Below are 62,595 nucleotides of genomic sequence, written 5' to 3' on the forward strand. Positions count from 1 at the left end.
AACCAAGTACACAAATCAGAAGTGCTAGGATGTAGAGTTCCAACTTGGGGAGAAGGTGTAGCTGAACACCAAGAACCTAAGGCTACTAATTGGGATCAGTCGGAAGTTGACCCAAAGGTAAAATGCATGTATTCCTGGAAATGAACTAATCTTGAGTTCCTTAAGCAAGCTCATGGAACCTTTACCTGAGGTTATCCAAGGGGAAGAGGAATATGAAGTGAAGGCCATCCTCAATGCACGCAAGAGCAAGTGACAAGGATGCGAAGTGAGAGAGTTCTATATGAATGGAAAGGATTTCCATACTGCGAGGCAACATGGGAACCGGAGGAGAACCTAGCAAACACACGAGATCTAGTGGAGGAATTTTTGCAAGGTAGAACACTATGTACTTATGCAAAGTTCAAATAAAAGTATCTATTGTCAAGTTGAGCAGTGGCATGTGTTGGGACCCGGAGGCATACCAAAGGTAAGCTAATTAGCATGGGTTAGCTAGGTCGACCAAGTGTAGGGAACTACGCCCAACTCCCCATGGGGATGTCAAATCTGTAAACATATTCTACGGAGGTTGGGCTTGAGTCCCAACCACCTAGTAAAGCAAAGCTGGGTTCAAGTCCTAACCCCATACTAGGGCGTGGTGAGGTGAGGGGTAAAGGGACACCTATATTTCGTTGTCATGGGAGGCTAACTAGGCATACCGCTAAGTGGGGGGATGCGCCCAGAGACATGGTCAACAAGTTATAGGATTAAAAAAGAGATATTTAATGTGGGCATCGAACTTCTTCTATAAGTGGTAGAGTTATAAAGAATCAACTCCCTGAGGTGTCAAAGGCTAAAGGATCCCCAAAAGCATGACCAAAATGATAAAGACTTCATTAAATAGGATCGAGTCTGAGATTAAGTCCAAAACCGACTCTGAGACCGAGTTCGAGACAAAGTCCAAAATTAAGTCCGAGGCCAACTTCGAGAACGAGATCAAGACCAAGTTCGAAACTGAGTTTGAGACAGAGTCCGAGATCTAAGATCGGGTCATAGACCAAGTCTGAGGTCGAGTCTGAGGTCAAGTCTGAGATCGGGTCTGAAGTTGAGTCTGAGATCGAGTCCGAGGTTGAGTCCGAGATCGAGTTTGAGACCGAGTCCAAGGTCGGATGTCGCGAATGTGACTTCAGGTATCGAAAGTTACCTGTCGACCAGTCCTTACTGACACTCTTGCCTTACTGCCACGATGGCAGAAGGTTAGTATTGCTAGACCCGTTATCAGTTCCCACTTGAGCTAGTTGAGAAACTGGTCAATGACCATGCACTTAGATTGGATAAATATAAGGTAGGAACCCTATGTGTTTCTTGCTAAGCATACTCGGCTTGGTTTGAGAAACTTGAGTCATTGGCCTGCACTTGCTAGTATCAAGAACCCCTGCGATATTGAGATTGATCCCTTAACATTGCTAGATGATAGCTTATTGTGTCTGCCAAACACCCTTGCTATCATGCCCTTTGTGTTAGACTCATTTCGGTCCCAAATGCTATTTATGGAAAGTGTCCAGATTTGCTCATTTGGCATATCTACGGAATGTAGAGATTGTTTTGAACATAATAGTGTTCATCCCGTGCATCCCGTGTCCAAATTCGCAATCTAAGAACATTCCATATTTAGTAAATTTCAAGCTTGTCCCAAAGACTAACTCCTGATACTAAAGGAGGCTTGGGGTGAAAGCCAAAAGCATGTGTTCCTCAAGAGGGGGGGGGGGGGGGGCTATGGGGGGTTCCAAATGTATAGTAGGGATAATGGGTAGGTCGAGCATGGCCAACCAACTTGAGGCATAGTCTAGCTCCCGCTTGCGTGCTTGTCCTTGTTCTGCGTCTGGCTTGGGTCTAAGCCCAAGTTCTATTCCATGCTAGCTGATGGAGTACCCAGGTCCTCACATTAGACCACCGGTATGCCGAAATAGCACCAGACTCCGTTTAGCTCCGTTTTGCGTGTTGGTCCTAGCATTAGGATGCTAGTTGCTCCAAGACTGTTCCAAGTCGCTCCAAGCTTCTGTCCCTTCGCTCCTTGAGCTATATGCTCAAGAGTTGCTCCGTGGTTCGGTTCCGTCACTCCTTGGCTCCATGCTTGGGAGTTTGGCACCGTTCCTTCATTCAGTGGTCCAAGGTCTAAAAACTCAGGTTCCATGCCACTGTCCTTTGGATACGTGGCATGTGACACGTGTCATCTGTCACATGGCACATGAAGGGTTTAGGTTGTGCTTCATTGGTAAATCACCATAGGATAAAGGGTAAAAAGCACGTGCGCTACATCGGGTCCAAGATCAAGTCCGAGATCGAGTCCGAGACTGAGTCCAAGTATTAATAAGGGTCGAGGGGTGAAAGCCCAAAGTGTGTATCTCCCGGGGGGGTGGGGTGCAAGGGGTTCCAAAAGTATCGTAAGGATAGTGAGGTCCAGGAACCAGTTTTGAAAGAACTCTCTAGTGGTGCTTCCAAATTAACTTGAGGTTGGGACTGGGATAAAAGGCCTTGGGTGGGAGTGAGCATGGACTCGGGTGGTGCCGGAGGGGCCACCCAAGGAAGTGCTCAAGAGCAACTCCCACTCCCAAAAGGGAAACCAACTTCGGTGCTCCCGGCTCATGTGGAGTAGCGCCCCACTTGAGTATTTTGTGGTTCATTGGTCCTCACCCTTCTTAGGGGCTTGGGCCTTCCCTTCGGGATGGAAGTGGGGGGGTAGAGGTATCTATACCATGCTATTAGGCCACAGTGTTTCCCCCCGGTGTCCCAAAGCAAGTGTTGCATCCAAGGTTTGGGATTTAGAAGGTCCCGTGATCAAGTCTTATTGTACCAAGGGATGTTAGGAACATGGAGGCTTGGTGTGCTTGGCTACTTATGCATGCAGGGAGTTTAGCCAAACCTTAAATCTAATCTAACCTGGGGAGTAGGGATTGGGAGAGATTTGGGGAATCCATGGATGGATGGATAACGCTCCATTGCTTATGCAGTGAATATATGAAACCAAGTAAGACCAAGTAAGAGCTGGTACAATAAGTGGGAACTTTGGCAAGGGAACTAAACTAAGGCCAAGGCAGGGTTGGTTGGATAGACGAGGTAAGCTGGCAAATTGGAAAGGAAAAACTTATGGCTTACAGTGTAACTTTTGCACCTAAAGTTCACTATAGCTTTTATTCTTTTTTTTTTTGAGAAGAACAATAATAAGAACAAATCTAAAACTTTAACAAACCTTTTGACTTAGAGTTCTAAAACTGTCCTTTTGTGCTTAATCTCTTTCTATATAGCAACATCCATCTTAGAGATGTGTTTACTAGGCTTTACATTTTGTTATAAAAATAAACTTTGAGTAGACATAGAAATTTAAGTAAATATTAACTTACATTTTGAATTTTTCTTAATCACTTGCTGAGATTAATTGCATTGCTGTCTTTTGGGAGTTTTTGATCCACCAATCTTTGTGGATTCTCCTTTGATCAGCCTTCAATGATATCTATATAAGGCATTGGCCCTTGACATTGCCACTGTGCAGTCGCAAGCTCCAAAAAGGTTTATGCATTTCAATGAAGCAATTCTTGTTCCTCATATCAGCAAAGTAAAAAAATTTGAGAAAATTGCTGAAAATAAACCTCCAGACCAATTCCAAACAAACTCTCTGACGGAGTGGCAGCTCCTATTTTTGAATTAAACACTGATGAACTTGATTGAGAAGAATTCTTTCGCTTATACCTCTCCGTCCAATAACTTGTCCAAAACATTGAAGTTAACTCGTGATCCTTAATGTACATAAATAAGTGAAACGTTTCTTACTAGCTAGTTGAAATATAGGTGGATTGGACTCTCCTTCCAAATCACCGGATCCTTTCATATGCCAAATCTTACATGGTGAAGACCCAAGTTATAAGAAAGAAAAAATAATTCATTAAAGTAGCTTTTGCACAGATTGGATTTGCATTTAATATGCTTTGAAATTCACAGGTTCTTGAAGTTCCGATAGTCAAACTAAAGTTTTTGTTTAGAAGAATAAACTTTATGATCCTCTTTTGAGTTAATTAGATTTTAGTTTAAGATAAATTTTGCTTAAGTTTTGAATTTAGTTAGTTTATGTTTATTTTGTTTAGGTTTTGAATCCACTTTATATCATATTTTCTTATCAAATTTTAAAAATATGGCAGGAAGAAAAGTGAGTTCTCTTTTAAAATTTTTTGTATTGTTAATATTTTATTTGAAATGCTTTTTCTTTTCACCCTCATTAAGGATTGGACAAGGCATATATAGGAGTAGTGGTGTATAGCTTAAGTGATTTAAGTTATGTTTTTAAGCAATTCTTTAGGATTTAAAACTTTACTTTTCTAAATAGCATAAATTAGTAACTTAAAAATTGAGATAATGAAAATTATGAAATTGAGTTGAAATAAAAGTGCCTTTATTTAAATTAAAATTTATTTTTGTGTCTTTCATAAATAATTAATACTTGGCAATTGTCAATCCAGCTAACTACTAGTGCCTTTATAACTTCACTCTAGCAATATAAAAGTTTTTACCTAAATTAACTTTAAATTTTTATATAATATTTTAATGCCTGTAGTAAATTCCAAAACTAAAAATTATTGATTCTTTATAATAGCCTTGTAATTTTGGTGTGGTTGTAGGTATTAAATTATGTGACTGTAGTAATAAATGATTGTGTTTTATAGTATAAGTAATAAAAGTTATAGAGATAAAAGAATTTAAAAATTTATGAATGCTTTCTATGATAATTACACAGTTAAGAAAATAAATTAAATAAATAATTATAAAACTAGTTGGAACTTTGTGCATTAGCATGCTTTACCCTACTCTATTTCTCTTCCTTTAATCTAACTAGAAAAGGGGTAATTGCTTGATAAAAGAGCCTTTAATGGCTATTTTATCCCCATTTATTCCTCAAGTTTTCAAGGATATATGGTGATAGTATATCTAAATCTTATCCCATGATTACATGCACTATAGAAATAAAAATAAAATATATAAACTTATATAAATTGTGGCAATTACCCCTTTTCCAATCAGCTTAAGGGGAGAGAGATATGGTATGTTACAATTCTAAAATTTCTAACTTATTTTCTTAAGTGTTTTTTTGGTTATAAGAAGAAAAAAATATTTTTGAATCTTATCTATAACACTTTGAGAGAATTCAATGACTTCTCTATTTTCTTTTTAAAAAATCTTAAACATCTTTGGCCAAGTATTGATTTATGAATTTAAGGGCTACAATCATTTATGATTTATTTGAAATAATTACTTTTTTAGACATAGGTGAAAAATATGAAATAAATACCCACTTTTTTTTTGCTGATATGCATGGTTCATAGACAAGGCAATTTGAATAGAGTTCGTTTGACTTGTGTGGCAGCTGTAGGGCAAGCCTCCCTCCCCCTTCTATGCCCTCCAATGTGAGACACAAATCTCTAAACCCCAAAGTGGAGCCGAAACGGTGCCATATGGTAGTGGCTGAAACAAATGGCCAAATGAGCATAACACATTTGGACTAAAAGTTTTGATTTGAAAGGTCAAGAGTGGGAGTGGAACTCCAAATGAAGTGCTCGAGGAATAAGCACGAAGCGAGAAATAAATAAGTCTCTAGAAAAGGGACACAAGAGGACCAACACATGACACATAGAAGAGTATAAGATAGAGTTCAAGATAGACCCAAGATGGAGTCCAAGATAGACCCGAGATGGACCTGAGATGGAGTTCAAGATGGAGTTCGAGATGGACCCAAGATGGAGTCTGAGATGAACCCGAGATGGAGTCCGAGGTGGACCCGAGATGGAGATTGAAATGGAGTCCGAGATGGAACCGAGATCGAGACCAAGACCAAGTCTGAGTCCAAGTCCGAGTCCGAGTTCGAATACTAATACAGGCTGTTGGGTGAAAGCCTAAAGCAATCGATCCCCAGAGGGGGTAGGGGCTGCGGGGGGTTCCAAAAGTATAGTAGGGAGAGTGTGGACCCCAGTGGAGCTAGTTTGTCTAGATAAGGCCAGTTTGGCCCAGGAAGGCCATACCTAGTTACTGGGTGATGAGATAATCACTGGAAAGTCCAAGGCTAGAATGAATACGAACTGACAAGCGGGGTAACTTGGTAAAGTGTTTAAGAGCTAGCTCTAGTTCCCTTAGGAGATCAAATGGTCGATGCTCCCAATCTAAACATGGTTAGCACTACCTATTTGAATACCTAGCATGGCTCAATGGAACCTCGCTCTAAGCCCATGGCTAGAGGAAGGTGGGGAGAGTACCTACGTGTGAGACACAAAATCCCTAGGCCCCAAAGTGGAGCCGGAAAGGGTGCCACGTGGTAGTGGCTGAAGCGAGAGCCAAACGAGCGTAACACGTTTGGACCAAAAGCTCCGACTTGAAAAGTCAAGAGCGGGAGTGGAACTCCCAAAGAAGGGCTCGAGGAACGAGCACGAAGCGAGCAAAAAGCGAGGCTCCAAAAAGGGACCCAAAAGGACCAACACATGACACGTGGGAGTGTCCGAGATGGACTCGAGTTGGAGTCTGAAGTGGAGTCCGAGATGGACCCGAGTTGGAGTCCGAAGTGGAGTCCGAGATGGACTCGAGTTGGAGTCCGAAGTGGAGTCCGAGATGGACCCGAGTTGGAGTCCGAAGTGGAGTCCGAGATGGACCCGAGTTGAAGTCCGAAGTGGAGTCCGAGATGGACCCGAGATGGAGTCCGAGATGGAGTCCGAAGTGGAGTCCGAGGTGGACCCGAGATGGACCCGAGATGGAGTCCGAAGTGGAGTCCGAGGTGGACCCGAGATGGACCCGAGTTGGAGTCCGAGGTGGAGTCCGAGATGGACCCGAGATGGAGTCCGAGATGGAGTCCGAGGTGGACCCGAGATGGACCCGAAATGGAGTCCGAGATGGAGTCCGAGATGGACCCGAGATGGAGTCTGAGATGGAGTCCGAGATGGACCCGAGATGGACCCGAGATGGAGTCCGAGATGGAGTCCGAGATGGAGTCCGAGATGGAGTCCGAAGTCGAGACCGAGACCGGGACCGAGACCGAGACCGAGACCGAGACCGAGATCAGGACCGAGACCGAGACCGAGGCCGAGGCCAAGACCGAGCCCGAGCCCGAGTCCGAGTCCGAATCCGAGTCCGAGTCCGAGTCCGAGTCCGAGTCCGAGTCTGGAGCCTGAGAGGGTGAAAGCCCAAAGCGTTCGTCTCCCAGACCCTGGGGGGTTTGGTGAGCTCCAAAAGTATAGTAAGGGGGAGGACTGCAGTGGAGCCAGTTTGGCCAGGAAAGGCCAGTTTGGCCCAGGAAGGCCAGACCCAGTGTTGGGTGATGAACTGACCACTGGGAAGTCCAAGACTAGAGTGAATACGGATCGACAAGCGGGGTAGCTTGGTGAAGTGTTCAAGAGCCGGCTCTAGTTCCCCCGGGAGATCGACTGGCCGATGCTCCCAGTCCAAGTGTGGGTGGCACTACATACTTGGATACCAGGCGTGGCTCAACGGAACCTCGCTCTAAGCCCATGACTAGAGCACCTAAAGGCGAAAGGCGGGGAGAGTACCCAGGTGGCTCGCGTAAGGCCACGGTGTTCCGAAATGTTGTCCCAAAAGCCTAGACTGTGGAAAGGAAGAGGAGCAGTCCTCTGGGGTAGTGACCAAGGACACAGTCGTGTGGTGAGGAAGTCCCAGAGGACCATGGGACTTAGTGGTCGGGCCTGTGGGCCTCGATCCAGTGGCAGTGTTGGTAAACACGGCCAGGGGCAGAAAGGGACTTGGTAGGAACTGACAAAGGGACTTTAGGGAAGGCGATTCCCCAGGTCTGTGGGCATCCTAAGGATGCTAAGGAGCGGATCTAGGATGACCACTCGTGAACAGATGGCCCAATCTTGGAGAGACGGGATGGTGATGCAAGTGGTATTGGACCACTAGTGCAGCAAAGGTGAATGGGCATGGCCTTAGCGTAACGGGACAAGATGTCAGTGGTACCTTCGGGTGTCGGTCTTTGGACCGGACACGTGGAGCACTTGGACCAGGTGCAAGTGTTGAGTGGCATGGATGCCATTCTTGGGGCTAGCAAGTCCCAAGTCCTGAATTGGACTAATGGAGGTTGTGAATGAGACTCCTCCAAATGGTCGGAGGTGTGGTTAAGTGACTAAAGTAGAATGGAAAATTTAGTCACTTACAATTTGGTATCGGAGCTGTTCCTTAGTCCGACTTTTATTGGTGCTCAAGTGTATCACCACTACTGTTGGCATCGGAAGGTCCGAGGAGTGGGCCTATCCTTGAGGAGTAGCAAGTCGGGAAGACATGGCTCTCCATTACAGTTCATGTGTGAATTTGTAGACGAGGTGGTGGATAGAAAAGGGCCAATAATGGAACGACTTTGGGATCTTGGGAACAGTGCAAGGTTTTCCTCACTGAGTTAAGGATGTGATTCGGATGAGCATTTGTCTCAGCAAATTGGCTAAGGTTGTTGTGGTAAACAACTAAAGTTGGGATCACGGGAAAGATAGAGACTTCAAAACAATAAAGGAGTCACAAGATTATCCTCATATACTTGAGGTTGGTGCTCATGAATGTGAGACCAAAGGTAATGACCGTGGAAGGTCAAATACGGAAGAGGACTCAAGTCCTTAAAATGGTAGCCGGGGCTACCTTTAATAAATGCTGGAACAACCCAAGGAGTTGGGGGGTGTACTTAGAGATGAGTGGTATTCTCATCGCATGGACAAGTAGTGCTAAGGGGCAAAAGTTGCCCCCAGAGAACAAAATCAAGTGTCGAAGTAACACTTGGGAAAATAGTCCTTTTGAGTAGGACAGGAATGCAAGAAGTGTATTCCAGTGAGCTAGTGCCTCACAAGTAGGACCTTACGGGTCTGTGGATTAACCAAGTCCAAAACTGCTGGATGACTCAAGTAGAGTCAAGGGATGGTCCTAGAAGGACTGATGGAAGCATTTGGACTGAGGTGTGTTGTACCCCACCAAGGATAGGGGGGGATCATAGGATCCAAGGATGAGAACAGAGGGTATCTCATCGATGGCAAAATGTGCCATGCTAAAGTTATAGGAAAGGTGTTCCCAGAAGAAAACAACTTTGACATAAAGTTGTGTGTGACCTCTATGGGGCAGTGCTAACGGATGGTTGGCATGAGAAAGAGCAGTGTTGGTCTTGGCAAAGACTTAGACACGAAAGGGAAATGTCATAGAGGTAGGCTCGTGGAGCCGATGGTGTGGAGACATCAAATGTGCCAAGGTGTGATACCTTGAGGCTATGTTGGTGGGTTCATGAGAACCCCTTGCCAAAGGAATCCCAATGGAAATGGGAATGGCATAGCCTAAGCTGCAGAGCATGCAGTTGGAGTGTGGTGACCCAGATAATGATGGAGGTGTGAAAGCACCAAGCAATGAGTTGTAGGACTTGACAACTATGAGGCAACTAAGCAAGAGGTGCAAAATAACTGGTTAAACGGGTAGAAGGTAGCTACCCAAGACTTCTTAATAGCATAAGGAAGTTGGATATACCCTTACGGGGGATAAGTTGCTTGTGTTGTGATATAGTAAGTCAATGTCATAAAAGGAAATATTCATTGTCAAGAAAGCCATCATTGGGACACCCGGACACTCTAGAACACCAGAAGGTGGTGTTTGATGTCGCGAGGGCAAGGGATAAAGCCCAAGGGACTAAGTCCCTAGCGAATGATGGATAGAAGGTGCTATCCAAATGTCCAAGGTTGCGGAGACAGGAGAGGACTGTCTACCCGAGTTGGACAAAGCCAAAAATGGAATTTTGGCAAGGCTAGTGATGGGCATGTAAAGGCCCATAAGCAACAATGTAATCCCAGTGTGTGGGATTATAAGGTGAGCATACCCAGATTGAGGAACCACTCCCTAGGTTATGGGGTAGGTTCATCCCTAAGAATACTTGCTAAAGCGTGATAGAAAGTGCAAAGCTATCCTCCTGGTCTGGAGGAGAATGACCAAAGGAAAGGTGTGAAGCCAAAAAGCAAGAAGTAAGGGGATAGAACCGTACCATAGGAATCAAAGGGCATAACTAAGGTTGGTTATGCCAGCTGGGAGTGGAGAATCAAATGGGGGCTCGAGGGTGTTGCCGCTAGCAACCGTGATGCTATGGAGAGTCTAAAATATGGAATTATCCATGTTAGACTATGTGGCATTTTGAAGGCTTGCAAAAAGGGAGGCCTTAGCAAGCTGAGGGACAGAGTTCCTTCAAGGTTCCCAAAGACGATTCTAGGTAGCTTAGTACCTAGAAAGGCCAAGTGTAAATGGTTCATGGAACGCGCGAAATCAGAGTGGCGCAGCTGAAGCGTGGTCTTGAAGCTTGCCATGAGGCAAGGCTATCAAGGTTAGGGAAGTAGTTCCCGAGTGTTCAAAGAGAGGGCTTTGAACGAAAGTCGATGGTCAAGGACTTTCACGCTTATGCAGGAACCATGTTACAGTGGTCGGAGGACTTGCCAAATGAGATTGGCACGTCGGGGGAACAAATACCCTAGTTGAAGGTGATAACTTCAAAAAGGGTGGGCCATGGGGCCGATCATGGAGGAGTCCATGCATGATCACAAACATGTCAAGTGAGAGGACTTGGCAGTGTGGAGGAACTAGGTTCCTAAGCTGTGATCTATAGCGCGCTTTAAAAATAAGTTGGTGCACCAGCGTGGGGAGTCACACCATGCATCTTGTGTGATGCTGTCTGTAGATGCATATACGGAGGTTGGGTTCGAGTTCCGACCCTCTAGTGCTTGGGTTCGAGTCCCAAATCACTAGGGCGTGGTGATGGTTTGGAATATGAGGACACTCATATTTCGGTGGTCATGGACTCTCAGTGGGGAGACTGGTTTGGGCACACTGCCAAGCGAGGGATGCCTCGGAGTCGTGATGCACGGTTAGATTGCTTAGTGTGAAAGCTCGGCATATCTAACTTGAACGCTTTGGTGCAAGTGGCACCAAGGACGTGGTGAGTGAGATGGGGACACCTAATCTCAGTTGCTATGGACCCTTGGCCGGAAGGGCTGGCTTGGGCGCACCGCCAAGTGTGGGGGATGCCCCCGGGGTCGTAGTTAACAAGTTAAAGGTCTGGAAGACCTAGTACCTATTGGCAAACCTGTTAAGGTGCCGAGGTGAGATCACTAGGTGATCTTGTGGCTAAATAAGGACAAGGTCCTTGTTTGGGTTAAGGAATAAGGTTCCTAGTTCAAAGTGTTGATTTGAACTATTGATGATGGTGTGGCTTGGTCAAGGTGACCAAGTGGGAAAAGCACCTTAGGGAAATGAGCTATGTCATCGCGATGGCATAGTGTGTCCAAGGAAAGTAGTCTCTAAAGAGACCCATGAGAGGGTCACAAAGTTGGGCCGAGGATAGAGCCCACAGCAGAAGATGCTAAAAGAGACTTACTAGGGGTGAACACCCTAGTCTTGGCAAAGCAGAGCCTTTGCTATGGAATCAAAAGAATACCTCAAGGAGGGAGGTAGAGATTCGATGTTGCTCGGTGCAACAATCAACAGATAGGAGCAAAAGATGAGTGGCCAAGATAGGGCCGTGGAATCCCTGGGAAGGAATCCAAGTGACAAAGTTAGGCGAGGAACACTAATGTGTTGGACGCTAACAAATTGCGGGAAAGGAAGTGTGTTTCCAAGGATGGATTCCGAATTGCTCCGATTTGGCGAAAGTGGAAGCTCCAAGGGAGGGAGCGGTAATGTAGCCAAATGATAGGGCCATGAATAGCCCTAGCACAAAGTATGATAACTGGAACTTTGGCACGAAATAGAAGAGAGGATGATGGTGCCCTCGAGTAGAGAACTTCCTAGGATGGGAAGTGGAGTTGCACAAAAGGTGCAAGGCAAGGTGTCGGAGACACCTAGGAAATTGACTCCAAGGAGTCAAAATTCAAAGTTTCAAAGTGCAGAGGTTATATCGATGGAAATTGAGACTACTCGAGAAGGAGTAGTGGGATTGACTTAGAGAAGGGTCTCTAAGAGGTTTAGCGAGAACTAAACCAATAAAAGGAGAGAACCATTACATGTGGTCCAATCAGTCTCTAAGTTGGAGAGACTACGCTCCTTAAAGGATGGACAAGGCATGGTGAGCCTTTGGTGTCAAACCATAGACAAAGATTGGCTAGGTGCCAAGGATGGAAATGGTAACACGTGTGGGTGTTACTTTATGAAAGGGTTTACCGTTTGATGAGGACATCGAACTTCGTCTATGGGTGGTGGAGTTGTGAGACACAAAATCCCTAGGCCCCAAAGTGGAGCCGGAAAGGGTGCCACGTGGTAGTGGCTGAAGCGAGAGCCAAACGAGCGTAACACGTTTGGACCAAAAGCTCCGACTTGAAAAGTCAAGAGCGGGAGTGGAACTCCCAAAGAAGGGCTCGAGGAACGAGCACGAAGCGAGCAAAAAGCGAGGCTCCAAAAAGGGACCCAAAAGGACCAACACATGACACGTGGGAGTGTCCGAGATGGACTCGAGTTGGAGTCCGAAGTGGAGTCCGAGATGGACCCGAGTTGGAGTCCGAAGTGGAGTTCGAGATGGACCCGAGTTGAAGTCCGAAGTGGAGTCCGAGATGGACCCGAGATGGAGTCCGAGATGGAGTCTGAAGTGCAGTCCGAGGTGGACCCGAGATGGACCCGAGATGGAGTCCGAAGTGGAGTCCGAGGTGGACCCGAGATGGACCCGAGTTGGAGTCCGAGGTGGAGTCCGAGATGGACCCGAGATGGAGTCCGAGATGGAGTCCGAGATGGAGTCCGAGGTGGACCTGAGATGGACCCGAAATGGAGTCCGAGATGGAGTCCGAGATGGACCCGAGATGGAGTCCGAGATGGAGTCCGAGATGGACCCGAGATGGACCCGAGATGGAGTCCGAGATGGAGTCCGAGATGGAGTCCGAGATGGAGTCCGAGATGGAGTCCGAAGTCGAGACCGAGACCGGGACCGAGACCGAGACCGGGACCGAGACCGAGACCGAGACCGAGATCGGGACCGAGACCGAGACCGAGGCCGAGTCCGAGTCCGAATCCGAGTCCGAGTCCGAGTCCGAGTCCGAGTCCGAGTCTGGAGCCTGAGAGGGTTTGGTGAGCTCCAAAAGTATAGTAAGGGGGAGGACTGCAGTGGAGGGAGATGGATTTTGTTGGAACCCCCGGCTTCATGGCTCCCGAGGTTATGTTTGATGGGATCTACACGCCGGCGGCGGATGTCTGGAGCTTGGGCATGACGCTGCGGTACGCCTTGCTCGGGAAGCTGCGCCATTTGAGCAAGGATGCCGATGCGACGCCGTTTGTGGACGTGATGAGAGAGATGGTGGAGAAAAGGGAGACGTATTTCCTGGACTGCGATGAGATTGAGCTCGCGAATTTGTCCATCGAAGTGATTGATCTTCTGCACAGGATGTTAGCGTTTGATCCGGAAGAGCGCATCACTATGGATGAGGTTGTTTGCCATCCTTGGTTTCATATCCATGAGGAATGGTGTGATCTGGATCTGCACAAAACTCTATTGTATCAACAATCGAAAAAATGAGTGATGTTCTTTTACTATTTGAAATATAGTTTCTTATGGCAATATTAAGCAAAATGAGTTAAATGGTTAACAAAAGTTTGGTAGCTAGATCTTCCAACGCCAACTTGGAGTGTCTCTTGAAGCATCGAAACATCATATATATCTCTCGGATCGATCAGTATCGAAACCCCACTCCCCCCAAAAAAAAATCTCGCTCCAATTTTCTTCTCGAGCAAACCAATCAAGAACACACGACACGAAACACACTGGATCTTTTACATTGTCTCGTTGCACGCGTGTTGACAAGGGAAGTTCCAGGACAAAAATTTTGTCCTTGTTAATATCGTGTGGACTGGGCGCCCCCCTTTGTTTTTTTAGGGTTCTTGGGTCCTTCCGTTGAGCAGCTGCGCGGGCGCTGTGCAATGCTGACGCCGATCTGATGGTCCCGCCCCGGAATCTCACGCCTCTGAGCTGCCGGTAGTGAGATTCTTGCCGCTTCACGTTTTCCACGCCTTGGCGGTCTATGGGATCCGGAGCTAGGTTTCGATAGAATGCAAGAGGGGAAGAAGATCGGCGGTGGGAGCGGCGAGACGATGGAGGCGGATTCAGCAGCGATCGACATCCCTTTCTTGGTCAGCGGCAGGCCAGTTTGGCCAGGAAAGGCCAGTTTGGCCCAGGAAGGCCAGACTCAGTGTTGGGTGATGAACTGACCACTGGGAAGTCCAAGACTAGAGTGAATACGGACCGACAAGCGGGGTAGCTTGGTGAAGTGTTCAAGAGCCGGCTCTAGTTCCCCCGGGAGATCGACTGGCCGATGCTCCCAGTCCAAGTGTGGGTGGCACTACCTACTTGGATACCAGGCGTGGCTCAACGGAACCTCGCTCTAAGCCCATGACTAGAGCACCTAAAGGCGAAAGGCGGGGAGAGTACCCAGGTGGCTCGCGTAAGGCCACGGTGTTCCGAAATGTTGTCCCAAAAGCCTAGACTGTGGAAAGGAAGAGGAGCAGTCCTCTGGGGTAGTGACCAAGGACACAGTCGTGTGGTGAGGAAGTCCCAGAGGACCATGGGACTTAGTGGTCGGGCCTGTGGGCCTCGATCCAGTGGCAGTGTTGGTAAACACGGCCAGGGGCAGAAAGGGACTTGGTAGGAACTGACAAAGGGACTTTGGGGAAGGCGATTCCCCAGGTCTGTGGGCATCCTAAGGATGCTAAGGAGCGGATCTAGGATGACCACTCGTGAACAGATGGCCCAGTCTTGGAGAGACGGGATGGTGATGCAAGTGGTATTGGACCACTAGTGCAGCAAAGGTGAATAGGCATGGCCTTAGCGTAACGGGACAAGATGTCAGTGGTAACTTCAGGTGTCGGTCTTCGGACCGGACACGTGGAGCACTTGGACCAGGTGCAAGTGTTGAGTGGCATGGATGCCATTCTTGGGGCTAGCAAGTCCCAAGTCCTGAATTGGACTAATGGAGGTTGTGAATGAGACTCCTCCAAATGGTCGGAGGTGTGGTTAAGTGACTAAAGTAGAATGGAAAATTTAGTCGCTTACACTACAGGGCTTGTGTAAGGCTACGGTGTTCTGAAATGTTGTTCAAAAGTCCCAAACTATGGAAAGAAGAAGGAGCAGTCCTTTAGTCTAGTGACTAAGGATATGGTCATATGGTGAGGAAGTTCTAGAGGATAGTGGGACTTAGTGGTCAGACTTGTGGACCTTGATCTGTTGGCAAATACAGCCATGGACAGAAAAGGATTTAGTAGCGACTGAAAAAGGGATATTGGGGAAGGTTGTTCCTCATGTCTGTGGGTATCCTAAGGGTGCTAAAGAGTGGATCTGGGATGACAACTCGTGGACAGATGGCTTAGTCTTGGAGAGACGGGACTGTGATGCAAGTGGTATTGAACCATTAGTGCGGCAAAGATGAATGGGTATGGTCTTAGTGTAACGAGCTAATATGCCAATGGTGTCGGTCATGGGACCGGACACATGGAGCACTTGGACCAAATGCAAAGGTTGAGTGGCATGCATGCCATTCTCAGGGCTAGCAAGCCCCAAGTCCTGAATTGGACTTATGGAGTTGTGAATGAGATTCCTCCAAGTGGTCAAAGGTGTAATTAAATGACTAAAGTAAAATGGAAAAATTAGTTGCTTACATCTAGATATAGCTTGAAGCAAGCAACGATTTGGGCATGCTTGGCAACCCAGGGTCAATAGTATAGTATATGACACCAATGGATTTTGAGCTAGGGAGATATGGCTATTATATGGCAAGGATGTCTAGATTGGGGTGGGGCTTCGTACTCAAGTGTGGGATGTTACCAAAATAGGTTGTAACTATAATCTCCTGAGTTTGGATTTCTTGAGAAGTCACACAACCCAGTACTATTCAAACTTAAGGATGTTTTACCCCAAATATTCCAAGACCCTTAATCGATTGGAAAAATGAGTGCATTATTATTTATGGGCTTTTTCCCTTTATATTTAAATTTCATGGATTGTCTTTAAAGTTGTTCTCTTTGGTTACTTACAATAGCAAGCCCATTAATAATGATGAGTTCAAGGCCCTCTTCTTCAAGCACAATAAGATGATAGAAACATCTTCCATGGCTAAGCTCCTAATTCACCATGTATATGAAACTAGTGTCTAGCAAGCAATGTAGTGTTGTTTCTACTTGTGTGTAGTTTTGGTATCAAAAGAATCAAAACAATATCCATGAAATCCCAGATCCATTTTAAAATTAAATAGTCACTAGTTTCTAGCAACCTTCATGCACCATTTGACATGACTTGTCGAGTTCATAATCCACTTATTCCAACCATAGATGCTCAATTATAAGTCCCATTAAGCATCACTGAAAAACATTCCTATAGTGATAGTGAGGAGCTTACTACTTCAGTGCAAGAGAACACTTGATCAAGTAAGTTTCTCATGTCTATGGTCATCCTTCTGCTTTAGACTTTACCATAACTGGTCAAAGAAAACATGCATGAAACATAAGATTGTTGGTGCTGTGGCAAATGGGCTCACACAAAGGTGTGAAAGAGAAACACTGTTGGGATTTTGTAAGAAAACACAACTTAGATTGGAATTTACAACAGTACAAAAGTCCATTAGAGGTATTTTTATTTTTTGGATTACAATGTATTAGGCAAGGTATTGTATGAGCTGCTAGCTGCTAGGAAGCATCTAAGTTCTTCCCAAAGCATTGAAGAGAAATGTTTAATCAAAATGCATATGTTAAACTTAAATATAAACACTTTTATAAACAGAAAGAAAAACATTCACCTAAAAATAAGGAGTTAGGAAATCACTAGTCTTACTAAAACTGTAATACATTTGTTTCAAGTTTCTTGTCTTTTTCAATGATCTCCATCTTGCTCCATTTTAGAATGAGGTAGAGGGCTATCTCTCTTTCTTTTACTTTGAAGCTAAGGGTGAATAGCTTTCTTCTCTATAGCTAGAAAAGGTAATGAAGATCAAGCTCATCAGTGTCTAAAGCCCAGACACTGTTATTAGTGTTTGTAAGTCTTCATTCAAAAGTGGGATTAGGATTGTGACTATGACTTTTATCATCATGGTCCTAAAGCTCATTCTGTGTGGGAGTGGACACAAAATGTCATGGAAACAATACAGAATTTAGACAGTATTAAATGTCCAATCTTTTGAAGGCTTTCCCTCCGGCTTGGGATGTGAAGGTGGTTATGGTATATATGGACTCCTTAGCACTATTTGTAGGCTGATGTTGAGAAATACGTTTCAAGACTAACACACATTTCGTGTTAATCTTGAACCATCAACCTTTGGCTCACCTGGAGAAAGATATAGAGATGTGTTACTTACTGGGAAAGAACAAACAATGACGGAGATCACTGACGTCTGGAGATTCCCGCGATGGGAGAACGCCGCCAGGATGGAGTTCCAGGCGACGATGTCCCTCTCGGGCATGAGAGCGAGGATCTCCCAGATGCCCTTGTTGGGCATTCCCGCAAGGAACGAGTTCAGCTCCATAGCTCGCACTCGGGCTCTTGACGCCCGTGTTCCAGGTCACAAAGCTGGCGCGCGACAACGAGGCCCAAGATGCTGCCAAGAGCCCGAGGTCTCCTCCAAAAGCTGCTCCTTAGCACTACATGCCCGTATAACACGAGGTGGCGGCTCGATCAACGGTAGCCATTCTCTCGTGCATCAAATTTTGGTGATCGATCCATAAAATTAACTTTATAATCGTTTTAATACTCTTCATAGAACTCTTCTTCTTGCGGCTGCGCATAGAGTCCTCCCTCGCAATCTTCTTCCAAATGCTCTTCCTCTTCCTCTTCTCCTTCTCCATTTTCTTGCCCATCTTCTTGTCCATCGCATTTATAATCCACTTCTTTCTTCTCGTCTATAACAGCGCTGCTGGGACTGATCGCATTTCCATCTTCTGGGAGTTTTGGAGATGATTTTACGTCCACCAATCCTTGCGGGTTCTCCTGTTCGGATCAAACATTGACGAACTTGATGGAGAAGAAAGCTTTCGCTCGTACCTCTCGGTCAAATAGCTTGTCCAGAACATCGAAGTTAACTCGTGATCCCAGCTTCTACACACACAAACAAGCAAACATAGCCTTAGCTGCGCTTACAGTGCTATCAATCGACATAGCTCACTCTCACCTTTGCTTCCAGCATCTGACGTGCTGCCTCTGCCGCGGACTCTGCCGGAGGTTTCTTTTCAGCAACTTTTCTCGATTTTCTTGCCTGAACACATCCACTGGCGTGAGAAACAAATAAGAGGTGCTTCGTGGAAGTGCACAAACCTTTTTGGAGCTCGCGACGGCAGCGGCAGCAGCAGCGGCAATGTCAGCGGCCGATCCAGTTCCAGAAGAAATCGCAGACAGGGCGGCAGATTGTGCAGCTTCGCTTGCAGCTATTGCTGCTTCCTTGGCTTCCAGTTCCTGTGGATTTTAAAATGTCTTGCCAGTTCGGGCAAGAAAAGCGTGAGCTGCCTACCTGAAGGTATTCTTTGTTCATTTCTGTCCAGATGACAGTTTTCAGTCGTACTTCCTCCTCGTTGTTTAAGTACGCATTCATCTGTAGGCAAATGACATGAACCTGATCAACTATATTTATGATTGCTGAACGTTACTTACCTCCTCGTCGTCGAGATCCGACAAACCCTCTTCTGCGAGTAAGTTTCCCGTTTCCAGAATTGTGTTTTCTTGAAAATCCTCCGACATGGGCTGGTTTAACTCGATGTCTTCATCAAGCTACAGATCACATAGTTAAATATAAGCAAACAAGGGATTCAATACCTTCAAAGCCTTTCCTTTACCACGCACAGGCGATTCTTCAGGGTCTTCTAAGAGAAACTCCTTCAGCTTTCTTTTCTCAGCATCAAAACGTTTCTTTTCGGCTCGTTGAAATGCAGGTGGATTGGACTCTCCTTCCAAACCACCAGATACTTTCATAAACTGAAAAGCCAGATGTTAAAATGGCGAAAACTCAAGTAGAAAAAAAAAGACCTCGTCAAAGCAGCTTCTGCACAGACCATGGGCATGATGTGACGCACCTAGTTCTTTATGTTCGCAAAGAATTTCGGTTAAATGTCCTTTGAAATTCACATGAGGAACAGGCTCCTGAAGTTCCAACTCTTTTGCTTTAGCCTCGAACTCCTCGGGCTACAAGTTTTTACATAACGCGGCTATAAAGTAGTAACAATCTTAAATACATACCGTCAAGCTTCCTGATTCTGTATTCCCAAACTCGACAAGTCTCTTTGTCAGAGTATCGCCACAAACATGGACAACACTCACCTGCATGCAGACATATGCATCAAGCCACAGTACGAAAGGAAGTGCATTCTTACCACATCGCTCTTACTGCACTCAAAACCGTGAATTTGAGCCGAAACAAATAGTGCCGCACCACAAACTCCACTTGGTTTTCTGCCTGTCTGTAACAGAGGTTATAAATGAATTGAAAATGTAAACGAGCTGACCTGAATCCAATCCCGCTTCATACTGGCAACAATTCTTAATGCCGTATTCGCAATGGCATGATGTTTCCGTCCGAAGGAGCCATTGCTTAATCCCAACAGTCCTATGCAGAAAGAACTAAGTCAGTCACAAAACAATAGAATAGCTGAAAACTCATATACTATCTGTAAATCTGTGAATAAAGAGACTCGGATCGACAGGCTTTGCCATTATCGGATGTTCTTCTAGCCTTAGCAACCTGCATAGTTGCATGAACACAGCTCCAAGCACGTATCTGTTCAAACTTTCAGATTCTTTTTTCAGAAATGATTAGATTACAAACGTCCAAACTTACACATTCACTTGAAGCGAGTCTGAAAAATCGATAAGCAAATAAGGTTTATTTTCCTGCCTGAAAAATCAATGAAAAAAATAAATCCAGGGGACGAGAAACGTACCGGCACACTATGTATAAGCAAGCAGCTGCCACTTGTTGAGTACGTCTGCCTTTCGTGAAGCTCTTCTCCACCGCAAGCTGCAGAAAGAAAGACTTAAAAACCAGCTTTGGCAATAAGCATCGTACCACATACAGCCGGTGAGCAGCACCCACTGCATCATCTCTTCCACTGATTGATAGACTGTCCGCAATATCTCCGATTTCATTCCTTCCTGACCAGACGAACCATCAAACAAAGAAGAGCAACACCTACATTACAATCACAAACCTCTCTCCAAAGTTTTCTCGTGCGAGGCAGATTGAAAGCCACTATAGCCCGGGTCGGATCCAATGCGTGAATATTGTCCAGATCGGATGATATTTCCCACCAGCTGACTCTACAAGTTCCACAAGAAAAAAGAATCAAGCACGCTACAACAAACCTTCCCAAACCTGTCCAGCGGATCCCTTGCAAAAAGTAGGCTCGGACGAGTACACATTATCATCAAGAACGCGGCCGCAACCCGTGCAGCACCTGGATCGCCACGATCGCGATAGAAAGAAAGGGGGAAATCCATCAAAACTTACGTGAATCCGTTGATGTCATCCCTGTCCGCGATCTGGTCCTTGGCGCAATAGCTGCACCACACCATGATCTAGCAGAAGGCCAAACGATCGATCGGCGCGTGAGATCGCCGCCAAGAACACCGCCTCCTCCCCCATCTAATGCCACTGACCTAAATATGCCACAGACGCTCTCAAAAAAAGAGAATAGCGTCCATGTCAAAGCACTGTGCGGCCTTTGCCCGCGCCTCTATTACCGTCTGGGGGGATCGAACCCTCGACCGTGTGATTAAGAGTCACTTGCTCTGCCAACTGAGCTAAGACGGCACGTCGGCGAAGAAGAGCAGGAGATTCCCATCACCGTTAAAGAATATTCTCTCCCTTATATCGGGCGAGGATCGAACCCGCGACCTGGGTAGAGCTGTTTGGGAGCGAGCATGACGAGGCGGAAGAGCGCCGATGGCGCGCCCGGCAAGGTAGGGTTCTTCCTTTCTCACAGGATTCTCGAGCTAGATTGACGAGCGTGCCCTGCTCCAGAATGCCGTGGATCCAATCCAGGTCTTCGCGGAGAGATTGAGGGATCACAAGAGCTTGGAGTCGCGATGGGCCGTGATGCAGGAGAATAGGGTGGAATATTTCCGGGGCAAGGATTTCGTGTCGATGCTCAAGGCCAATCCCGATCTCGTCAAGGATGGCCTCGGCAGCGACGAGGAGGAGGTCGCGAATCTCTTGCTGCGCACCAAGCTCATCTTGCGCTGCGAGCGAGTCGTGAAATCGCTACGGCCGGGCAAGAAGAAGCTCTCCAAGTGGCCGGCTCGTCTCCAACTGTGCCCGGTAAAAGAAACAAAAAAAACTTTTGCCATTCCTCAAATTTACGATTGATCGATCTTCTTCGCAGGACCAAAGTTTCTCACAAAACGATGCGTTTTATGCATGGACTTTTGAGAGGAAGCGGCCGCTGTGGCAAACAGTGCTCTCGTTTTTACTGCCAGTTTTGACGCTGGCTTGCTGCTTGTTTCCACTCTTTCCTCACTGGTGCAAGCTCGTTGTCATGTACCTGTGCCTCACGCTTTTGGTTCTGATCTTCGGCATACTCATCAGTAAGTCTCTCGTAGAACTTTGTCTTCCATCTCTCATGGCTCTTCGCATGGTATTTCCAGTCAGGTGGATGATCTTTGGTCTTTCGTATATCTTACTCGGGAAGAGAGTCTGGTTCTTCCCCAACATTCTCGCTGATGACGCCTCGTTCTCGGAGATCATCAAGTTCTGGCCCGAGCCGCCCAAGGAGGACGAGAAGCCACCCAAGTGGACCTCTCGCCTCGCCTTTACGTGCGTTACCATCGGCGTCGTGTGGTTTTGCGTCAGGCATTCTCCTGATGAGGCAGCGCGAGCCAGGTCCGAAAGTTCTTTGTGTTTGTCACCTTTTCTTGTGCTTGACATCGTTCTTGCAGGTACCAGAAGGGTGTTTCCAATATCATTGACGAAATTCTCGAGTGGTCGCCCAAGCTCGCGCTGTCCGGGAAAGTGGAAGAGGCTGCCCCCGCGAACATCACCGAGGCAACCGAGAGCACCCAGCCAGCGAATGAAAAACCGGATTTTTCGAACGCGACTGAAGGGCAAGACCACGAACAGGAGCAACAGCAGAGATCAGAGCAGGAAATATAAAGAATGTGAGTTCTTACAAATAATTTGGCGACTGGTTACTCGTTTTCAGACTCTTTCTCGCGGCTAAGGCTTTCATATGGCCATGTTTTCCTGTTCTTCCCTTTCTACGTCCGAGGCATCGTCTTCCAGGTGGGCCGCAAGTGTGCTCTTGTTATGAGCCATGAACTTGCTAGCTCCGAAGCCCGGTTGCACGATTTTGGCAATCAGGAGACCGATGGTTATGGACAGAGCAACAACGAGCATGTCAAACACAAATGCCATGCCTGAAGCTACGTCCCTTCCAAACATGGCCGCAATGCCTTCCACTCCAAGGCCTCCAGGAACCAAGAGTAGAATACCGGACAGCACCAATGCGAGAGGCAATTCTCCCGTCAGGTGAGAGTACAAAGTTCCTGTGGAAAACGAGCTATCGTCTGGAACTTGAAACTTAAGACAAGAATTACCAGTGATCCCCACTGAGAACGCGGCGAGTACTGTCGATGCACTTGTTCCTAGCTTGTCTGTGGCATACGCAACGACATAGCCGACGGTCGCAGCTAGTCCCATCCCTGGCCATTGGCTCAACCGAGCATTCAGCAGGATATTGGAAGCGACGATATATCCGACTAGCCTGCACGAGTGGAAGAAAAAAGCTCAAGCCTCTTAACGCTTTTAAGAAAAGTACCATAACGTGTTCCACCACTTCGAGATTGATGGAGGAGTACAATGAGCCTTGTCGTGAGCCTTTGACCACCACAAGAAGCTGTCCCCGATTGCCAATCCAAATCCAAGCTGCAAGGCCGAAAAGAGGCCATGAATTACGCGTGAGGTGCCGGTGACGTGAGACTTGGCAACCATCTCGCTCACACCAAGAGTGAGAGGCATTCCTGGAGAAGTAGAAGCCATTACGAGTCATTGTCACAAGCAAGTGTTTGATATACTTTACCTGGAAGCAATTCCACCAGAGCCGAGAGTGCCAGTGAAGAAACACATAGCTTCAGCTTCTTGAGGTAGATTGAAAATACTCTGGCCAGGAACGAAACCAGCACTGCCACAATGAATTCCATGACACTGGCGAAGAGTGGCCAGCGTGATGCAACAATGTCAAGCACGCCGACCAAGAGTCCGAGAACAAAGCTGAAGAGAGCGTCCCAGAGATTTCCTGCCATGCTTAGTGAGAGTCTCTGCGGGCTTACTTTAAGAAGTGCTTACCATTGAAGAAGAGAAGCGAAGCCATTGAAGCAGACAAAGCGTAACTAAAGAGCCGCCACCAAGTTCCAAATTCCTGGGGCGCGGTAGCGATTGCTTTTAGTCTCCAGTAGGACAGGACGAGTGGAGTATCTCGCTTTCCCACGCTAATGGCGAGCTCGTCAGCCCGAGCGAGCTTTCCAACATCGAGTTCACTCTCAACAGTTATGAGATGAATCTCAGACCTGGGAAAGAAGAACGAGCGTTGTCATGGATTTGTCAAGCTACTCAAGGAGAAATTTACTTACGAGAGATCGTCGTCGATATCGTTGAAGGACAGAAGGATGAGCGTTGGAAACACAGCAATGTTGGTATCTACGTGAAGCCTCTCCGCCGCGCGCTCGATCAAATGCTCAGTCCTCGACGCCGAGCTGCCGTAAGTGTGGAGAGCTATGGCAAGGCGGAAGAGGAACCTCCGCCGCAGCTCATGGCTACCGTTCTTGGAAAAATCACGATTCTGCGAGGTATCCACAGGGACTCGGCGATTGAAATACCTAGGGGAAGCCACGAACGAGCCCTTCCTGCGGAAATTTGGAGATGGCGCTCCTCTTCCTCCTTCCTCGGCCGATGTCGACGCAGCAGCGAATCCACTGGTGGCCTCGATGAGCTTCTCCCGGATCCCTGACAGCCCCAGCATTGGATCGATCTTCGCATTTCCTGGAGATTAGGGCCCAGACGATCGAGCTCCCTGGGGGATCAATGCAATGCTCACTCTCATTCGCTCATCCTAGCCTAGAATCGATCGCTTTCTCTTCTACTGCTCGAGAAAGAAAATATTTGCGCCGGGCGATCGACGAATCGCGCCATGGCAAACGCCACGCCACGTAAATAAGAAGACAGAGGTTAGGGTTTTCGCGCCAGCACACTCTTTAAAAAAAAGTACATGGCCAGTGATGTGATTCGAACCGCGGTGGTGCGATGGAATCTCGATGGGTGGAGCATATCCATATTCTTTTGTCATATTCTCATGCCCGAAATATAAAGTCTGGGGTTCGATTCCCTTTACTGCCACCACCTCTATTTTTTTGGCCTTCCACAATGGGCTCCATCGCTGGCGAGGAAGAGCGCCAAGGAGCTGGCGATTGCGGTGGATGCTGCGGCATTGGTAGGGTTTACGTCAAGGAGGATGATCCGTCCCAGCCGGCGCAATGGCGGGAATGTAGCCTGGGGTTTTCCGAGATTTGCAAGGCGGAGCTGGTGCCGGATGCTCTCTTCCAGGCCAAGATCGATGCCGACGGCGCTGGCGCCGCTGTGGATGATGCCAAATGCGCGTGGCTTCGATCGCAGCTCATTGGATCAGGCTACGAGCTCTCCACTCCGTTTGGCAAGCGGGATCTATTCTACGCCGATTACACCGCCTCCGGCCGATGCTTGTTCCACATCGAAAGCTTCATCACGCAGAATATCATGCCTTTCTACGGTGAGTTCTTCCTTGCTCCTAGCAATTCCTTCGATCTGCTCGAAATATTTTGGTTCTGGTTCTTACTTTTATCTTTCGATTCCCAGGGAACACTCACGCCGAGGATAGCTTCGTGGGAGACACCACTTCCTTCCTGGTGAACGAATCCACTCGCTACCTCAAACATTCGCTTGGAGCTACCGCCGACGATGCGCTCCTCTTTTGTGGCTCCGGATGCACTGCTGCTGTGAAGCGCCTCCAGGAGGTCATGGGCCTCGCAGTGCCTTCCATTCTCCGGGACCGAGTTGTCAAGACACTCAAGGACGAAGAGCGCTGGGTGGTGTTCATTGGCCCGTTTGAGCACCACTCTAATCTCTTGTCCTGGCGCCAGAGTCTTGCGGAGGTGAGTCAGATCAATCGATATCTTGTCTCATGAAGTTTCGGCTCTACTGTAGGTGGTGGAAGTTCCCACGAACAAGCAAGGACTACTCGACGTGGAGTTTCTCGAGAAGGCACTCGCGGATCCAAAGTTTGCCGGGCGTCCCAAGCTCGGCTCCTTCTCAGCATGTAGCAACGTTACTGGAATTCTCGCGGATACACGAGCAATCGCTAGGCAGCTCCACCGCCACGGTGCGCTTGCTTGCTTCGATTTCGCTAGCTGGTAAACATTTTCCCTTTTTTGTTCGTTTGGATAAGACCAAGCCCCTGGCATCGATTCTCACTCCCTCTTGCTCTTTCGATCAGTGGTCCTTACGTCCGCATCGAAATGCGCGCTGGAGAGCTCGATGGCTACGACGCGATTGCTTTGAGCCCCCACAAGTTCGTTGGAGGACCTGGAACACCTGGGCTGCTGCTGATCAACAAGAATCTCTACTTGCTGCGTGACAAAGCACCATCCACGCCTGGGGGTGGCGCAGTCGACTTCGTCAATGGCTACACGGAAGAAGTGAGCTCAAATCTGTGGTCCATAGCTGAAACGAAGAAAACGTGACTGATACCATTTTGGCAGGATACTTTATACCTGAGGGACATTGAGGCACGAGAGGACGCCGGAACGCCACCGATTCTCCAGAAGATCAAGGCTGCTTTAGCGTTTTGGATCAAAGAGGAGATGGGATACGAGCTCATCGAGTCCAGAGAGCAGTACTTCATCACCACCGCGCTGAAGCGACTGTCAGCCAACCCGAACGTGATGCTGCTGGGAAACACGGAGGCGAAGCGTGCTGCTATTCTCTCGTTTCTTGTCTACGCGACGGAACCGGGTGACCAAGTTTTGGAGAAACGAAAGATCCTGCAAGGCCGGTTCATTGTCAAACTCTTGGACGACTTGTTCGGCATCCAGTCGAGAGGTGGCTGTTCCTGTGCCGGGCCTTACGGCCATGCTCTTCTCAATGTCGACCACAACGTCTCCATAAAGCTCCGCGATGCAATCCAGAGAGTAAGTTTCCAATCCATCTAGACCATCTTCTAGCTCATTCTGTTGTTCCTTCGTGTCCAGGGATATGGTGGAGTTCGACTTGGATGGGCTCGCTTGAACTTTGCGTACTTCATGTCGATCGAAGAGTTCGAGTTCGTGCTGTCCGCTATCGAGTTTGTTGCCGAGTACGGCCAGCGTTTCATTCCGCTCTACGAGTTCAACTGGAGATCCGGAGCCTGGACGTTCATGCCCGAGTTTAAATCCAAGTACGCGGCACTAGCCGAGGAGGAGAAGCTTGAGGACGAGTTGCCGGAAGTGAAGCACAAGACGTATCTGGAAACGGCGATATCAATTGCGAAACTCCTGCCGGAACATCCTCAAGAGCGAGACGTCCCCAAATACATCGATCCAGTGCTAGTCGATTTTAGAGTTTGATGAGAAGTAGCATTCGACAGTGGCTGGAAATGATACTGATAAAGCAAAAATAATAAACGTTTGTGTCAATGTCTTATTGACTATGCAATGGACCTTGGAATCAATCTAATGGGAAACATCCGTACCTGAGAAGCAAAAAGATTCTTTCCGGAATTTACAATGGCCCGCCTCGTTGGTGCTCCTAAGCAGGAATGGCAGCGACATTTTCTGTGGATGCTGGTGCTTGTTCCACTTGCGTGTTATTAACATATTGATCGAGGCCATTGATACGGGTGATCCTTATCCGCGTGAGCATCTGGAACGCAGAATCACATAAAATCGTTAACATAGGACACGCCAAAGATCGCTAATAGTAAAACAAAGATTATACTTGGCGATGGCCCTTGGTCCTACGATAGTTCTTCCTTCGTTTCTTCTTGAACACGATGACTTTGGCATCTAGAGCCTGAGAAAAGTCACTAGTGAGCAAAAAATAGATTACTTTGAGGAGCAACTTACATGCTCCTCCACAATCGCAGAAATGGTAGCTTCAGGCACAAATGGCCTTCCAACAACAGTTTCTGTTTTCGTCCCCAGTAGCATCACCTTGTGGAGCGATAACTACCCAAGAACACGAAAAGAAATCAAAAGCTTCGTTAAAAAACAAAAAACTACCAAAGAAAAGTTTCACCTTGTCATTCACATTTGCGCATTTCAGCCTCTCGATGTAAAGAACGTCGCCTGGAGTCACTTTAAACTGCTTCGCTCCAATCTACGTAGACAGGAAAAAAAAACAAAAAGGCTTAAGATTTTGCGTAGAACACATTGAGCAATCAAAGTACCTGGAAGACTGCAAATGCGTCCTGCCGTGGGATAGCCAGAGGCTTGTCCACTACCAGGCGTCCAACGACGGTATAGCCCAAAGCCTTCATAATCTCATCGGAGTTCCTCTTTCGATCGACACCGCCAAAGGACATCACACGGACATCCCTCGGCTCCACCCCGGGCTTGAGATCCAGCTCCATTCCCAGGCTCTGGCTCTCGCGCCATAGAGAATGCAGCTTCCTCAGACCTAATCCAAACCTCTGCGGCGCCTCTGGACGATCGAACAAGGCGCCAGAGGAGCGGATCATCGCGATCGAGAGCCGCCTCCATGTCCCCATTCTGGCGCTTAAACCCTACTTCTCCAAGCAAATATTTGGCTACCCTAAAATTCCCCAAGAGCCCTAGAAAACGAGGGTGTGGTGATTTTGGTCTCTCTCGGCAAGAGATCGCGGCGGCGCCATCATGTAAGCCTCTCTCTCCCGGCTCACATTCCGTGTGATCTCGCCATGGCTGCTAGGTCGGACGATGCGGAGGAGCTCCAGGATCCCAAGCTTGAACTGGAGGAGATGTGCCGGCCGCGATGCGTTAAGCAATTTCTTGCCTACCAGGTAGAGCCCAAGCTTCGATTTCTTGCTCTGGAAACGCTCGGCGATGGATGAAACAGGCGTGTTGCAAGCGAATCGAGGACGATGACACTGGATCGAAGCATTGCACGGGGCAGTACCTGGATTTCTGGAACTGCATCGACAAATGCGTGAGTTTTGCTCGATCAAGATCCCTTCTTTTCGCTGTTCTTGAGCTTCTTGCTTTTTGCCCTCTCTTGGCAGGTATCGAGGCGGCTTTTTGATCGATTAAAATGAGTAGACAGAAGAAGAAGAACAAGGTCGTGATCGTGTGCCATGCTCCCAGATTTATCGAATAAAAGGTCACGAATAAGCTACATTCTATACTTTTTTTTTCCTGTGCTATCTTTAATGAGGACGAAGAGTTCCGTTGCTAGCTTAGAGGGGAAAAAGTCTTCGCTTGCGCCAGGAGCTAGGGTTCTATAGGTTCTCGGTGGCTCGATCGATCGATCGGCCAGCGCATCGCGAAATTTCGCATCGCAATGCTAAATGCGAGCTCCAGGAGGCAGTGATTGGCAGTGGCGCCGAGAGATTATGGGATGTTTGGCGGTGGCGTTCTTGTTGTGCTCGATCCTGGCGCTTGCGGCGGCGGATCCAGCTCCTGGCAGGAGGATTCACACGCTCTTCTCGGTGGAATGCAACAACTACTTCGATTGGCAGACCGTCGGGCTCATGCACAGCTTCCGGATCAGCGGCCATGTCGGGCCGATCACGCGGCTTCTCAGCTGCACGGACGAGCAGCTCGGGAGCTATGGCGGCATGGATTTGGCTCCTACGCACGTTGTTCCTTCGATGAGCAAGCATCCCGTCACTGGAGACTGGTAAGGAATTTCTCGTATCTATCTACATTTGTTCTAAGATGTGTTCTTCGTTCCAGGTATCCTGCGATTAACAAGCCGGCTGGAGTTGTCCATTGGCTCAACCACAGTGAGGACGCCAAGAAAGTAGACTGGGTGGTGATCTTGGACGCTGACATGATCATTAGAAAGCCTTTGCTTCCATGGGATCTAGGCGCAGAGAAAGGAAAGCCAGTCTCTGCGTCTTACGGGTAAGTTTTCACGACGTTCTTCAATCCGAGACAAGAGAAGTTCTTGATATTTTGATGTTTGTTCGTAGATATCTCATTGGATGCGATAACATCCTTGCACAATTACACACCGCTCACCCAGAGTTTTGTGACAAGGTTGGTGGTTTGATAGCTATGCATATTGACGACCTTAGAGCTATGGCACCTCTCTGGCTTTCCAAAACGGAGGAGGTGAGACAAGATAAAGAACATTGGGCCACCAACATAACGGGGGACATTTACAGCTCGGGATGGATCAGTGAGATGTATGGTTACTCGTTTGGAGCTGCCGAGGTTTGTAATTAAGTTTCTGGGACAGACTTTACAATCTTTTCATTTTTGTCACACAGGTAGGATTGCGTCACAAGATTAACGATGATGTGATGCTGTATCCCGGCTACACTCCCAGAGCTGGTGTGGAACCTTCTCTGCTTCACTACGGACTCGGTTTTAAAGTAGGAAACTGGTCCTTTGGCAAAGCAAGTCACAGGGATGATAATATTGTCTACGATTGTAATCGTCTTTTCCCTGCTCCCCCACATCCGGACGTGGTACGAACAATGTTATTCTGTTTTCTGTGCTGTTCTCGATTAAGTTTCTTGTTTCCTGTTGTGCAGGTGAGAGGAATGAACGCAAACGAAGATGAAGCTCGAGGTTTTCTCTTAAGCGTTGAATGCATCAACACAATTAACGCGGGTCTTGTTCTTCATCACGAAAAGCGGGCCTGCCCGAAGCCCAAGTCAGATTATGTGAGCTTCTTGAACTACCTCTTGAAACCTTCAGCACACAGTAAGAAGGCTTCGGAAACAGTGAATGCCGAGCAGCAAGAACCTCGGCCATATCCGAAAATCCATACCTTGTTCTCTGCTGAATGCTCGGCCTATTTTGACTGGCAAACGGTTGGTCTCGTCCATAGCTTCAAGCTCAGTGGTCAACCTGGATATATCACACGGTTACTTAGCTGCAGTGAGAAGGACTTGAAAAGTTACAAAGGAATGGATCTCGCTCCGACGCATCTGGTACCATCGATGAGTGTGCACCCTCTCACCGGAGACTGGTACGTCTTTCCCGATGTCTTGTTATCCCTTTCTTTGGTGTCTCAATACGTCTTTGCAGGTATCCAGCCATCAACAAGCCCGCTGCAGTGTTACATTGGCTACATCACGTTGTAACCGATGTGGATTTTCTCGTTATTTTAGACGCGGACATGATCATGCGAGGACCAATAACGCCATGGGAGTTCAATGCAGAGCGAGGACACCCAGTTTCAGCTCCATACAAGTAAGAAAATCATCTGCTACCTCAAGTCGTGTTTGTTCTGATTGTGTGCTTGCTGCAGCTATCTGATCGGCTGTGACAATGAGCTTGCCCAGCTTCACACTCGACACCCGGAAGCCTGTGACAAAGTTGGAGGAGTTATTATCATGCACATCGAGGACGTCCGAGCTTTAGCACCACTTTGGCTTTTCAAGACTGAGGAAGTTCGAGCTGACAAAGCACACTGGGCGACCAACATCACAGGAGATCAATACGCACACGGCTGGATCAGTGAAATGTACGGATACTCCTTCGGTGCTGCAGAGGTAACAAAGAAAGTACCATACTATACTTTGATCTTCAACTTTTTTTCTTCTTCGCTCTCACAGATTGAGCTAAGGCACAGGATTCGTGACGACATCATGCTGTATCCCGGCTATGTACCTCAAGAAGGAAGTGAGCCGAGGGTGTTGCATTACGGTCTCGAGTTCTCAGTAGGTGACTGGAAGTTCGACAAGGCAGACTGGCGAAACGAGAACATGACGAGCAAATGCTGGAGGAAATTCCCAGAGCCCCCAGATCCGTCCACTCTCACGACTTCGGACAGAGGCGAGCGCCGCCGGGACGAAATAAGCATCGAATGCATCAGCACAATCAACCAGGCACTCGACATCCATCACAGGAAGCACGGTTGTGTTGCTGCTGCTACGACTACCACTACTACCACTGCTGCGAACTCCAGCATAGCATTCGGAAGCCGCGGAGAAGCAAAGCAAGGCTCTGAGGAAGCAGTGGTGGTGGAAAAGTCGGTTGACAGGGAGGCACTCAACAGTTTCATGGCATCCAATCGACGACGCAGTGTTTTGGAGAGATTCAAGCGGCTGCCAGTGATAAGTCTCAGCCCGAGGTACTGGATGATCGCGCTGTGGACGCTCCTGGTAAGCTGCTTCTTGCTGGTTATCTCAGCGATTTATTCCAGGCAGCGCAATCACCATGAAAATGGTGGGACGAAGAAGATCTCAAGGAGGAGAAACAAGCTCCTGGCGGAGGAAGAATCAAATGGTTCTTCACAGTCGCTAGATCAGCCATAGCTTAACAATTTTTGTTCTTGTTGATGAAATAAACCGTGATCGCGTGAAATGCGGCGAGCCCTTCGATCTTTTTCTAAGGTTTAAGTTAGGGTATAGTCATTTTATTTTGCTCCTCTCGATGGGAGGAGCTGTGGCGGAGCGCCGCTTGAGGCCGCTATGGGACGCCATCGAATCGCGGCAGTACAAGTCGGCGCTCAAGCTCGCATCGGCGCTGCAGAGCAAGCATCCCGACGCACCATACGTTGTGGTGAGTGATTTGTGGCATTGTGATGTGCATTGTGTGGAAGAATGCGTCAAATTGTGGCATTGTGTCTTGGCACAGGTTCTCAAGGCTTTGGTTCTGGAAAGATTGGGCAAGCCCGATGAAGCTCTTGCCTTGTGTCGACAAGCCAAAGACATGCAGCCAATCGATGACATGACTCTCAAGGCATTGCAGCTTGTGTACCATCGACTGGGTCTATGTAAGTTTCTTCCTTTCGAGGTTGAATTAATATCCTGCCTGTTTTGCAAGTGGAAGAATCTACGCTTGCTTACGAGAATGCTTGCTCCAAAGATCCCGGAAACATGGAGCTCTTGATCAGCTTTTTCAACTGTCATGTTCGCCAATGCAATTACGTGAAGCAGCAACAGGTATGTAAGGTTTTGTGTTTTTCGTGACGTCTATCGGACGAGTTTTTCTGACAGGTAGCTATGAAAATATACAAACACACCGGAGAGGAGAAGTATCTGTTCTGGGCGGTTTGCAGCATTTACCTGCAGGTATTGGCTTCGTATTTTTCTTGCCAGTTTGATTTTTCCTCAGGCACTTCAATGTAGGTTAGGCCCGGAAATGCAGCGGAAAAGCAATTACTGGCGCTGGCCGAGGCATTACTGAAGAAAAGAATAGACGCAAACGGACTTCATGACTTGGAGGGTACTTCGTTCTTTTGTTTTGTTTCCTGTTACTAATGGCTGGTGTTGTTCACCTGACAGGTCTTCGTCTTTACATATCTCTATATCTAGCCCAAAACAGAATTGAAGACGCTCTGGGTCTTGTGAAAGGCGAAATGGGTGCGTTATTTAACATTCCAATAGAACGCTTAAAACTCCAGGTGATAATGAACAAGGCAGGCATGTAGTGGTTTGACATCTTTTTCTATCAGGGTGAGCTCCTGATGCAAATGCATAAATACTCCGATGCGGTTGAGACTTACAGGGAGATCTTAAGCATAAGGTTGGTAGTCTCGATCATTTGTAATTTACTCGTGTTTCTTGGCAGCTCAGATGACTGGACCGCTATCATACAATTTATCAATGCGTCCTTGGAGCTAACTGGAGATTGCTCTACCGTGGACAAAGTTGCTTTGCAACTGTCGTCTTTGAGTCTTTCAGCTAATGAGGTTCGATATTCCAACCAAGGATACTTCACAAACTCCATCTGTTTCTGGCAGACGCTTGAGCGGCTTGGGAAAGTAGCTGATTTTATTAGCAGTCTTCAACGTTTGGAAACAACCGAATTAAGGAGAGGTCCATTTCTTGCAATGGTGGAAATCGAGTTCAGAAGGCTACTGCATGGTTCCGAAGGTTCAAATGCTACAATGGCGTTGGCTGCAAGCATTTTAAATTATTTTCAACGGTGAGTGTTTTTGAAGTTATGAAGGAGGTCTCTTCTTACTCCTCTCGCAGTTTCGGACACCTGGCAGGTTTCTTCTCCGATGTGAAACCTTATCTGTTAGTCTTGGATCCCCGCTCTCAGGAATGGCTTGTCAATCAGTTGGCTGAAGATCTTGCAGCTTTAGCAGACACGGCCGGACCTGTTCAACTCCTTAGGAAAGAGATTTCAGCATGTCAAGTTCAAGAATATACAGGACACTTAGGAGGTGAGCTAGAATTTATGTTATATACTTTTAAAGTTTTACTACAGGTGATCCTTTGGAAGTTGTGAGGAGACTGGTGAGATTGTACAAGGACAACTTGAAGTATTCCGTGAATTTGGACCCTGAAGAGAACATACTTGGCGAGGAGTTTCTCGTTATGGCTGCTAGTCTGTTGGTCAAGGTAATGCATTTTGTCCTTCTAAAACTCAAGATCAAATGTTTGCATTGGCTTAGCTGTTTCTTCAAACGAGGCAATCTACCTATTTCCTTGAAGCGGCCGCTGTACTTGAATTTGGTCTGCACTTAAGGAGGTATCTAACATTATGAAGGTGCATTATGTTGAAACTTTATATTCTTTTCGCACAGGTTCAGCTCTCATTTCAAGGTTATGCTTGTTAGTCTGTATTCGAGCATCTTTGCGACTTCTCTTGCAGTTGAATGGTGAGTTGGTTTTTTTCAAGATCATTGTTTTCAGAAGTGTTTCGCTATCCAGGTTCCGGACTTTGGATGTGAAGAACATTCTTTTGGAGTCTGCTTCGCATCATATATTACCGCTATTACTTGCAGCGCCGCATTCGTCTGCGTTGCTGAATGATACTGTCAAGTTTCATGACGATTCCCAGCATGAAGTGGCAGAAATGACCATCATGACATATAGACATGGCAATTACTCAAAGGTTTGTGTTTCTTCGCTGTTCACAGCACTAAGCTGTCAACTTGCAGATCGTGGAATTTCTGGAGCTGAAGGAGCGACTTGAAAACTCTCATCACTATTTACTTGTACGAGTTGAGCTGTCAATTTTTTCTCTGAAGGACAAAGTTGAAGAACTTGATGCGCTAGAAGTATGTATTTTGCTGCATTCTATTTTCTCATAGGACTACTTTACAGGCTACTCTCGCGAAATTGGAGAATGGTAATGATCTACTGAAATGGTCTTCGGAAAATCGTCTTGCAACACTGTCGTTCAATGAGGATTGTGAAAGTCGTCCCTGGTGGTCACCGGTTCCAGATCAAAATTTTTTGGCAAGAAGTTCTCCCTGTTCGACGCAAGAAATTGCCACCATCTTTCCGAGCTCAAAGGCGAAGGTAACCGAATGAGTATAAGTATTTTATTCTCTCATATGGATCTTCTAGCAGGCACAAGTGACAGCAACTGATCATGAAAGATGGCGAGCATCCGTAAAACGAAGAAGCTTAGTACCACGGCTTTTGTATCTATCCCTGAACGCGTTGTCGTTTGAGAAAGATCGCGATGAGAGACGCGAAGAGTTGCGACAACACCTCGAGTACTATCTGAAGAGTTTGGACAGAAATTGGAGCACGATAGATGACTTCATCTCGGAATGCAAGGTAGTGAGCGACCATCCAGTTTATAAGTTGAAGATACCAAGCCACCTCATCCTCCTTCTTCCGCAGGACGAGAAGCTAAACCTTGACGTGGATGCTCAACTCTCCATCTTGCTCTTCGTGCTAGGCTGGGAATTGGCCTCATGGTCGTCGTCATCAGAAGATAGAATCGTTCACTTGATGGCTCTCGTCGGCAAAACCTTGACAACAGGTGTTACCAATCTACTGCAGTCGTGTGACGACACACTGGGTTTCGGAACAGGCATGCCGGCATTGGTGAAGGTGATCACGGAACCGGTTTCCTGGCTTGTACTGTCGGCCCAGGCATGGACGAAGAAACTCCAGCCATCCTCCAAGAAGAAGAGAAGAGGACCAAGCGAGCCAAGCGAAGATACAAGGAACGCATCCAGGATCGTAGATGGTCTCCGGGGGCTCGTCGCCAGCACCACTTCAGCGATTGAAAGGGTGGTCTTGTGGCTGACAAAACGATCTGGAAGCCGAGAAGAGGACGAGGTGGAGGCGCTGCTATTGCTGCTTAGAAGTGGGAGCGGCAGTGGAGTGGTGGAGCTGCTCGAGGGACCGTCTCCATTTGCGGCGTGGAAGGCCGAGGATTTGGCTACGAGGATTGTGGCGAGCCAGCGTGAAGAAGTATCAAGGCTGGGAGAAGTTTGCAAATCTAGGCTCAAAATTTTGGTGAAGCCCAAGTTTTAAGTGACCATTAGGAAAACTGCCTAAAATTTATTTAAAATGATTCAAGTGTAAGATAGCTTTCTAGACTATCCAAACTAATTTCTCGCGGAGTATATAGAGTAACGCCGTTGCCGGGGATCGAACCCGGGTCGTCCGCGTGACAGGCGGAAATACTTACCAGTATACTACAAAGTTTAAACCATAAACCCTAGGGCTTTAATCGAAAAGGGGAATGGGGTCAGAGAGCACGAGGAAGAAGGCGATGTTAATGCCTCGAGGAAGAGCACGGTGGCTCACATTTGTCGACCAAAGGCTGCAGGTACCTGGCGCTCCATTTTCTTTCTCCATGAGTGATCTGAGAGCTCGGCCTTGTTTTGGGTCTTGTCTTGGCAATCAAAATGCTAGCAGGCAATGGACGGAAGAATCGTCCCTTTGGAGACGCTAGATCCTTCGTCGTTTGCTGTTTCTTGGTGGAAGCGATACGAGGTAAGATCTTTCCAGGTCTCGAGCGAGCGAGCAAAACCTCCGTGTGTGTGTTTTCTAGCGGCGTGTCCATTCAATCTCACCGCGCTCGACTTTACTCGAGTCGCCTCCGCTTGTAGCGATCGATCCGAGAACTTTGCAAGGATCCCAAGTTGCTGCAAGAGAATTGACGCTCTGGTCGGGATCGCCGCTGCACAGCACGCAAACTCGAGCGGAGATCTCTGCCTGTCCAAGCCGGCGGCGAGCCTGTGCTTGAGCTCGCTGGTGGCAGCACTGGATTCCAATGGCGTGCATCCACAGGCCTCGCGAGCTTGCGGAGTTCCAATGAGTCTGAGAGGCCAGTGCCAGTGCAAAGCCGCGGCGCGCGTTCGCGACATTGTTGGAGCTCCCGGATTTGAAGGGGTGGTGGCGAGTTGCGAGTCTTTTGGCGGTGGAGAGATGAATAGCTCTCGGTGTTCCAGATGTTCCGCCGCTGCTACGAGGCTCGCCGCCTCCATCGCCGCTCCAAATCCGCCCAGAAGTTGTCAAGAGGCCGTGTTTGTGGCGCTGGCGAGCTTCGAGGATTTTAAGTCGGCCATGCACAAGGCTTCGTGCTTGTTCCAGCTCCAGCCTCCAAAAAAACTCACTGGTAAGTTTCTTTCTCCTAGAAGTTGATGGATCATTTTTTTCTTGTTTCGAAGGTCCTAATCCAAAGTTCACAAGTTCATCTTTTTCTTTCCAAGTTCTGGCTCAAGTTCTTGTACTAATAACCTCTTGTTACTTCTCTTGCAGAGTGCCCACTCAAGCTCACGCCTTGGCAGCTCCAAAACGTAGCAAACGTTTGTAGCAGCAGCGAAAGTCCAGAATCCTCCTGCTGCTCGGTTTCACTCCTTTTCCTCCGGATCGCGGCCTCGAAACTGGGTAAAACTTCTGGCGATTTCGTCATCCCCCAGAGGCTGGCAAGAGCTTGCATCGACGATCTCGGGCCCCGGATAGCCTCGTCCAGGCAGAGAGTTTGCTCCATCTCCTCGGACACCATCGCAAACTCGGCGAGGAGGGGGTGTAACAACATCGTGAGCTTGCACGATCTCGAGCACAGGCTTACGGAGCGAGACTTTTCCGTCTCGCGTGTTACGGAGACCTGTGATCGCTCTTCGTGCCTCGAGTGCCGACGAGCAGCCTTGGATGCCGCGTACGCTGCTGCCTGGCCTTATGTCGACGCCACCACCTTGCAGCACTGCATGGACTTGACGTTTCTCATGCTGGCCAGCAACGCATCCGCGATCAGAGCAACGCAAATCGGTGGCTGCTTGTACGCTCTGCCTGGTGAGTCTAATCGAGCGAGAAAGATCTTTGAAAAAAATCCTCTTTTCCTCGTTTTTTTGTTTTCTTGTTCGTCATTCTAACGCTGTGAAGTTTGTTTCTGTCTTCCTTGACAGTGTTTACTCCAGAAGACGATGTTGCTGTGACCGCCGTGTCTTCTTCTTCTCCTGCATTGCCTCCAGCTCGTCCAGAAGACGATGTCTCGATGTCGTTGCTCCCAGATCCAATCAACAAGTTGGCACATCAATCTCCATCGCCGGTCACGATCGTGTTGGCGATTGGGATTGGGATCACGGGTGCTACAGTGGCAATTCTCTTGGTGTTGGTGCTCCTGCTGCAACGTAAGAGAGAGGAGAGCGTGCCTCTGTGGAGCAAAGATAGCGCTCTCGACGTCTGGCAAGGATCAGGTAACAAGAGTTGGAAAAATCTCTTCCTCTCTCTTTTGGTTTTGCTCCGGTTGAAACTTTGTCTCTTTTATGGCTACAAACAAACATGTCCTTGCTTGCTGCAGAGGCTCTCCGCGCGCTGCGAAGGTTTAAATACTCGGAGATAGAAAAGGCGACAAACCATTTCCATAGTTTAATCGGCCAGGGGCGCGGTGCTGCCAGCGCTGTCTACCGAGCAAAGTTTAAAGATGGCCTGGTCGCCGCAGTGAAGAGATTCCATGCGGCACCTCAGCCGCAGAGCGAGGAGGAGTTTAAAAACGAGGCACATTTTCTGGGCCGACTCTACCACCGCCATCTCGTCAGCCTTCGAGGATTCTGCATGAGAAAGAACGAAAGGTTTGGTTTTTTCTTGGTGTTGTCTTACGTTACGTTTACTTCTCCTTAATGCAGGTTTCTCGTCTACGACTTCATGGAGAATGGTAGCCTCAAGGAGCGTTTGCATTTGCACCACCGTGGTACCTCAACTCAAAAAAAAAATCTCTTTGCAAAAAACGAGAACTGTTGTTTTGCAGGGAGAAGCAATGGCACGCTTTCATGGCAGAGACGGCTTCAGATCGCCATCGAAGTTGCAACTGGGATGGTAAGTTGTCAAATTTTGTTAGTTTTAGACTTCTGGAATAAGAAGAGGTTTTTCTTTCCCTGTGGAGTATAAACTCATCACTGCTGCGTGGGCTCTATCGCTAGGAATATGTACACTGCTACTGCGAGCCTCCACTGTGCCACGGGAATCTCAAGTCGAGCAACATATTGCTGGACGAGAACTTCGTGGCCAAGGTAAGCAAAGACGGTCACACTGTGTTTTTGTTTTTGGTCTTCTTCATATCTACGTCATCTTCACGGCGTGTTCCTTGTTTGTTTGTCCAGGTCGGGGACTTTCGTCTTCCAGCGGCTGCCCCTTTTGGTTGTACGCCAGGTCTGTCGAGTCTATCCTTTTCTGTTTCTTTTTCTCTCGCTTTTCTTCTTTGTTTCCTTGTGTGTTCTTCGTAGTACTACTCTTGAGAAGCTTAAAAATGTGATTTTTGGTTGAGCAGACAGTGGCTACGTTGATCCCGAGTTCTCCCACACGGGCGTTCTCACGGAGAAGAGCGACGTTTACAGTTTTGGCGTTCTTCTCCTGGAGCTCGTCTCGTCCAGGCCCGTCACCACCGCCGGCGACAAGCACATCCTCGACTGGGCTCACGAGTTTTACAACTTCTCCGACGCTCGCCTGGTGGAGATGGTGGACTCCACTCTGCGGGACCAGATCGATCCCGACGAGCTCAAGAAGATCATCACAGTGTCGAGGCTTTGCTCGCAGAGCGAGGCAGCATCTAGGCCCAGCATGAAACAAGTCGTCAATCTCCTCCTGGACAACGCCATCGCGATCTTCCCGCCGCTATCCTTCTCCCCGACGATCAAAGACGACGATGGCGATGGCGATGGCGATGGAAAGCAGCACAGGAGAGTAAATTCGGACGATTCGCTCTCGATCCACTCGGCCACGGGGATTCCATCGTTTAGCACCGCGACTAGCCATGCCAAAAACCTCTTCCTCTTCTCCACAAGTCCTCACGCACCGTCCTTCTCGTCATACTCCACGTACTCGCCCAGCTATTCGTTAAGATTCTCATAACTATAACACCAAAACTAAAAGGGGGGTTTTAAAAGTAAAAAGGATTCCAGGATATTCTCATGCGGGGATATTCCTATCTGGCAGTATAACGACGTCTGGGTATATTCAAATAGCATGGCGATAGGCCACTGACCAGAGATGCCGTCCACGTGGTTGAATCGGGTGCTCTTTGCGGATATTCTTACGTATTAAAACGAAAAAGCGTTGTGCTGACATTGACGCATGGGGTTGAGCGTCCCAGCTGGCAGACACGTTGCCCTAAGTCGATGACGTGGAATTAGATGAAGTGGGGGACGTGGCATTTTTGTTTTGCATTTTTTAGGGAGCCAGGCATCCTGCCAAAGAGGGAGAGAGTGTAGCAGTCGCCGCTCGCTCGCTCGCTCGCTCGCGCTCGCCCTATTTCTCCCCGCGAATCTCCAATCCTCTCTTCTCGCAGCGCCAGCGCCAGCGCCATCGCGGTGATGCGATGCGATTCTTCTTGTGCTTGAGCGCTCCCCGCTGCTTGCCAAGGCGATTGACAGGAGAATCTCGTGTTCTTGCCCACCTAATCAATGGGATTCCTCGCTGATCCAGTGCCCGGGCTGGGATTGGAACCAGTAGGGTAGAAAAGCGGCGAGCAGCGGCGAAATTTCTTGGCATTGGAGGAGGCTACTGTGGCATGCGGATCAGGCGAGCGGCGGGAGCAGCAGGAGCAGCGGAATTTCTTGCGGCGATTGGTGGCGCGGATCGTCATGGCGAGGTTCATACCGACATCGATTAGTTCGCTGCTGCTACTGCATTTCAAATCGCCATGTGAGTGTTTCCAACCCTCTCTTCTTTGGTAGCGCTGCCAGATTGAGGAGCATGCAGCGGCTCACCGAAAATTTCCTCCTCCATAGTCACCGCCAGCATCATCCATGCTTCTCTTCTTATGCCGCCACTTCTTCGTTGCCAGATTCTTCACGCCCCTTAGATTTGTGGATAGATTGCAATCTCTGGATGCAGCAGCCCGGATCATGGATCACACCTTGGCCGTTTCTTAGGCATCGAATGAGCAAGCATGTCGATTGGTTGGTAACACTTCCGCTCTAGCATTTCAATCAACTCACGCACATCTCACATATTTATCTATCACTACTTCTACTACTCACACAATTTTGCAAGCTTTGATTCTTTGATTTTTCTCTCTCCCACACACTTGGATAGAGGACTAATCTTTTCCTTGGCTTTGTTTTTTTCTTGGCAGTTCCTCAGCAGCATCTGGAAGCATCGTGCAGTTCATGCTTTAGCAGTTGTCATCACGGAGGTCCTTCGTTACATGGTGGAGATGGCTCGTGGGAATGGCTGGAACATCTCATCTCCGGTCCCTGCCAGCAGCACATACTCGCGCTCGCGCTCAGCATCATCATCATCATCTCCTACTCACTCATCCTGGTATGGCAAAGGGTGCGCTTCTATGGATCCGTTTACAGGCCCATCAAGCTCCACCACTCGGGTCTCAATGGCGTCCACATCGAAGTCTCGCAGACCAAGCGCATCGGCCTGCTCTTCAAGCTCACGGCTTTCAGCTGCTGCTACATGCTGCTGCTCAACGTTCTAGCATTCGTTTGTGGGATCTGGAAGGCCTGGAGCGGATGGACAGAGCTCTTGCTGCTGATGTGCATCGCCTCGGCCGTACAAGCAATTGCCTGGGTGGTGATCTCGTTGGCCACGGATTCGGTGAGGAAGACTGGGGCTCCAAAGTTTCCGGGATTGCTCAGGGTGTGGTGGCTCCTCTCCTTCAGCTTGTGCCTCTATCGGCTGTCCATGGATATCATCATCGCCAGGCGCACAGGCTCCATGTCCTTTCAAGGCTGGCTGGAAGTTTGCTCGTTTCCGGCATGCGTTTGGCTCGGGCTTGCTGCACTCATTGGAAAGTCCGGGGTAGTCCATGTTGTGGAAGAGATTCACCAGCCTTTTCTCAACACTAATGGCACCGGCGGAAGAGAGGGAGTTGTTCATGGCTGCGAGTTCGTCACTCCATACAGCAAGGCCGGGGTTCTCAGCTTGATGACATTCTCGTGGCTGAATCCGCTGCTCGCTGTGGGAGCTCGCAAGCATTTGGACCTCAAAGACATTCCTTTGCTGGCACACCAGGATCGGGCCGAGGTGTCTTACATGAAGCTGAAACACAACTGGGACAAGCTCAAAGCGGAGAACTCGTCGAGGCCACCGTATCTCTTCATGGCGATTGCAAAGTCGTTCTGGAGGGAGTCGGCTTGGAACGCCTTGTTCGCGCTGTTCAACGTCCTGGCTTCGTACGTTGGTCCATACTCGATCAACGACTTCGTGGAATATCTCGGTGGGAGGAGAAGGTTTGCCAGAGAAGGAGTTTTCTTGGCGCTGCTATTCTTTGGTTCCAAGCTTGTGGAGAGCCTGACACAGCGGCAGTGGTATATGGGGATCGACATTCTTGGCTTGCATGTCCGCTCGGCATTGACAGCCTTCGTCTATCACAAGGGGCTGAGGCTTTCGAACTCTTCTCGGCAGGGTCATACCAGCGGAGAGATTATCAACTACATGGCAGTGGACGTTCAACGAGTGGGCGACTTCTCGTGGTACTTGCAAGATACTTGGGTACTTCCGCTGCAAATACTTCTGGCGATGGCGATTCTTATCAGAAGCGTCGGTTGGGCTGCCTGTGCGACTTTAGTGGCTACATTCATCTCGATCCTGGGAAATATACCGCTAGTCAAAATGCAGGAGGATTACCAGGACAAACTCATGACTGCGAAGGATGAGAGGATGAAATCGACGTCCGAGTGTTTGAGGAGTATGCGGATACTTAAGCTCCAGGCCTGGGAAAACAGATACTGTAAGAAGGTGGAAAAGCTCCGGGAGGAGGAGTACGGATGGCTCCGAAAGGCTCTTTACACTCAGGCAGCTGTGACGTTTATTTTCTGGGGAGCGCCGATTTTTGTCTCAGTCGTCACTTTCGGGACCTGCGTCCTGATGGGGATTCCACTCACTGCTGGACGGGTTCTCTCGGCTTTAGCTACGTTCCGAGTATTACAGGAGCCTCTTCGCAATATACCGGATCTCCTGTCTACTATTGCTCAAACCAGAGTATCACTGGACAGGCTCTGGATTTTTCTTCAGGAGGAGGAGCTCCAGGAGGATGCAAGCATACGGTTGCCCTGTGATGACCGCACGGAAAATGCAGTCGAGATTGAAGATGCTTCTTTCAGCTGGGATGAAAGCGTGGCGTGTCCTACTTTGAAGAACATCAACTTGCGCGTGAAGAAGGGTATGAGAGTCGCAATTTGTGGCGTTGTTGGTTCGGGGAAGTCGAGCCTTCTCTCTTGCATCCTCGGTGAAATACCAAAATTGTCGGGAACAGTAAGTTGTTGGGTTTGTGCGTTTAAAAAGCTGGACCGTATCTGATCTTACTTGTTTTCTCAGGTAAAGGTGGTGGATTCGACTGCCTACGTTGCACAATCTGCTTGGATTCAGTCAGGGAAGATTAAAGACAACATCCTGTTCGGGAAAAAGATGGACAGGATGCGGTACGAAAATGTGTTGCAAGTTTGCGCACTCAAGAAGGATCTGGAGCTTTTTGCGTATGGAGACCTCACCGAAATTGGTGAACGAGGAATCAACTTGAGTGGAGGCCAAAAACAAAGGATCCAGCTCGCCAGAGCATTATACCATGATGCTGAGCTCTACCTGTTGGATGATCCATTTAGTGCTGTCGACGCACACACGGGAACAGAGTTGTTTAAGGCTAGTGCTCTGACTTTTATCTCCTCTTTCCGACTAATTGGTTGTTTATTGTCACAGAAATGCATTCTTGGGGATCTTGCCACAAAGACCGTGTTCTTCGTCACTCATCAAGTGGAGTTCCTTCCTGCAGCGGATCTAATTTTGGTACGTCATCCCATGCGTAGCGTTTTTTTTTTTTTTTTTTTTCCTCTCTCTCTCTCTCTCTTGAACAATTGTATATTGGTCACCTGCTGTCAGGTGATGAGGAATGGCGAAATAATACAGGCCGGTAAATACGACGAGCTTTTGCAAGCCGGTGCAGATTTTAATGCGCTGGTGGATGCTCATATCGAAGCCATCGAAGCCATGGATATAAACGAGTATTTGGTTGGATACGAGGACGACTTCGAGGACAAAGTTGAAGTGGATAGAGCTGGCGGGAAACTCAACAAGGTGGGCAGCAAGAATGCGGATAGAGCTGGCGGGAAGCTCAACAAGATGGGCAGCAAGAAGGATAAGTCTCGGAAAGCTCAGCTCGTACAGGAGGAAGAACGAGAACGCGGAAGTGTCAACCTTCACGTCTACTGGTCCTACCTCACTGCAGCATACGGTGGTGCGTTGATACCAGTGATCCTGTTTGCACAGTCTATGTTCCAGTTCCTGCAAATTGCCAGCAACTGGTGGATGGCTTGGGCAAGTCCGACAACACACGGAAGATCTCCTCGAGTCGGCAACTTACTCATGATCCTGGTCTACACGGCGCTGGCTTTCGGGAGTGCTATCTTTGTCTTCGTCCGAGCAATGCTTGTCTCCGTTTTTGGTCTTGTGACCGCACAAAAGCTATTCGTGAGCATGCTCTCCTGCATCTTTCGGGCTCCAATGTCTTTCTTTGATTCCACTCCAGCGGGGAGAATCCTCAACAGAGTAAGTTTTTATATATTTTTCTATTCTTTTCCTCGGTTAACTCTTTGATTCTCTTGTTTCTCGACAGGCTTCAACTGATCAAAGCGTTGTTGATCTTGATATACCTTTTAGACTTGGAGGTTTTGCTTCAACAACGATCCAGTTGTTTGGAATTGTCGGCGTGATGACGAAAGTTACCTGGCAAGTTATCATACTGTTCTTAACAGTCGTTGCTATTTGCGTCTGGATGCAGGTATGTTCGCTGATTTTTTTTTCCTTGATTTTCTGTCAACGGATCATTGTCTTCTTTGTTGCAGCAATATTATATGGCGTCTGCAAGGGAGTTGTCCAGACTGGTTGGCATTTCGAAGTCACCTATCATACATCACTATAGCGAATCAATTTATGGAGTTGCTACTATCCGAGGTTTTGGACAGGAAGAGCGGTTTAAGAAAACAAACATGGATTTGTACGACTCGTATGGCCGACCTTACTTCAACAGCTTTGCTGCAATCGAATGGTTGTGCTTACGGATGGAAATTCTTTCTACGTGTGTTTTTGCATTTTCTATGGCGCTGCTTGTGAGTTTCCCTGTAGGAGTGGTCGATGCAAGTGAGTAAAACGTGTTTTTATTCTTTAGTTTCTTGCTCTTGTCTTGATGGATTGTTTTTATATTTTCTCAGGCATTGCTGGCTTGGCGGTGACTTACGGACTCACATTAAATGCAAGGCAGTCAAGGTGGGTGTTGAGCTTGTGCAAACTAGAAAACAAGATTATCTCCGTGGAGCGGATCCAACAATACACTCGTATACCGAGTGAGGCACCGCTGGTTCGAGACAACTGTCGTCCACCAAAGGACTGGCCTTCGGAAGGAACGGTGGACATAGAAAACTTGCAGGTATGGATTACCCGTAATGTTTGTCTCTTACAACTCTCTTTTCTTTCCTTACAATTTTGTCAGGTGCGGTATAGCTCACGTACTCCAATTGTTTTGCATGGAGTCACCTGTACATTTCCCGGAGGAAAGAAGGTTGGAGTCGTGGGCCGGACTGGCAGTGGAAAGTCTACTCTTATTCAGGCACTCTTCCGGATGGTCGAGCCAATTGGTGGTAGGATAATTATCGATGGCATCGACATATGCAGGATTGGGCTCCATGACTTGAGGTCTCGCTTGAGTATCATCCCGCAGGATCCCACATTGTTCGAAGGGACCGTTCGCGCCAACCTTGATCCCCTTGAAGAGCACTCGGACACTGAAATCTGGGAGGTAAGCCAGCACCATCTTTTTGTCCCTTTTATCTAATAGTTCTTCCAGGCCCTAGACAAGTGTCAGCTCGGGGATTTGCTTCGTTCAAGAGAGGATAAGCTTGACTCGCCAGGTATGTGTGGCTTCTTGCACGACTCATGTTCTAAACGTGCAGCTTTTCTAAACTTGCAGTGACGGAAAATGGCGAGAATTGGAGTGTTGGACAGAGGCAGCTGTTTTGCTTGGGACGAGCTCTGTTGAGGCGTACACGCATTTTGGTCCTGGACGAAGCCACGGCGTCCGTCGACACAGCAACGGACGGCGTCGTCCAGCGCACAATCCGTGCGGAGTTTCTGAATTGCACGGTCATCACTGTTGCTCACAGGATTCCTACGGTGATTGACAGCGATCTCGTACTGGTGCTGAGCGATGGTTAGTAATCACACCACCCTCTTCCTTTCTTTCTTTTCATAGTTTTGTGGGATGGTAATGGTTCTTCCTCGCAGGAAAAGTAGCTGAGTTTGACACTCCGATCAAGCTGCTGGAGGAGAAGTCCTCCATGTTTCTAAGACTAGTGACGGAGTACTCGATGAGATCAAGCAGCGTTTCAGACTTGACGCTTATAGGGTCGCACACATGAAGAGTTTTGTCTTCCATCAGGCAGCAGCAGCAGCAGCAGCAGCGAGAATCTTGAAAGAGTTCCAATCAGACCGGGGAGGAAACGTTCACACAAAAGTTTTGCGTCCATCCTGGCCGAGGTAAAATGCTCTACAGAGATTTTTTGTAAGCCTTGGAACCATGTATCGAAAATTTTCCAGGTAGAGAAGAGAAGGAACTTGCGGTCATGTTGTCTAAAACAAGAAAAGAAAAATAACTACGTTATATTGTTCTATGTACAAATTTGTTCTTTTTGTTTGGTTCCAAACTGCTCAAATGTTTGATAAGAAATTCTGTTGTGATGATAAGAACGTTTGATCAAGAGGATGTTTTTATAGTGATGATAAGAATGTTTTATCAAGAGAATATAGGCTAATAATCCCCTCGAGCTCGCTCCCTTGAAGCGCTCGTCAAAGACTCTTTGTACAATCGCAAGTAATATACGTATCTTGCAATCTTACACCAACCAATATCAACCGTCACGATTACTGCCACGTCTGTGCCAAGACTCGGCCTCGCTATGTGTGATCTTTAAAGGCCGAAGCAAAAGTTTTCCTGGAATGTGCCACCGCAGCACCGCGCAATGGACAGCAAACCCAGAGGCTTTGGCACCCGAGTGATTCCGCTTGGAGAGATCGAGGTCCTCGAGGCCGAGCACCTGGAGAAGATCTGGGAGACGAGCGATGGAAGAGCTCTCTTTTACAAGCCTGTCCAGGTACCAGATGGGTTTCATGCGCTTGGCTGTCATGCAAGACGAACAGAGGTACCTGATAGCTTGCTGCTGTTAGTGCGAGGCAGCGGCGTCACCGCCGGTGCCTCCAAACCAGCTCCTCTCGCTCCACCCGTCGACTACTCACTCGTCTGGAAGAGCCCAGTTAGAAGCGAGAATGAGACGGCCATGGCTTTCTGGTTACCTCTGCCTCCCGCTGGTTACAAGGCACTCGGCTTCGTCGCCAGCGTCGCCAAGCCTGGTGTGGACGAGGTTGCCTGCGTTCGAGAGGATCTCACCAGCGATGCCACTATCTCCAACTCCATCTGGGCCTCTTCGTCCTCTTCCGTGTCCAGTTCTTCCTCTTCTGTTTTCACCGGATTGTTCCAGTCCCTGTGGAGTAGACTTCTAATGAGCAGTAGGAGCGTCGCCGACAACAACACCGTGGAAAGCTTCTACGTCTGGCAAACACGGCCGCGTGAGGTGGGAGTCACGGCCAAGGGGCTGAGTACCGGCACCTTCTACTGTTCCTCGTTCTCTTCATCCCCTCTGCCTTCCATAGCCACGCTCCAAAACGTGAGCTTCGATCTGCCTTCCTCCATGCCTAGCTTGCAGCAGCTCGATGCTCTCGTCAAGCGCTACGCCCCGATAATGTTCCTGCATCCGGACGAAGACTTCTTCCCTTGCTCCGTCGAGTGGTTCTTCCAAAACGGAGCTCTGCTCTACAGCAAACAGAACCCGTCCGCTCCGGTACAAATCACTGCGAACGGTGCGAATCTGCCGGGTGGCGAGACCAACGACGGGAGCTACTGGCTCGACTTGCCACGCGATGCTGCAGCTGCCGAAAAAGTGAGAAGAGGAAATCTAGAGAACGCAATCACGTACCTGCACGTCAAGCCTGTATTTGGCGGAACGTTCACCGACATGCAGTTCTGGTTCTACTATCCTTTCAACGGCCCGGCAACTCTCAAAGTCGGGCTCATCAGCGTCAAGCTCGGGAAAATCGGGGAGCACGTCTCTGACTGGGAGCACCTGACCCTTCGCGTGGACAACTTCACCGGGAATTTGTCCAGCGTCTATCTCGGACACCACAGCTCCGGCACCTGGTATCAGCCTTCCGACTTGGAGTTTGATAGCACCACCACCTATAGGCCGTTTGTGTACGCGTCCAAGCACGGCCATGCCCTTTATGCTCATCCGGGAGACAACCTCCAAGGCGACGAAGAACGCGGGCTCGGGATACGCAACGATACAAAGCGGAGCAGCTTCACCTGGGACGTTAGTAAACACCAGCTGATATCTGCAGCTTACTTGGGTGTAGAGGAGCCACCTTGGCTCCAGTTCATGCGTGAATGGGGCCCCAAGATCCAGTATAACTCCAGGACCGAGCTGGAAAAGGTGTTCAAATTCCTTCCCAAAAAGATAAGGAGGTCCATCGAAGATATCTTTAACAGGTTTCCGAACGAACTGTCTGGCGAAGAAGGTCCCACTGGACCGAAGCAAAAAAACTTCTGGACGGGAGACGAAAGATGAATGAGGCAACCTGTTGTTGCAAGCAAAGAAAAATTACATACGGGCGAAGTTCTGGTTGCGTAGGAACACTAACCTGATCGACGCCAAGCTGTGTGGCCTGTAATCTGGTACAAGTTTGTTCATTTCTCTTCCTCGTCCGAAACAGTTGTGTCAAAAACTGGTTCCGGCTGAGTTTGTGCGTATGCAGGAGCAATAAACTTGGGATCTTTTGCAGCAAGTTCGGCATACTTCAATATTGCTTCCCGAGGATCCTCCTCCATCCAGTTCTCCGTCATTGCTCCACCCTCCTGCAGTTCATACGAGTTTTAGAAACAGTGATTTGGCATAAAAGAGATGCTTACCTTCAGTAAGTATTGAGTGAGCAAGCTTCCCTTTGTCGCACCCACACGACCACCATGACCAGGACCATTGATGGGTAAGTCCGGTCTCCGGGATTTCAGAGGATCATTTCGAGCCTTTTCTCGTTGACGCTTGCGGCTTGGTTCGTCTCTGAACATAGGCAGAGCATGCGGATTTCTAACCACTGGTGGAGCTTCAAAGTCGTCCACGGATTTTTTTCGTGGAGCCCGCCCAACACAAACCAGCGCTCCTCTCTTGCTCAAAACCGGGTCGTACAACACGTGAGTATTGCCTTCTCTTTTGTCGCCCGTAGTGGCAAATATCTGATGGTTTCATTTCGTTAGCAAGAGGAAATGAACATCTAAATGCCAGAGTCAGTACCTGATTCAATCGCGGATGCCAAGTACAGCAAACAACACTTCCTGACGAGGATATCCCGGTTTTCCGAACAATCTCAAGTTGCCTTTTGTCAAAGAAGTAAAGCTGTCCACCGGCATTTCCTCCCTTCTCAACAGAAGTACCAGTTAGAATTAGGTGCTCATCTGGACTGAAGGCCAAATTCGTTTGTGCGTAAAAACAAGGAAGCCCTGAAAACACCTTCAGAGGTTCTCGAGCTTTCCGGATGTCCCAAACCTGGAGCAAGGTGTCAGCGGAAGAAACATAAAACGAAAAATACGAAAACTAGCTTTTAGAGTAGCGTCGGTGCTCCTGGAAACCATTGTGTAACCATCAACAGAAAACCGGATCGCAGTTACGTCGTCACCCGCGGCATGGGCCTTACTCAGATAAATATCCGGACGGCTGCCCCATCCTGGTTTGATAGACCAGATCTAGGAAAAGAAAAAAGGCTTGTCAGACGAGAAAACAAGACATAATCCTTACCTGGATGGATCCATCTGCCAATCCCCCCGCGATCGTTTTTCCTTCTAAACCCCATGCGCAAGCCGTAACAGAAACACGACCTGGTCTTGCAAGTTTAGGCTTGATGACCTGCAAAACTGGGAAGTTAGAAGACAATTAAAGATTGTCTAGAACCACTTACCTGTTTCTGAGATTTCAAGTTGGTCACGTCCCATATTCGTAATGATCCATCTTCCGACGATGTTAATATCGTGTTCTTCTCCGACGGATGCCACTCACCACCCGTCAAACCAGAAATATGCCCGCTAGTGTGCTTCAAGTCCCGTATGTACATATCCCCTTTGATGAATTCGCCTAATGACAGACCGTCTCTGTCAAATATCTGTCCCAGGATGCGTGTAAGTAGCTTCAAAACAGACAAATGAACCACATACAAACTCACCTTGGCTCTTGCAGACCCTGTCACAGCAAGAAAACGATCCGCCGAGGGACTCCAGCTAATTGCTCGCATCTGATGTCCTTCAAACGGCTCAATCCGCCTGAACGACTGCAGACGGGAATCCATGCCTTGGAAATCATACATCCGGATCGAGTAGTCGTAGCTCCCTGTCAAAACTCTGGACCCAGAGGGATCAATGGCCAAAGCGGCAACAACCTGGAACTCACAAGCATTAGAATGAAGGTCAACAAAAAAAAAAAAAAAAAAAAAAAACGAAACCAATATGAGTTCGAACGAACCTTTGTGTGTCCCCCGAGAATAATCTCATTGCTTAGAGGAACATGATATTCGTCGTCGTCCTCTTCTTCTTCTTCGTCACTATCACTGCCAGCTCCATCGTTTGGTCGAGGAGGACCGACCAACGCAGGCTCGGTATCATCTTTCTCATCACTTAGAGCAACCGTAGACGGTCTAGGAGGTCCAATCAATTCTTCTGCTGCTGCCTCTTCCTCCTCTGGTCTCGGCGGCCCAACCATAGAGCCATCTTCTCGAGTGCTCAAACTTTGCTCGCTTGGACGCTCCAAGTTATGGTTAGCTTCCGCTACTTTCTTCAAACGCTCGCTAAGATTTTTGTTAAGCTGGGACTCGTCTTCGCTGCTCGATCGCTTTGTGAGCGTGTGGACAGCCTCTACAGATGCTATCGACTTCTCTTGCCTTCCAAAAGACAAGGGAAAGTGGCCTCTCAGCTGGTCTGCCTCGTAAAACTCCTCCTAGAAGAAAATCGCGTGAACAAGCGCTGCATCGGTATTGCCCGGAAATCTAAGAACTTACCATGGTATTCGCAGAAGGAGTAGCAGCAGCACGCCCTATATTGCGAGTTGTGAGAAGAGAAAAATCAGTAGGTTCTTACCATTGGACCGATGCTGAGCTTTGGCGATGGCGCGCATCTGAGCCTGGAGCGCATCGATTAGCGAGGATTCGCAGGAGAATCGACAGAACTTACCATCTCTCGCGCGTCATCTTCGTCGGAGGACATTCTTCCCTTGTCCCACAAAACCCTAAACGAGAAAAGGGAGGAAAATATTTCTAGGGTTCTTGGCCGATTTGCGGCCATGTCGTGGTGCACGATTGAATCCGACCCAGGTGAGAATCTCTTGCTACTCAGCTGATGCGATTGAGATCCTTGCCTCGCAGGCGTTTTCACGGAGCTCATCCAGCAAATGCAAGTCAAGGGCGTCCAGGTAACCTGTTCGCACTGGATGATCGCGATTTCTATCGAAACCTCTTTTGCAGGTGGAGGAGCTCTACAGCTTGGATTTGGAAGCGCTCTCGTTGCTCCGGTGAGTGAGAGCTGTTTTAAGCAGGAGAAGAAGAAGAAAATAAAAGGAGTTCTAAGGATGGTTTTTCCAGGCCTGTCTATGGACTAATCTTTCTCTTCAAATGGAGGCCTGGAGAGAAAGATACTCGGCCCACTGTGAAGGACAACAAATCGATTTTTTTCGCGAGCCAGGTGAAGTGAAGCTCGATGTTCTACTAGTTCTTTCGCTAACTTGGAAAGTTTCACGCAACACAGGTTATAAACAACGCTTGCGCTACTCAAGCAATACTTTCGATCCTGATGAACAGAGTGGAGATCGACATTGGTCCCGAGCTTTCGATGATGCGAGAGTTCGCCAAGGATTTCCCTCCGGAGCTCAAGGGCCTGACCATCAACAACAGCGAGGCCATTCGCACTGCTCACAACAGCTTTGCGAGGCCGGAGCCTTTTGTTCCCGACGAGCAAAAGTTTGCGGACAAAGACGACGACGTCTATCACTTCATCAGCTATCTCCCGGTGGACGGTGTTTTGTACGAGCTGGACGGACTCAAGGAAGGGCCGATCAGTCTGGGCGAGTGTGGCAGTGGAGACGCTGATAGCATGGAGTGGCTCAAGATGGTCCAGCCAGTGATCCAAGAGAGGATCGAGAAGTACTCCAAGAGCGAGATCCGCTTCAACCTCATGGCCGTGATCAAGAACAGGAAGGATCTCTACAACCAGCAGCTGGCGGAGCTCGACAGGCGGAAAAACGAGATAAGTGGCGACGACGGCATGGACGTCGACTCCAAGAGCGGCAGCGGCAACGAGGAGCTGGCACAGATCGACGCGGAGATCGCTCGACTGACCGAGAAGATCACTCAAGAGGATGAAAAGTTCAAGAAGTGGAAGACTGAGAACATCCGGAGGAAGCACAACTACATCCCCTTCCTCTTCAACTTCCTCAAGATCCTGGCAGAGAAGAAGCAGCTCAAGCCGCTGATTGAAAAGGCCAGGCAGAAGACATAGACAAGAAAAGCTCGAAACCTCAGACGACGAACGCTGGTAACAAATTTTTCTCTTTTCTAACTCTCAGTAGAAGACGTTTCCCAGTGCCTCTCCCAGGATCTCGTCGATGCTCCCCTTGACATCGACGTAGTCCTCGTCGTCCAGCAGCGCCACGAGCGACGCATCATCCTCGTCAAAGATTTGCTGCTGCTGCTCAAAGAGATTGGGAGGAGCTTCATTGGCAGGAGGAGGAGGAGGAGGGAGCTTCTCGTCGACCGTCGTGTTCTTGCTCTTGCTCGAGCTCTTGGTCCTCGAGCTCCCGTCGTTATACTTCGGAATCTTGTTCTCGTGGTCGGGCTTCCAGGAGTAGTAGTGGAAAGTCTCGGATTTTCCTTTGGGCTCGTTCTGGTCGACTTTGACCACCACCTGGGCTCCGCAAAGCACCGCGAGCTCGTAAGCCTTCTTATACAGCCCGCCGTTGCGCTTCCGGAACGTTTGCTTGCGCGTCGTCTGGTTCTTGATGAACGCGATCTGGATCTTTTGCTTGCCCTGTTTGAGCTTGAATTTCTGCTAAGACGATCGATCGATAGATCAATGGGAAGAACACATCCAAGAAGAAAGAGGGAACAAGAGAGAGAATAAGAGAGCGATGTTCTCGCTTGGAATTAAACTCACTTTATCAGGTTTGTCGGCTTTGTCGGCCATTCTTTAAAGTTGTCGGCGCCTCCAAAAGTAAAAAGTTGGGTTTGTCGGCCTTTTTAGGGACAAGATGTTTAGGGCGGGGATTAACCAAATCTGGAAGAAATTAAGATTAAGCTGTATGGTCGTCCGGGGAATCGAACCTCCGCCCAGTCCCGCGCGATGGGGCGGACCACTAATGCCAGTGGCACTAGCTCCGGCCGGAGGCGCGGGCGATCCGAGGAGGAAGAAGCTGGCGCTAGCGGCGCTGGCGGCGACTGGGATCATCCGGCGGCGGCGCTCCATCGCCAGCAATCCATGCTCGTGGATGGTAAGCGCCACAGCTTGTCCGTGCCGATTTGCAAGGATTTCGGGCGGGGACGGTGCTCCAGGCCCGTGCACGACTGTCGCTATGCTCATCCTCCTCCCACCGTGGCCGTGGAAGGGTATGCTCTCTCTCGAAATCTCTGGGTGTGGCTCTCAAATCCCTAGTTGCGAGGGTTTTCTCTCAGCGATCAGGTGACCATTTGCTACGACTCTCTTCGAGACAGATGCGCTCGTGGGATTTCGTGCCGCTACTTCCATCCGCCGCATCACATTCGCGTGTAAGATCACGATCTTTGTCCTCTCTCTCTCTTGCATTTGAGACGCCTAGCCTACGATCTCCTTGTTCTTCATCAGTGCCACACAAGAAGCCGTCGGCATTGATCCATCGCCGCTGGGGCTCGAGGTACGTGATGGATTTCTCGAAACATCGTCCATAAGCGCTAACGATTGATTCCTCTTCGAATTCTCCCAGCTGCGAGCATCCAATTTGCTGCTTGGCCCTTCCCCGACATCTCTTATCACGATCTCGAGGCCTTCGATCGAGGTACTTCCTTCTTTCCTCCATGGTTTCTTTATATTCCTTTCTCCATGGTTTCCTCCATCATGGTTTATCGAAACTTTGGCATTTCTTTGTCAGGTTTGTAGGGACTTTGTTCGTGGGCGATGCAAGCGTGAATCGGACGAATGTCGTTTCGCTCATCACGTCCCAGCAGCCGGAGATGGCGATTATGCTATAGTGTGTGTCCGTCTTTTGGTTCCTCCAGCGATCACTCAAACCCGCTCGTTCTTACAGGTCTGCCAGGATTTTATGCGCGGAAGATGCGAACGAGAGACTTGCCGCTACTTCCATCCCCTGGATCATCTAAGATCTCGTGTGAAAGATGTAAGTACAGACTTCCGTACAGATTATCTTTGTTCATCCGTAGTTTTTTTTGTTCTTTCTTGCTAGATTGGAGGTGCTCCTGCTGCCGTGTCAAATCCTCCTCGATACGATTTACCAGGTGTCTACTGTTCTTATCCAGGATACGAGAACCAGGTAAAGTCGTACTCTACGTGATTAGCTTTTGCAAACTCTTACTGTCAGGCGAAGCGAATGAGGCTGGATGAAGCGCTTCTCGACCGGCACCACAAGAGCTCAAACCTTGTAAGAAGACTGTTCTTAATTGTTTTCGGGAAGTTTTTCACGAATTTTTTCCAGCTTATGGAAGCCGCTGGCCAATCTCTCCCTGTGTTTAGGCCGTGCTCACCTCCACGGAATGGTACAATGACCGAGCTCCTTCTTGCCATCACCCGTGAGTGAGAATGTTTTACAGATCAAGACAGGCTCCCGGCGTGCCGAGATTTCTTGCGTAACAAATGTGCCAGAAGCTCGTCCTGTCGATTCGTCCACCCAGCTCCCTACACGCAGGTACTCAACTTTGGAGCAAGAGTGCGTACCAGAGTACTGATTTGTGGAACTCGCAGGTGGTCGACGGCTATGTAACTCTGTGCCGTGATTCTCTCCGAGGCAAATGTTTAAGGGAAGCATGCCGCTTCCACCATCCGACGCAATCGACTTTCCAGCAACGCGATAACTTCGAGAGTTCCAACACGGATAACTTCTATGGGAGCCGAGCGGCAGTAGTAGCAGCTCCGGACTCGTTTGGGGGCCTCTCTCCAAACGAGGACGATGACAATCCAGGCGATCAAGGTACTCCGGGTCACCACAGGCTACAACAGTCTCCCGCTCCTCCTCTTGATCATCTTACTCCTCCTCCTCCTCCACCTCTTCCTTCACCTCACCTCCTCCAACAGCTTCTCCATCTTCTAGTCCTGCAATAGAGAGAAGCAATTTGCCAGAGGCAATGTCATGGCATATATATAATCTTTCTCTCGAATCGTGCCACAGTTGGAGATGACTAGAGCTGCCGGACTGCTCCTGCTCGCTTCCTTTCGGTCAGATGCAAAAAATGCCACTGACTCTACCGCGCTGCGCTAGGTACCCTCCTCCTTTTTGTAGCTACTAGAACCTCTTCAATTCTAAGATATTCCAGCAGATACTGTAAGTTTGCAAGGTCATCTCTTTACGAAGCTCAACCTCACGCAAGCAGAGACGATGTTGTTGTATATGCGGCGAGCCAGGAGCTTGGCCATGAAAGATGTTTCACTCTGTTCTTGAGAAGGTCGAGTCCTCCATCCGAATTGCCGTGTCTATAGCATGAGCACAACAATTATAGTCCCCGCTCCAAAATAGGTGCCTTGAAACAACTTGATAAACAGACTAGAAAATACCTGCATTGATCTAGGGACCCCTTATTTTTGCTTCTTGTCCTTAAAAGAACAATATTGGCTATTTGTGTCATGGATTCTTCTACATCCAAGGATTCCGAGGGCAAGGAAAACATTTATGTATTGCTGCTAATAGGGCTGTTGCTTGTAGTGTTTCTCCCACTAACTATCCTGGCTTTTGTGGCGGATACCAATCGTCACGAACCATGGTGCGACTTCAAGGACATCAAGGTTTTACACGTGGAGCTCCCATCAAACTCAACTCCGAGGTTTGTCTCGGATGTAGAGCTCCAGTTTACCTGCTCGAATCTCAAGCATCGCAAGCACGAAGGTCTGCTGGACGTGGAGTTTGATGCAATGGACGTAAGTTTGAGCTACCGTGGTGTCGAGCTCGCCAAGTTTTCATTCCCCATGTTTGTGCTTCCGAAGAGCAGGAGTGTTTCTGTGACACGGAGGCTTTTGGTGAACGAGACGAGCCTTCCCGTGGTTAAGTTGGAGCTGTTTGAAGCGGATGTCGCATCGGGCAAAGTCCCACTCTCGGCAGCTATTCATGCTAGTGCTCAGTGGGTTCACAGATTCGGCCGGGGTAGCGTGGATTACTTGCAGGCTGATCTTACCTGTGACTTGGGCATGCTTCTTCCACAGAAGGGTGGAACCAAAGCGCAAGATATTGTGTTTGATGGTCAGCAGCTGTGCCCTGTTTACTTGTCCTGTCCCTATTGTGGTTTCAAAGAGAGGGATGGTGTAGTTCAGGCCCCAGGCCAGGAAGGTGGAAGCGCCAAAAGCCTTGAGGGCATCGGTATGGAAGCCTTTGCCAGTCGATGAGATCGCCAAGCTACACACTAAGTTTTATTATTCATATACAATCTAGTTAGATTTTTATAATTTCTATCAAACTAATATATAACGACAGAAAATTCTTGATGCTAGTAAAAACTACATGGCATATGTGCACGATCTACCATATCAACTTGGCATTGATCCATCAACTGACCACCTTGTGTGGATTTAATCGCCACAATCGTTGTGGTTTGGTAGATCTCCTTGGTTGCTCGTGACGCTGAATCCAAGAGGAGACAGTCTTGATTTTCTTTTTGGTAACAGTTTGACTGACTTCTTCAGCATATCTTCTTTAAAGACACACAAAAAATATGACTTACCAACGACAAGGAAAATCAAGCATACCTCATTCCACAATACCATTTGAGTTTTGCCTTGCAAAGCAGACCATGTTCAGAAACTCCGTAATCTCCATATTAAATCCCTCAAGTCTCACCTTGAGTAATCAACAGAGCATAAAAGCAATCCTGTGTCAGCTGTGTCCAATGCATCCTGTCACTTACAAGAAAGGGCTCCACCATCCACAGACTGAAGGAGGAGATGACCCTCCGCAACTTGAGCGTTGCATCCACTGAAGAAATATGTGGAAGCTATCGGCGTTCTTGTCCTGCTTCTTCACAGAGTTTGTGGACTACAGCTTCACGGCCAAGGTCGACGCTGTTTCGTCCAGGAGCATGAAATGGAAGGAAGTGTTGCAGCAGTTCTGGCCAAAATTTCCACGACAAAGTCGCGGTCACGGCCAAAGTTCCGACTCAACAGGTAGACATGCTCGCCAGAGGATGACTCAAGTATACATGATCAAGAGACATGCCCCTAGTTTACTGCTTGACCCAAGAGTGAAATGAATCACAATGCAAAAACTGCAAGCCTTCATTTGCAGGACAGAGAACCAGGTAAAGTCGTACTCTACGTGATTAGCTTTTGTATGTCCTCAAACTTTTGCTGTCAGGCAAAGCCAATGAGGCTGGATGAAACGCACCACAAGAACTCAAACCTTGTAAGAAGACTGTTTTTAATTGTAATCGTTTCGATGTTTGGAAGGCTGGGAGACATCCAAGATGCAAAGAGGTTTTTCGATTCGATGCCCCCCTTTTCGTTTTAGAGAAGTTTTTGACGAATTTTTCCAGCTTATGGAAGCCGCTGGCCAATCTCTCCCTGTGTTTAGACCGTCATCACCTGTGAGTGAGAATGTTTTACAGATGGCTCCCGGCGTGCCGTGATTCTCTCCGAGGCAAATGTTTAAGAGAAGCATGCCGCTTCCACCATCCGACACAATCGGCTTTCCAGAAACGCGATGACTTCGAGAGCTCCAACACGGATAACTTCTATGGGAGCCGAGCGGCAGTAGTAGCAGCTCCGGACTCGTTTGGAAGCCTCCCTCCAATGAGAATCCAGGCGATCAAGGTACTCCAAATCACCACAGGCTACAACACTCTCCCGCTCCTCCTCTTGATTATCTTCCTCCTCCTCCTCCTCCTCCTTCACCAACACCTTCTCCATCTTCTAGTCCTGCAGTAGAGAAGCAATTTGGCAGAGGCAATGTCATGGCATATATATAATCTTGCTCTCGTATCGTGCCACAGTTGGAGCACCTCTTCAATTTAAGACATTCTAGCAGATTCTGTAAGTTTGTAAGGTCATCTTTTTACGAAGCTGAGATTCTTTTGATGCAACATCACGCAAGCAGAAACTAGACATCGATGTCGTATAGCCAGGAGCTTGGCCATGAAAGATTTTTCACTCTGTGGTCCTGCAGCTGCCGCTCAGCTGGAGCGAACCCCATAAGAATTGCAAACCATGCATGAGCAACTAAAAAAAAGGAGAATGCTGAAGGGCTCACTCACATGACCCGCCATCCGGAAGAGGTTCGACAGGAAACGCTGCCACAACCACGCGTCTAGCACGGCAATGTAGACGTTCTCCAAGTGTGTAAGGTAAGAGCATACAGTAATAAGAGGAGCAAGCCTGCATTGTTACTCTTGGGTCAAGCAGTAAACATAGATAAGCTCGATTAATAAATATAACTTTGGCATCTTTAACTCCACCCTCTTCAACCTTGGGGCTGCAGGCTTGAGAGAAGCCGTGGATGCGACGCTCGAGTTCCGGAGGGTCATCTCCTCCTTCAGGTAGAGTTGCTTCCAGTCTGTGGAGCTCCGTTCGATACGTACCTAGTTTCAAGTGGAGGAGTACTCTAGGTGAGTTGTAGAGTTTAATTTGTTGCTGTAGAACCTGGAGGAAAGGAATCTATATGTACGGTATAAAGCTCTAGACTGGTGTTCCTTTTCTGCTTGATGAAATCCTCTATAACACATTAGCACTTGGATTCAGGTTTGATCCAGGTTTGAGACTTGCTTGACTTTATGTTTTGTTATTTTTCATCATCCATCTTTTGTATTCTATCTATGTGCAAGACTTGGCCATTCTTTTCAAGCATGCAGCGGCAATCCTGATTCCAGGGATATTTTATGATATATTTATAGATTATTCCACGGGGATTCATTATTGAGACTCATGATATGACACATTTTTCAATGGTATTTAGAGATTGATCTTCATGGGATCTTGAGTGCATGAAGTTGTGAGATTCTTTTGCAACACTACTTCTACACACTCTGTCCTGAGGGATTGTAACTCTGTCTGCTCGTGTTACGAAGAAAGAAAGCCAGGTGCGGAAAACAACGCTACCAATGAAGGTATGCCTGAATTTTCTTTGTCGTTGGTAAGTCATATTTTTGTGTGTCTTTAAAGAAGATATGCTGAAGAAGTCAGTCAGACTGTTACCAAAAAGAAAATCAAGACTGTCTCCTCTTGGATTCAGCGTCACGAGCAACCAAGGAGATCTACCAAACCACAACGATTGTGGCAATTAAATCCAAGGGCTGGAAAGTCAGCTGATGGATCAATGCCAAGTTGATGGATAATACTCCAAGTGGCCGGAATAACATGTTCTGCCACAAAGGACTCAAGTTCGTTTCAGTTTACAAAGCATCAGATCGAGCTGAGGACACTGAAGACATTCTACATGTGCCATGTATTTTATCTGATTAGATTTTAGCTTGGCGATCTCATCTACTGGCAAAGGCTATACCCTCAAGTTACGTCCATTGCATCAAACTCCACGGGAGCTCAAAGTTACGTCCATTGCATCAAACTCCACGCCCAGAGTGTTTTCGTACTTTCGATGCTTGAGATTCGAGCAGTTAAACTGGAGCTCTACATTAGAGACAAACCTATAAGCCTTAGTAACATTCTTCATAGTTGCCTGCAGATGCAGCTGCTTGGCTATAGAAGCTTGCTGGAGATGGTGGTCTTTCCAAAGCTCTTGAAATGCAACAAAAGATGCCAGAATCTCCAAGGATGAGTATTAGAATGGTGAAGAGAAAAGTTTTGCATTTTTCTTACTTTGCTAAGGGGATGTAGCTCAGATGGTAGAGCGTTTGCTTAGCATGCGAGAGGCACCGGGATCGATACCCAGCATCTCCAAATATGTTCAATTGTGTCTTCATGAGCTCCATGACTCACATTCAATGAGTGCCAAGTTTCTAGAGGTTTTAAAAATGGGCAAGTACATTAGGATTGAGCCTTGATATCTATCATACCTAGAAAATTTCGTGAGAGATTAAATCGCTGTGGTTTGGGCTCTTTGGCATGCTCAAGCGATGGCAGTTCAAGTCCGACAATCCACAGCGTCACGAGCTCTCCAGTCCATTCGTAAAGCCAAAAGTACCTCTTTATTTTCTAAGTCAAGGGTTAGGTTATAATCTTTCTCGCTTGGATTTTTCTATTGTCGAAGCTCTCGTCAGGTAAGCTATGGTCTCTCGCGCTCACGCCGCCCCAACGCTTGCCCGCCGAGCCCCAGCGCCCTGGCATGAAGGCCATCACCGAGCTCCACACCCGCGAGCTCCAGCACATCGAACACACCACCATGGACACCATCCTCGGGGAGGGCACGAGCCAGCGCCAGCTTTAGCTCCAGTTCTTCAAGGTGACGCTCCAGTTCGAGCCCCAGCGCCAGCTGCTTTCGTTCACCCTGCTCACGGCCACCCTGCTCATCTAGCTCCAGCGCCTGGTATCCTTGATCATGCTCGCCACCACGATCCAGCTCCAGCAGCAGCAGTGTACCATCATCATCATGGTGATGGAGCTCCTCTGGTTGTTCACCACCATCACCATGGTCACCACCATGGAGGACGTCACAACCACCACCACCACCACCACCACCACCACCACCACCACCGCCACCACCACCGTCACGACGGTCATGACGCAGCAGTGGCCACACCAACACCCGCAGCAGTAGTTACAGTGGTTCGGAGGACGCCGTGGTCGCTGCTCCAGCTTCTTCTCTGGGTTTTGGTTGCGATCTTGGTGCTGCTTGCGTGCTTTTTGCTCGTGCGATGGATGTTATCTCGAAGGAAGCAGCACAGGAATGCGATCTTTCAGGATCCCGGGTGGCAGATCGAAGTGACGAATCATCTGGAAGTTGTGGTGGACGATTCTCCAACTGAGACGAAACAGCTGGAAGCTCACACTTGTGGTTTCTCCTCAAAGTGTCCTGCCAACACTGGCAGTGACGCGTAAGTCAGCACAGTGCATGCGTTGCCACATGGAAGATTGTGTACAAACAATCTTCAAGGAGCAAGGAGATGAAGTTGCAGAGCAAGAAGACAGCAGGCTCTTGCTCACGGACGGTGATCTCACCCAGAGATCACGTACAAGGGTCGACTGGTGGAAGTCACCAGACTTGGAAGTTATTGCACAGCTTGGCTCGGAACATGGACTGGAAAATAAGTTTCGATTTGACTGAGCTATCCTCTAGAGGTGACAGGGGAGCAGACGTTAATGCACCTCCAAAGGCCAGAGAAGTTGCTTGAGACGAAAGGTTTGAGAAAAGGTAACGTACTTGTTCTTGCAGGCGCTCAAATCTCAACTTCGATGAGAAGAAGCAGAGCAGGGCATAGCGGCCAGATAAGTTTCTCAACAGTCAAGAGCATCATAAGCCGGGAATCAAGCAAGTGCAAAATTGTGTGGTCGAAGTCTAAACTGCGGCTTACAACACAGGTTGTTCGACAGGATGGGATGAAGAACAGGATAGGTTGGTCTACCTCACAAATTGTGAATACGAAGCCGATGCATTCGTCGTGTGGACATGTGGAAGTATCAGAACTGTTCTGGAGGACAAAGAAACACGACGTTTGTTGCCTGGAACACGATCATCATGGGACATGCACGTCTTCTATCAGATGCAACGAGAACCTGGCCTGCCTCCAAACTCTGAGACTTTGCATGGAGCAGCAAAACATCGTTTCCTGGGATATGCTGAGAACAACCTTTGCTCTAGAGTGCTACGAGCAAACCGGCAGCCAAACGCTCAGACTTTTCATAGTGGTGCTCAAGGCATGTGGCGACAAGAGGCTCCACTCACAGATCCTGGAGAGAAATCTGGACGGAATCCACTACTCGCGTGCTCGCTCAGTGTGGAAACATGCCTGCCGCTCGAGACTTCTTCTTGCACTACTCATTTGGAGTAACTGGAGAGCGCCCTACGAAGCATGATGGTCATAGGTACTAAAGTGTTTTCACTAGTTCATAGATTTTTTGTTTCGTCTTATAGCCTTCACAAGGTACTTCGTTTTGACGCTTGGCAATGAAAAGCTGTGGAGGCTTTGGAGCTTATCTCCTTACACATGGTAAGTATCTTCTTCTTGACTTTTTCATCAATGACATGTTATTTCAGGGATGGGAATGGACATACAATTTCATTGTTGAGAGGGTATTAGGTGTTACTCATGTTGCCTTGGAAGGTTACTTTTCATTCAGGTGCTTGGGAGTTGCTGTGCTGTGTCAGAACAAGGGAACTCCATAGTATCACGGAAGGCATATGGTCTAATCTCATGGATCCAAAGAACATAATCAAAATGAGAGAAAAGCTTTTCTCAGGAGCTTGTTGGTAAACTTTGCGAGGAAAGAGTGTGATGCAAGGTTGATGGAGGTATCAATGAAACCCAAACAAAGATGGTACCTGAAAAAAGCAAAAGGATCTTAGCTAGTGAAGAGATAAAAATATTTGAGAAAATATTTATCTTGTAATTAATTTACATGAAGCAATACTTGGTTTACTTGATATTAGAAATAATTATATAAATTATAAATAAAGTTAATATTATTGCATATCAATAGTGGAATAGAAAATAATATACTAGAAATTTTTTTAGGAAATTTTATAAATTTTAAACATGTTCATAAATTATAAAAAAGATTAATCTAAATGAAAAACAACCATTAGATAGTAGAATATCCTAAAATATCCAAGCATATTCAAAGTATATATAATACCACTTCAAGTTTGCTCAAGCAAACCAATTATATATATATGGTATTTGGTCACTTAAACTTACACAAGCTTATCACTATAAAACTTGAGACTTAAGTTTTTCCAACATTTTGTTGTAGAATATTCTTCTTTCAACCATGACCTGTACAAATATACAAATTTCATAATTACAATTCAAGTTTCCTGGTTTCGTATTTGCAGAAGAGAAACAACAAACATATGAAGACTACAAATACTTGGTGCAAAGACAATATACTCCAAGGCA

General features: G+C 48.0%; 14 protein-coding genes, 1 long non-coding RNA gene and 1 other non-coding gene across 24 annotated transcripts; 10 read left to right on the forward strand and 6 right to left on the reverse strand.

Annotated features, from left to right (window-relative positions):
• Positions 1-17,680: 17,680 nt before the first annotated feature.
• LOC9632944 (transcription factor IIIB 60 kDa subunit) lies at positions 17,681-20,631 on the reverse strand. The gene is made up of 18 exons (XM_002970780.2): positions 20,478-20,631; positions 20,343-20,424; positions 20,179-20,287; positions 20,037-20,122; positions 19,912-19,988; positions 19,809-19,865; positions 19,636-19,748; positions 19,477-19,577; positions 19,345-19,431; positions 19,211-19,291; positions 19,001-19,156; positions 18,791-18,949; positions 18,629-18,745; positions 18,489-18,569; positions 18,296-18,433; positions 18,153-18,236; positions 18,026-18,079; positions 17,681-17,971 (listed from the first exon to the last, which is right to left on the reverse strand). The coding sequence occupies exons 1-18, from the start codon at positions 20,540-20,542 to the stop codon at positions 17,729-17,731; spliced, it is 1,890 nt and encodes a 629-aa protein (XP_002970826.2). The 5' UTR covers positions 20,543-20,631; the 3' UTR covers positions 17,681-17,728.
• Positions 20,632-20,707: 76 nt separating this feature from the next.
• TRNAK-CUU lies at positions 20,708-20,780 on the reverse strand. Its single transcript has one exon. It is a non-coding gene; the product is annotated as a tRNA-Lys (tRNA).
• Positions 20,781-20,856: 76 nt separating this feature from the next.
• Positions 20,857-22,172, forward strand: LOC9633460. The gene is made up of 5 exons (XM_002970626.2): positions 20,857-20,929; positions 20,991-21,287; positions 21,352-21,553; positions 21,614-21,848; positions 21,905-22,172. Exons 1-5 carry the CDS (start codon positions 20,891-20,893, stop codon positions 22,116-22,118), a joined length of 987 nt encoding a protein of 328 aa, XP_002970672.2. The 5' UTR covers positions 20,857-20,890; the 3' UTR covers positions 22,119-22,172.
• Positions 22,173-22,176: 4 nt separating this feature from the next.
• On the reverse strand, positions 22,177-24,089 carry LOC112346551 (uncharacterized UPF0442 protein C7D4.12c-like). 2 transcript variants are annotated; one of them, XM_024675788.1, is made up of 6 exons: positions 23,594-24,089; positions 23,310-23,530; positions 23,044-23,259; positions 22,783-22,984; positions 22,562-22,728; positions 22,177-22,510 (listed from the first exon to the last, which is right to left on the reverse strand). In XM_024675788.1, exons 1-6 carry the CDS (start codon positions 23,980-23,982, stop codon positions 22,191-22,193), a joined length of 1,515 nt encoding a protein of 504 aa, XP_024531556.1. In that variant the 5' UTR covers positions 23,983-24,089; the 3' UTR covers positions 22,177-22,190. The 2 variants fall into 2 exon arrangements, with proteins under 2 accessions (XP_024531556.1, XP_024531554.1); XM_024675786.1 differs by having other exon boundaries at positions 22,177-22,728.
• Positions 24,090-24,355: 266 nt separating this feature from the next.
• On the forward strand, positions 24,356-26,669 carry LOC9632945. Its single transcript, XM_002970627.2, has 6 exons — positions 24,356-24,765; positions 24,852-25,147; positions 25,200-25,405; positions 25,489-25,690; positions 25,754-26,182; positions 26,243-26,669. The coding sequence occupies exons 1-6, from the start codon at positions 24,384-24,386 to the stop codon at positions 26,594-26,596; spliced, it is 1,869 nt and encodes a 622-aa protein (XP_002970673.1). The 5' UTR covers positions 24,356-24,383; the 3' UTR covers positions 26,597-26,669.
• On the reverse strand, positions 26,577-27,864 carry LOC9632946 (50S ribosomal protein L21, mitochondrial). Of its 2 annotated transcripts, XR_002992487.1 has the most exons (6): positions 27,418-27,864; positions 27,267-27,347; positions 27,095-27,196; positions 26,967-27,041; positions 26,722-26,891; positions 26,577-26,631 (listed from the first exon to the last, which is right to left on the reverse strand). XR_002992487.1 is itself a non-coding variant. In XM_002970781.2 (5 exons), exons 1-5 carry the CDS (start codon positions 27,736-27,738, stop codon positions 26,778-26,780), a joined length of 693 nt encoding a protein of 230 aa, XP_002970827.1. In that variant the 5' UTR covers positions 27,739-27,864; the 3' UTR covers positions 26,647-26,777. The 2 variants fall into 2 exon arrangements, 1 of the variants encoding a protein (XP_002970827.1); XM_002970781.2 differs by lacking the exon at positions 26,577-26,631 and having other exon boundaries at positions 26,647-26,891.
• Positions 27,865-28,255: 391 nt separating this feature from the next.
• Positions 28,256-31,508, forward strand: LOC9632947 (peptidyl serine alpha-galactosyltransferase). 2 transcript variants are annotated; one of them, XM_024675791.1, is made up of 9 exons: positions 28,256-28,844; positions 28,901-29,071; positions 29,140-29,383; positions 29,440-29,640; positions 29,707-30,146; positions 30,206-30,370; positions 30,429-30,672; positions 30,736-31,253; positions 31,326-31,508. In XM_024675791.1, the coding sequence occupies exons 1-9, from the start codon at positions 28,513-28,515 to the stop codon at positions 31,435-31,437; spliced, it is 2,427 nt and encodes an 808-aa protein (XP_024531559.1). In that variant the 5' UTR covers positions 28,256-28,512; the 3' UTR covers positions 31,438-31,508. The 2 variants fall into 2 exon arrangements, with proteins under 2 accessions (XP_024531559.1, XP_002970675.2); XM_002970629.2 differs by having other exon boundaries at positions 30,736-31,508.
• A 26-nt stretch (positions 31,509-31,534) lies between these two features.
• On the forward strand, positions 31,535-35,403 carry LOC9632948 (N-terminal acetyltransferase B complex auxiliary subunit NAA25). Of its 3 annotated transcripts, XM_024675790.1 has the most exons (18): positions 31,535-31,684; positions 31,760-31,898; positions 31,949-32,067; positions 32,122-32,196; positions 32,254-32,350; positions 32,410-32,528; positions 32,580-32,650; positions 32,696-32,816; positions 32,868-33,052; positions 33,103-33,296; positions 33,341-33,474; positions 33,528-33,604; positions 33,660-33,734; positions 33,787-33,970; positions 34,017-34,136; positions 34,183-34,380; positions 34,429-34,644; positions 34,711-35,403. In XM_024675790.1, the coding sequence occupies exons 1-18, from the start codon at positions 31,556-31,558 to the stop codon at positions 35,350-35,352; spliced, it is 2,895 nt and encodes a 964-aa protein (XP_024531558.1). In that variant the 5' UTR covers positions 31,535-31,555; the 3' UTR covers positions 35,353-35,403. The 3 variants fall into 3 exon arrangements, with proteins under 3 accessions (XP_024531558.1, XP_002970676.2, XP_024531557.1); XM_002970630.2 differs by having other exon boundaries at positions 34,429-35,403; XM_024675789.1 differs by having other exon boundaries at positions 34,432-35,403.
• Positions 35,404-35,523: 120 nt separating this feature from the next.
• LOC9632949 (probable receptor-like protein kinase At1g49730) lies at positions 35,524-39,260 on the forward strand. The gene is made up of 10 exons (XM_024675528.1): positions 35,524-35,817; positions 35,876-36,442; positions 36,586-37,119; positions 37,233-37,523; positions 37,628-37,898; positions 37,953-38,017; positions 38,075-38,142; positions 38,247-38,336; positions 38,427-38,475; positions 38,594-39,260. The coding sequence occupies exons 1-10, from the start codon at positions 35,730-35,732 to the stop codon at positions 39,172-39,174; spliced, it is 2,604 nt and encodes an 867-aa protein (XP_024531296.1). The 5' UTR covers positions 35,524-35,729; the 3' UTR covers positions 39,175-39,260.
• A 247-nt stretch (positions 39,261-39,507) lies between these two features.
• On the forward strand, positions 39,508-45,939 carry LOC9632950 (ABC transporter C family member 5). Its single transcript, XM_024675749.1, has 13 exons — positions 39,508-39,966; positions 40,400-42,531; positions 42,595-42,915; positions 42,973-43,059; positions 43,153-43,818; positions 43,886-44,050; positions 44,115-44,409; positions 44,481-44,695; positions 44,759-45,064; positions 45,113-45,176; positions 45,236-45,475; positions 45,550-45,801; positions 45,862-45,939. Exons 1-12 carry the CDS (start codon positions 39,906-39,908, stop codon positions 45,681-45,683), a joined length of 4,686 nt encoding a protein of 1,561 aa, XP_024531517.1. The 5' UTR covers positions 39,508-39,905; the 3' UTR covers positions 45,684-45,801; positions 45,862-45,939.
• A 90-nt stretch (positions 45,940-46,029) lies between these two features.
• Positions 46,030-50,703, reverse strand: LOC9632952 (WD repeat-containing protein 70). Of its 2 annotated transcripts, XR_002992473.1 has the most exons (14): positions 50,585-50,703; positions 50,492-50,534; positions 50,413-50,447; positions 49,881-50,351; positions 49,585-49,797; positions 49,324-49,524; positions 49,164-49,271; positions 48,968-49,111; positions 48,663-48,914; positions 48,284-48,604; positions 47,295-48,229; positions 46,615-47,247; positions 46,468-46,561; positions 46,030-46,407 (listed from the first exon to the last, which is right to left on the reverse strand). XR_002992473.1 is itself a non-coding variant. In XM_024675750.1 (12 exons), the coding sequence occupies exons 1-11, from the start codon at positions 50,693-50,695 to the stop codon at positions 48,062-48,064; spliced, it is 2,067 nt and encodes a 688-aa protein (XP_024531518.1). In that variant the 5' UTR covers positions 50,696-50,703; the 3' UTR covers positions 47,776-47,952; positions 48,016-48,061. The 2 variants fall into 2 exon arrangements, 1 of the variants encoding a protein (XP_024531518.1); XM_024675750.1 differs by lacking the exons at positions 46,030-46,407; positions 46,468-46,561; positions 46,615-47,247 and having other exon boundaries at positions 47,776-47,952; positions 48,016-48,229.
• Positions 46,252-48,159, forward strand: LOC9632951 (putative vacuolar protein sorting-associated protein TDA6). Its single transcript, XM_024675751.1, has one exon. The coding sequence runs from the start codon at positions 46,284-46,286 to the stop codon at positions 47,940-47,942; it is 1,659 nt and encodes a 552-aa protein (XP_024531519.1). The 5' UTR covers positions 46,252-46,283; the 3' UTR covers positions 47,943-48,159.
• LOC112346542 lies at positions 48,196-48,977 on the forward strand. The gene is made up of 2 exons (XR_002992474.1): positions 48,196-48,562; positions 48,626-48,977. It is a non-coding gene; the product is annotated as an uncharacterized LOC112346542 (long non-coding RNA).
• LOC9633462 (ubiquitin carboxyl-terminal hydrolase 2) lies at positions 50,639-52,428 on the forward strand. Its single transcript, XM_002970634.2, has 5 exons — positions 50,639-50,724; positions 50,776-50,822; positions 50,875-50,921; positions 50,992-51,091; positions 51,155-52,428. Exons 1-5 carry the CDS (start codon positions 50,694-50,696, stop codon positions 51,902-51,904), a joined length of 975 nt encoding a protein of 324 aa, XP_002970680.1. The 5' UTR covers positions 50,639-50,693; the 3' UTR covers positions 51,905-52,428.
• Positions 51,968-52,588, reverse strand: LOC9632953 (MADS-box protein 04g005320). The gene is made up of 2 exons (XM_024675529.1): positions 52,559-52,588; positions 51,968-52,450 (listed from the first exon to the last, which is right to left on the reverse strand). Exons 1-2 carry the CDS (start codon positions 52,586-52,588, stop codon positions 51,968-51,970), a joined length of 513 nt encoding a protein of 170 aa, XP_024531297.1.
• A 148-nt stretch (positions 52,589-52,736) lies between these two features.
• On the forward strand, positions 52,737-55,172 carry LOC9633463 (muscleblind-like protein 3). 3 transcript variants are annotated; one of them, XR_002992449.1, is made up of 13 exons: positions 52,737-53,007; positions 53,074-53,166; positions 53,243-53,291; positions 53,361-53,432; positions 53,526-53,624; positions 53,682-53,771; positions 53,838-53,924; positions 53,973-54,032; positions 54,087-54,147; positions 54,202-54,296; positions 54,353-54,578; positions 54,777-54,866; positions 54,925-55,172. XR_002992449.1 is itself a non-coding variant. In XM_002970635.2 (12 exons), exons 1-12 carry the CDS (start codon positions 52,745-52,747, stop codon positions 54,788-54,790), a joined length of 1,209 nt encoding a protein of 402 aa, XP_002970681.1. In that variant the 5' UTR covers positions 52,737-52,744; the 3' UTR covers positions 54,791-55,106. The 3 variants fall into 3 exon arrangements, 2 of the variants coding, with proteins under 2 accessions (XP_002970681.1, XP_024531352.1); XM_002970635.2 differs by having other exon boundaries at positions 54,777-55,106; XM_024675584.1 differs by lacking the exons at positions 54,777-54,866; positions 54,925-55,172 and having other exon boundaries at positions 54,097-54,147; positions 54,353-54,484.
• Positions 55,173-62,595: the final 7,423 nt, after the last annotated feature.

The sequence above is a fragment of the Selaginella moellendorffii genome, unplaced genomic scaffold (assembly GCF_000143415.4).
Source record: "Selaginella moellendorffii unplaced genomic scaffold, v1.0 SELMOscaffold_15, whole genome shotgun sequence".
NCBI lineage: Eukaryota > Viridiplantae > Streptophyta > Lycopodiopsida > Selaginellales > Selaginellaceae > Selaginella > Selaginella moellendorffii.

Bases quoted from the DNA above. Each gene is read 5' to 3' on its own strand.
- LOC9632944 (XM_002970780.2), bottom strand. From the start codon at position 20,542: ATGGTGTGGTGCAGCTATTGCGCCAAGGACCAGATCGCGGACAGGGAT. The intron at 20,288-20,342 runs GTTTGGGAAGGT...TGGAACTTGTAG, and splicing joins GCAAGGGATCCGCTGGACAG to AGTCAGCTGGTGGGAAATAT. The intron at 19,292-19,344 runs GTAAGAATGCAC...GTCTGCATGCAG, and splicing joins AGTGCAGTAAGAGCGATGTG to GTGAGTGTTGTCCATGTTTG.
- LOC9632953 (XM_024675529.1), bottom strand. From the start codon at position 52,588: ATGGCCGACAAAGCCGACAAACCTGATAAA. The intron at 52,451-52,558 runs GTGAGTTTAATT...TCGTCTTAGCAG, and splicing joins AAGCCGACAAACCTGATAAA to AAATTCAAGCTCAAACAGGG.
- LOC9633463 (XM_002970635.2), top strand. From the start codon at position 52,745: ATGGGGCGGACCACTAATGCCAGTGGCACTAGCTCCGGCCGGAGGCGC. The intron at 53,008-53,073 runs GTATGCTCTCTC...GTTTTCTCTCAG, and splicing joins CCCACCGTGGCCGTGGAAGG to CGATCAGGTGACCATTTGCT. The intron at 53,167-53,242 runs GTAAGATCACGA...GTTCTTCATCAG, and splicing joins CCGCCGCATCACATTCGCGT to TGCCACACAAGAAGCCGTCG.
- LOC9632947 (XM_002970629.2), top strand. From the start codon at position 28,513: ATGCGAGCTCCAGGAGGCAGTGATTGGCAGTGGCGCCGAGAGATTATG. The intron at 28,845-28,900 runs GTAAGGAATTTC...TCTTCGTTCCAG, and splicing joins CATCCCGTCACTGGAGACTG to GTATCCTGCGATTAACAAGC. The intron at 29,384-29,439 runs GTTTGTAATTAA...TTTGTCACACAG, and splicing joins ACTCGTTTGGAGCTGCCGAG to GTAGGATTGCGTCACAAGAT.
- LOC9632949 (XM_024675528.1), top strand. From the start codon at position 35,730: ATGCTAGCAGGCAATGGACGGAAGAATCGTCCCTTTGGAGACGCTAGA. The intron at 37,899-37,952 runs GTTTGGTTTTTT...TCCTTAATGCAG, and splicing joins TGCATGAGAAAGAACGAAAG to GTTTCTCGTCTACGACTTCA. The intron at 38,018-38,074 runs GTACCTCAACTC...GTTGTTTTGCAG, and splicing joins TTTGCATTTGCACCACCGTG to GGAGAAGCAATGGCACGCTT.
- LOC9632946 (XM_002970781.2), bottom strand. From the start codon at position 27,738: ATGGGGACATGGAGGCGGCTCTCGATCGCGATGATCCGCTCCTCTGGC. The intron at 27,348-27,417 runs GTACTTTGATTG...CTGTCTACGTAG, and splicing joins ACGCATTTGCAGTCTTCCAG to ATTGGAGCGAAGCAGTTTAA. The intron at 27,197-27,266 runs GTGAAACTTTTC...GTTCTTGGGTAG, and splicing joins GCGCAAATGTGAATGACAAG to TTATCGCTCCACAAGGTGAT.
- LOC9633462 (XM_002970634.2), top strand. From the start codon at position 50,694: ATGTCGTGGTGCACGATTGAATCCGACCCAG. The intron at 50,725-50,775 runs GTGAGAATCTCT...CTTGCCTCGCAG, and splicing joins CACGATTGAATCCGACCCAG to GCGTTTTCACGGAGCTCATC. The intron at 50,922-50,991 runs GTGAGTGAGAGC...TGGTTTTTCCAG, and splicing joins GAAGCGCTCTCGTTGCTCCG to GCCTGTCTATGGACTAATCT.
- LOC9632950 (XM_024675749.1), top strand. From the start codon at position 39,906: ATGGCGAGGTTCATACCGACATCGATTAGTTCGCTGCTGCTACTGCAT. The intron at 42,532-42,594 runs GTAAGTTGTTGG...TTGTTTTCTCAG, and splicing joins TACCAAAATTGTCGGGAACA to GTAAAGGTGGTGGATTCGAC. The intron at 43,060-43,152 runs GTACGTCATCCC...ACCTGCTGTCAG, and splicing joins CTGCAGCGGATCTAATTTTG to GTGATGAGGAATGGCGAAAT.
- LOC9632952 (XM_024675750.1), bottom strand. From the start codon at position 50,695: ATGGCCGCAAATCGGCCAAGAACCCTAGAAATATTTTCCTCCCTTTTC. The intron at 49,112-49,163 runs GTAAGGATTATG...TTCTTTTCCTAG, and splicing joins TGGCAGATGGATCCATCCAG to ATCTGGTCTATCAAACCAGG. The intron at 48,915-48,967 runs GCTAGTTTTCGT...ACCTTGCTCCAG, and splicing joins GCACCGACGCTACTCTAAAA to GTTTGGGACATCCGGAAAGC.
- LOC112346551 (XM_024675786.1), bottom strand. From the start codon at position 23,982: ATGCTGGGGCTGTCAGGGATCCGGGAGAAGCTCATCGAGGCCACCAGT. The intron at 22,985-23,043 runs GTAAAGTATATC...CTACTTCTCCAG, and splicing joins TCTGGTGGAATTGCTTCCAG to GAATGCCTCTCACTCTTGGT. The intron at 22,729-22,782 runs GTACTTTTCTTA...CCACTCGTGCAG, and splicing joins AAGTGGTGGAACACGTTATG to GCTAGTCGGATATATCGTCG.
- LOC9633460 (XM_002970626.2), top strand. From the start codon at position 20,891: ATGACGAGGCGGAAGAGCGCCGATGGCGCGCCCGGCAAG. The intron at 20,930-20,990 runs GTAGGGTTCTTC...GCCCTGCTCCAG, and splicing joins CCGATGGCGCGCCCGGCAAG to AATGCCGTGGATCCAATCCA. The intron at 21,554-21,613 runs GTAAGTCTCTCG...TGGTATTTCCAG, and splicing joins GATCTTCGGCATACTCATCA to TCAGGTGGATGATCTTTGGT.
- LOC9632945 (XM_002970627.2), top strand. From the start codon at position 24,384: ATGGGCTCCATCGCTGGCGAGGAAGAGCGCCAAGGAGCTGGCGATTGC. The intron at 25,406-25,488 runs GTAAACATTTTC...TCTTTCGATCAG, and splicing joins TGCTTCGATTTCGCTAGCTG to TGGTCCTTACGTCCGCATCG. The intron at 25,691-25,753 runs GTGAGCTCAAAT...CCATTTTGGCAG, and splicing joins TCAATGGCTACACGGAAGAA to GATACTTTATACCTGAGGGA.
- LOC9632948 (XM_002970630.2), top strand. From the start codon at position 31,556: ATGGGAGGAGCTGTGGCGGAGCGCCGCTTGAGGCCGCTATGGGACGCC. The intron at 32,197-32,253 runs GTATTGGCTTCG...ACTTCAATGTAG, and splicing joins TTTGCAGCATTTACCTGCAG to GTTAGGCCCGGAAATGCAGC. The intron at 33,053-33,102 runs GTGAGTGTTTTT...CTCCTCTCGCAG, and splicing joins ATTTTAAATTATTTTCAACG to TTTCGGACACCTGGCAGGTT.
- LOC9632951 (XM_024675751.1), top strand. From the start codon at position 46,284: ATGGACAGCAAACCCAGAGGCTTTGGCACCCGAGTGATTCCGCTTGGA.